The sequence below is a fragment of the Oncorhynchus mykiss genome, chromosome 25 (assembly GCF_013265735.2).
Source record: "Oncorhynchus mykiss isolate Arlee chromosome 25, USDA_OmykA_1.1, whole genome shotgun sequence".
Classification (NCBI taxonomy): Eukaryota; Metazoa; Chordata; class Actinopteri; order Salmoniformes; family Salmonidae; genus Oncorhynchus; species Oncorhynchus mykiss.
The window spans coordinates 24,086,098-24,158,186 of record NC_048589.1 but is presented as its reverse complement, the minus strand read 5'-3'; the positions used below and the strand labels follow the sequence as shown (position 1 = coordinate 24,158,186).

The following is a 72,089-nucleotide window of genomic DNA, read 5'->3' as shown; positions in this document are numbered from 1 at the left end:
CAACGAGACATGAGACGCTGAAGCACAAAGCAAGATGGATGGAGAATGTCACAGATAGAGTATTAATCAGTTTGGAGGGTGGGGCTGCATAATTCATTAGTCTGTCAGAGAATAGGGACTTTGTGACCTCCCATCTCCCCTGGTGGAGGAGATGATAGACTTTACAGGCTGAAGGGCCAACCTCAAGCAGATGGGCTTGTGGGGTGCTGTGACTCAACTCCTAACGCTGGCCCACTCTGACTTTTTGTAATGTGTTTTTTCCTTCCAAACAGAGTTGATCATAACAATTACGAAGTGTTTCCCTCTCCTTTATCTAAACAAATGCCAGGGAAAGCTAACAATGGCTTCAAGATCATGCTTTGACAAATACCTGGTGCCTAAAAGAGGGCTACAAGACAAAAGTACAGATGCACAAACTAGAGTCCTCGAGAACACAGAATGGCAGCAGTCATACTCCTACCTCAGTGTGTACAGCACTCTTCCGTTGTTCCACAGTCGCAGCAGACTGTTTGGAGTGGTGATCCAGTTGTCGTCAGACTTTCTTGAATTCCGAAAGAAGGTGTCAGGAATCCAGATCTTTCCCACCATATTGCTGTTGAGCATCAGGACTTTCATGGAGCTGTTAAACTTGAGGCGACTGTCATACCACGTCTGGGCAAAGAAGATGTCTATGGTGTACTCCTGAAACAAGATGGACACATGGGTTAACCCTGCCATGAAACAGTTATTTTACGCAAATGTATTGTGCCACTGCCATGACTATCTACACTACATGGCCAGAAAGTATGTAGACACCCCTTCAAATTAGTGGATTCGGCTCTTTCAGCCCCACCTGTTGCTGACAGGTGTATAAAATTGAGCACACATCAATGCAATCTCCGTAGACAAACATTGGCAGTAGAATGGCTTGTACTGAAGAGCTCAGTGACTTTCAACGTGGCACCATCATAGGATGCCACCTTTCCATCAAGCCAGTTCGTCAAATTTCTGCCCTGCAAGAGTTTCCACGGTCATCTGTAAGTGCTGTTATTGTGAAGTGGAAACATCCAGGAGCAACAACGGCTCAGCCGCGAAGTGGTAGACCACACAAGCTCACAGAACGGGACTGCCGAGTGCTGAAGCGCGTTCTCTGTTGCATCACTCGCGCCCGAGTTCCAAACTGCCTCTGGAAGCAATGTCAGCACAAGAACTGTTCGTGGAGCTTTATGAAATGGGTTTCCATGTGCGAGCAGCTGCATACAAGCCTAATATCAACATGCGCAACAGCTGGGTCCAATGGGTCCAGCCAAGCGTCGGCTGGACCCATTGGACTCTGGAGCAGTGGAAACTTATTTTCTGGAGTGATGAATCATGCTTCACCATCTGGCAGTCCGATGGACGAATCTGGGTTAGGCGGATGCCAGGAGAATGCTGCCTGCTCCAATGCATAGTGCCAATTGTAAAGTTTGGTAGAGGAGGAATAATAGTCTGGGGCTGTTTTACATGGTTCGGGCTAGGCCCCACTACAGCACACAATGACATTCTAGACGATTATGTGCTTCCAACTTTGTAGCAACAGTTTGGGGAAGGCCCTTTCCTGTTTCAGCATGACAATGCCCCCGTGCACAAAGCAAGGTCCATATAAATATGGTTTGTCGAGATTGGTGTGGAAGAACTTGACTGGCCTGCACAGAGCCTTGATCGCAACCCCATCAAACACCTTTGGGATGAATTGGAATGCCGACTGCGAGCCAGTCCTAATCGGCCAACATCAGTGCCCGAGTTCACTAATGCTCTTGTGGCTGAATGGAAGCAAGTCCACGCAGCAATGTTCAAACATCCAGTGAAAAAACTTGCCAGAAGACTGGAGGCTGTTATAGCAGCAAAGAGGGGACCAACTCCATATTAATGACCAAGATTTTGGAATGAGGTGTTTGGCGAGCGAGTGTCCACATACACTACAGGGCCAAAAGTATGTGCCACATGCTGGGTGATGTATTCGATTGTTGCTCTCCTGTAATCATTATGTTTCAAAGAAGAGCATCAATGCACTACATACTGTACAAACCCTCATTGAAGTGAAACAACCTATTCAAAAGCACATGACAAGACAGATTTTAAGACAGGATCTTAATTTGACCAGTTTCTCACAGCAGAAAATGTATCCTGCAGCAACAGGAAATATAAATGATTGTGTAGATTATAATTAATGGACATTTTTGTACGTGTTGATAAAGTACATTTTTTGTTAGGGCAAATCAACACTGAAATGTAGTTTTATATCTTTATGTTTGAAGCCTGAAATGTGGCAAAAGGTCGCAAAGTTCAAGGGGGCCGAATACTTTCGCAAGGCACTGTAGTATGCCCTCTGTGGTGAACTGAGATTCACTGTTGTGTTCTGGTTTGTGGCTTCTACAAGCCTGGACAATGAGAGGTTCTTAATGTTACATGTGTGTGTGTTGTGTGTGTTCAACCGTACACCCCTCTCTAGATGGCTTCCTAAAAATGAGATTCTGTACCATTGGCAAAAGCGTTCTGTGGAAGTGGCCGACCAAAGGTACTGGGGACTCTACCAGTTTGCTTTCGTCGGTTTACGAAACACATCAGACGTGGCACATACACAGTCAGGTAAGGGATATGGATGACATCCATCCTTTTTTAAAGTGCAAATTTGCCTCTGGTTTGAGGAGAGTGGGTTTAAAGTTTTACGAAATTATGCGACAAAAGTTCACTTTTACATGTGTGTATGTTTCTCTCTTGATGTCTAGGTGAATATGTTATCTTGACAATATTTTTTGACCTGAGTTGGCGAATGGGCTACTTTACTATTCAGACGTACATCCCCTGTAGCATGATCATGGTGCTGTCATGGGTCTCTTTTTGGATCAAGAAAGATGCTGTCCCCGCCAGGACCTCTTTAGGTATGATCAAGCCTCGATAGTTTCTTACGGTCCTTAATAATGTCAGACTAAAGAACAGCTTTTGTAACAGATAAATCATTAGCCTCAGTCAGTTGAACACACAAAGTCAGTTCAACCAGCTAAACTGTTCAACTGTCTTTGTGACTTCCTGTGCAGGAATCACCACAGTGCTTACAATGACAACGCTGAGCACCATCTCAAGGAAGTCACTTCCCAAGGTATCCTATGTGACGGCGATGGACCTGTTTGTGTCTGTCTGCTTCATCTTCATGTTTGCTGCTCTGATGGAGTATGGGACTCTACACTACTTCACCAGCAACAGGCAGAACAAGAAGAATAAGGACAAACATTCTCAGCAGGTAGAGATGCCACTGTTGCTTCCCAGTAGCTTCTGCCATTTCATTTATTGATGCACATTTTTAAAGGTAATGTATCAATTTTCCAGTTTTAAAAACAAGGCAAGTAATCAAATTACAGTAATGTAAATGGACGATTCTCATGAAAGTTGTGTGAACATGCACATACCATTTTTTTGTAATCAACTGTGAAATACTGCGTAACAGCATATAACCTTGACAATGAGTCAATCTGCATACATCAACCAAAGAAATGGAAGTAGAAAGGGAGCTGCAGTACCTTCTTTCTCTGACACTAACATCATTACTTTGAACATTCCAGTTTCAAAGATCAAATTCGTTAGTCATGATGCTGCCTTTAACTCAAGGTATTATATTGTTTGCATTGACTAAGGGATTAAGATAGATTTCCTTTAGAATGTCAGAGTGCCTGTGGTCTTTAATATTATTTACCTGGGTTTGAAAGACTTTGTGAGGCAAGGATTTTTGATGGGAGAGTACACACACACCTGGCAGAGGAGTGGTAGTGCAGAGACGGCATGTGTCATCACTGTGAATGATCACGCATCCCTTCAACTGGGTCTGCTGTGATATTGAGCAGAGAAAAGGAAATCCCTGTAAGCTCCGTACAAATGGCAACGTTGTCTATTCCGTCGCCGTCTATTCCTATCGGCGTGAAATGCAGTGAAAAAGACCACATTTCCTACTTAGGAGAGACCACTCTGTTCTTCTTAGCATATTCCCACAGCCACGTGATTAATTTAAATGTGAAATATTGCATTTATGGTAATGATCTTCAGAAATCTGGCAGCTATTTTGTGAGAGAAAGATAACCACACGTGCTATATATACAATTTAAAGTGAATGGTAAATAAAAGTCCTATCTTGAAGCGTATTCCCAGAAAGATATGAATTACTGAATCATGATTGTAATATTTACCTACAGAAATCCAGCAGCTTGGTGAACATTAGGCCAGTGACGTCACTGCTCCAGATGAATAACATTGGCCCCTACCAAGACGAGGATGTTTACGCCTATGTGTGTTTGGATGGGAAGGGCTGCACCAGCTTCTTCTGCTGCTTCGACGACTGTCGCTCTGGAGCCTGGCGCAAAAACCTGATGCATGTCCGAGTCTCGAAGATCGATTCCTACTCACGGATATTCTCCCCCACCGCCTTTGGGCTTTTCAACCTGGTCTACTGGATCGGGTATCTGTACTTATAAAATAAATAGAGTTTAGCAAAGAGGAGCAATAGCCTTTTACTTCAGAGAAAACAGGTCAAATTGTTTGTTGATTCTCTTTACTTGCTATTCTTGGCACTGTTGACGATAAGACTGGAGGGTGTAGTTCTTTGCACTTTGAAGCCAGTGAATAATTTGAAGCCAGTAAAATTGCTTCTTCTCACCAATATTTGAGCAGCTCCAATGTTTGTACCTGTACTATATTTCTAGGCAATAGCTCACAGATGAAGGCAGCAGGGTCAAACAAGGCCAGACTCTGGGTCATAGGCCTACCTAGGGTTGCAAAGGTACCAGTAATTTACCAAAGTTACTGGAATCTTCTGTAATTTTGGTAATTAACAGAAAATCTATGGCAATCTATCGTAACTTTGGTAATTTATACTTGGATAACTTACATTTGTTTTATTCAATATTCATTTATTATATCTGTGTCCATGAGTTTAGTAGATATACCATATGTCACACCCTGATCTGTTTCACCTGTCCTTGTGATTGTCTCCACCCCCTCCAGGCGTCACCCATCTTCCCCATTATCCCCTGTGTATATTTACTGTGTTCTGTTTGTCCGTTGCCAGTTCGTCTTGTTTCTCAGTGCCTGCTTTTTCCCAGTCTCTCTTTTCTCACCCTCCTGGTTTTGACCCATGCCTGTCCTGACTCCGAACCCGCCTACCTGACCACTCTGCCTGTCCCTGACCCTGAGCCTGCCTGCCGTCCGATACCGTTGCCTCACCTCTGGTTTACTGACTCCAGCCTGTCTTAACCTGTCTATTGCCTGCCCCTATTGAATCATTAAACTATTGTTTATTCGACGTGGTCTGCATCTGGGTCTTACCTTCATACTTGACACCATATGTTTCAAGAGAAAATAGCCTCATTAATTTGAAAAGCATCTAATAAACAATGGCATTATTTTCAATTAACTCTTCCAATTGTTGACTTTTTTCACAACTGCAACCAGTTTGACACCAAAACATTTACAGCAAATACATATTGACATGGTAAAATAAAATTAAAATATTAAAATATATTTCATGCTGAAACCCTCATATAAACACCAATGATATTTTCACTAAGTTGATGGTTTCTATTGAGGATCATGTTTACAGCTTGGTCATTCTATTTTATTTTAAAGTCATCTTGTTTGATTATTTCAAATATTTTACATGTGATAAGGACACAAAGAGGGCCACAAATAATTGTATACACCTGTGATAATCTGAAGTACCCAAAAGGGCCACTAGATGACATTTGATAGATGACATAAAATACTCGAAAGATTCCAAAATTCTGATAGTTTACTGGTAAACTTCGAAAGTTTCCAGTAACATCTCCTCCCTTTGCAACCTTAGGCCTTCCTACCAGCCAGAGCATGTGATCGGAGTTGTGTAGTTGGAAATCCCGCTCATTGTCTCCACTAAAAACAACTCTTGTGTTGCTCCAATCATTAAAATCACCATTTAACCAGCACCAATCTATATGTGTGACTTCCTGGACCTACCATTTGGTTTTTAAGTATTGAAACCAAACCATATCGATTTTAATGAAAAGTATTTGAATATACAGCACCAGTCAAAAGTTTGGGCACACCTAATTATTCAAGGATTTTTCTTTATTTTTACTATTTTCTACATTGTAGCATAATAGTGAAGACATCCAAACTATGAAATAACACAAATGGAATCATGTAGTATCCCAAAAATATTTTATATTTTATATTCTTCAAAGTAGCCACCCTTTGCCTTGATGACAGCTTTGCACACGGTTGGCATTCTCTCAACCAGCTTCACCTGGAATGATTTTCCAACAGTCTTGAAGGAGTTCCCACACATGCTGAGCACTTGTTGGCTGCTTTTCCTTCACTCTGCTGTCCAACTCATCCCAAACCATGTCAATTGGGTTGAGGTCGGGTGTCTTTTGGAATTCATTTTTAATAATACGAGTTTGGCCAGTCTGTGATTTCAGGCTCATGGGATGGTGCCAGGAGAGCAGGTCAGCAGCGGGAAATATCCTTTACACACTTGCAGAGCCACAGGGGATGCCTTTTGACCACTCTTGCCAGGCTGGGCAGAGATGCAGAGTTTATATATTTTTTGTTATAGGTAGGCCTAAAGGTTTTTAGGCAAAACAACCCAGTCAAAATGGAAATGTCCTTGAACATGGGCATTTGCCAGGCCCATTGGGCCGAAATCAATTATGGCCCATTGTATCAATAATAGAACAAAAATGAACAAAACTTTTAAGAGATCTGATTTTTTGTTTATAAATACTTTGCTACATTGACACACCTAGTTATCTTCCACCGCATTACTATCTGTTAGCATGTGCACGTCGTAAGTACACCATCATGCTTTCGGGATACTTGTCTTTTCAGATTCCACAATGATTCTTTAGTTGTGGACACTACATCACCACACTCCCTCTCTTCCTCTTGGTCCTCATCTTTGTTAGTCACCTTGATTTAGCACCTGAGTGTTCTATCAGTTACTTTATGAAAATATTTATTGAACATGACAGTAGCTAAAGCAAAAGGTAATAGCAGCACACAAGTAGACAACAAATGCATGTTGGGCTGGCCATCCTCTGAGCTCGTGAAGTACTCGCTACTGGAGTGAAATTGGAGCGGGCGAGAAGGCAAACTTTCCAGCGTTTGGGAATCTTGCTCTGCGCTCCAGTCCAATTGGGCACGCTCTGCTCCTCGCTCCAGCTCCACTCCGCTCATATACTCTGCTACCAGCCATTGCATGATGTTTGGTTCCTAACCTCTGCGGTTAGGAACCAAAGGTTGTGTTTTCCAACCTCCTGGTTTTGTAACCTGTAACTTATTCTAAATTACAGAAGGTATAAAATAAAGTATGCCTTAGTTGAAAAAATATTAAGTAAATTCAACTGATCAACTGATGATGTCAGTTGATTCCACTACTTTAGAGGCTTGAAAACTGAAATGAACCCACTCATTATAATATACTATTGTTGCATTGTCCTTATTCTTTTTGAAAATATAAAACTGTATGTATAGACAGCACATTAGGAAAGTGTTCAGACCACTTGACTTTTTCCACATTTTGTTAAAAGCCATTTTCACAACAATCTACACACAATAACCCATTAATGACAAAGCAAAAATAGGTTTTTAGAAATTTTTGCAAATATAAAAGATAAATAAATGAAATATCACATCTACATAAGTATTCAGGCCCTTTTGTCAGGATTTTATTTTTATTTTTATTATTATTTTTTTTTACCCCCTTTTTCTCCCCAATTTTGTGGTATCCAATTGTTGTAGCTACTATCTTGTCTCATCGCTACAACTCACGTACGGGCTCGGGAGAGACGAAGATTGAAAGTCATGCATCCTCCGATACACAACCCAACCTTGCCGCACTGCTTCTTAACACAACGCGCATCCAACCCGAAAGCCAGCCGCACCAATGTGCCGGAGGAAACACTGTGTACCTGGCAACCTTGGCTAGTGCGCACTGCACCTGGCCCACCACAGGAGTCGCTGGTGCGCAATGAGACAAGGACATCCCTACCGACCAAGCCCTCCCTAACCCGGACGACACTAGGCCAATTGTGCGTCGCCCCATGGACCTCCCGGTCGCGGCCGGTTACGACAGAGCCTGGGCGCAAACCCAGAGTCTCTGATGGCACAGCTGGCGCTGCAGTACAGCGCCCTTGTCCACTGTGCCACCCGGGAGGCCTTGTCAGGACTTTGTTGAAGCACTTTTGGCAGTGATTACAGACTTGAGTCTTTTGGGGTATGACGCTACAGGCTTGGCACACCAGTAATTGGGGAGTTTCTCCAATTCTTCTCTACAGATCCTATCAATCTCTGCCAGTTTGGATGGGGAGCGTTGCTGCACAGTTATTTTCAAGTCTCTCCAGAGATGTTAGATTGGGTTCAAGTCCAGGCTCTGGCTGGGCCACTCAAGGACATTCAGAGACTTGTCCCGAAGCCACTTCTTTGTTGTCTTGGCTGAGTGCTTAAGGTCGTTGTCCTGTTGGAAGGTGAATCTTTGCCTCAGTCTGAGATCCTGAGCGCTTTGGAGCAGGTTTTCATCAAGGATCTGGCTGTACTTTGCTCCGTTCATCTTTCCCTCGAACCTGACTAGTCTCCCAGTCCCTGCCGGTGAAAACATCCCCACAGTATGCTGGTGCCACCACCATGCTTCAGTGTAGGGATGGTGCCAGGTTTCCTCCAGACGTGAAGCTTGGCATTCAGGCCAAAGAGTTCATTATTGGTTTCATCAGACCAGTGAATCTTGTTTCTCATGGTCTGAGAGGCCTTCAGGTGTCTTTTGGAAAACTCCAAACGGGCTGTAATGTGGCTTTTACAGAGGAGTGGCTTCCGTCTGGTCACTCTACTGTAAATGCATGATTGGTGGAGTGCTGCAGAGATGGTTGTTCTAATGGAAGGTTCTCCCATCTCCACAGAGGAACTCAGGAGCTCTGTCAGAGTGACCATCGGGTTCTTGGTCACCTCCCTGACCAAGGCCCTTCTCCCCAAATTACTCAGTTTGGCCAGGCGGCCAGCCCTAGGAAGAGTCTTGGTGGTTCCAAACTTCTTCCATTTAAGAATGAGGAAGGCCATTGTGTTCTTGGGGACCTTCGATGCTGCAGACATTTTTGGCCACCCTTCCCCAGATCTGTACCTCGACACAATCCTGTCTCTGAGCTCTACGGACAATTCCTTCGATCTCATATGGCTTGGTTTTTTCTCTGACACGCAGTATCAACTGTGGGACGTTAAATAGACAGGGTGTGCCTTTCCAAATCATGTCCAATCAATTTAATTTACCACAGGTGGACTCCAATCAAGTTGTAGAAACATCTCAAGGATGATCAATGGAAACAGGATGCACCTGAGGTCAATTTCGAGTGTCATAGCAAAGGGTCTGACTACTTTTGTAAATAAGGTATGTCTGTTTTTTTTTTTATACATTTGAAAAAAAATCTAAACACTTGTTTTCACTTGGTCATTATAGGGTATTATGGGTAAATTGATGAGGAAAAACATTCATTTAATCAATTTTAAAATAAGTCTGTAACGTAACAAAATGTAGAAAAAGGAAAGGGGTCCGTATGCTTTCCGAATGCACTGTATGTATATATACACTACTGTTCAAAAGTTTGAGGTCACATAGAAATGTCCTTGTTTTTGAAAGAAAAGCTTTTCTTCCAAAAACAAGGACATTTCTAAGTAGTGTATGTAATATATGTTTTTTCATCAAGACAGCCTCAGACATGAAAATGTTAACATGCATGTTGTTTGTGTTTGTTCTGTATAACACTGACGGACATGGAAAACCCATGATGTTATTGATGTTTTCTCATTCAAACCCGCCATATTTAATCCTGTCTTTAACATATGTATGATACTTGTTCTCTCCAAATCTTTCTGTGTTGTTTTGTGAAAACTTAATACAATGTGAGAGAATAAAGCAGTGCCTGAAAAGTATCTTACTCTTGAAGTACCTTTATTTCAATATTGTTTTTTGGAAATTAAATGTCTCTAAAAATGCTGTCTGACTAATGTGTATTTTATATACTTGCATTTCCTGTCTAATATATTTTTTGTTTGGGTTGTTGGAGCTTTCTTTTGTTCTGCTTTTGTTTATAGGAGATGCAGTGTTTATCTCCCTTTTCTTAGTTGTCACGTGACTCTTCTCCTTTCTCTCCTTGCCTCTTGTAGTCTTCAGGTATCAATTACAAGCTAAGCTGATTGCCATAGGAAGGAAATCAGAACTGTCAGAAAAGTGGAATTAATTAAAGGCCCATTGTCATTTCCTGGTGCTATGTAATAAGGGGGCAGATAACGAGTGAAGGAAGAAAAATATGTATATATATGAATACTGTGTGAGAGCAAAGGCTCACACAACTCAAAATAAACTCCCACCTTCCTCTTCTGGGTCCTTGTTGACACAAGCTCAGTGGTAGATGTCCAAAGGCTGATCTAGGAGAAGCAGCCATACCCAAATCCCAACCCCAACCATCAATATTAGGTAAAACACCAAACAAACTGGCCTTCAGCGCAGCACTCGCAGGCATTATCATCCTCCACCTGATCTGTCTTACAGAGAGATACATTACCAAAAGTATGTGGACACCTGCTAGTCGAATATCTCATTCAAAAATCATGGGCATTAATATGGAGTTGGCCCCCCTTTTTGCTGCTATAACAGCCTCCACTCTTCTGGTAAGGCTTTACACTAGATGTTGCAACATTGCTGCAGAGATTTGCTTCCATTCACAAGAGCGTTGGTAAGGTTGGGCACTGATGTTCGTCGTTTAGGCCTATCTCCCAGTCGGAATTCCAATTCATCCCAAAGGTGTTCGATGGCGTTGAGGTCATGGCTCTGTGCAGGCCAGTCGAATTCTTCAACACCAATCTCAACAAACCATTTCTGTATAGACCTCTTTGTGCACGGGGGCACTGTCATGCTGAAAGAGGAAAGGGCCTTCCCCAAACTGTTGCCACAAAGTTGGAAGCACAGAATCATCTAGAATGTCATTGTATGCCGTAACATTAAGATTTCCCTTCACTGGAACTAAGGGGCCTAGCTCGAACCATAAAAAACAGCCCCAGACCATGATTCCTCATCCACCAAACTTTACAGTTGACTCTATGCATTGGGGCAGGGAGCTTTCTCCTGGCATCCACCAAACCCAGATTTTGAGCCCCACATTTTTCGTAAATACGTGTCACTCATCAATTTGCCAAACAATGTAAAATAATATACAGTGGCTTGCGAAAGTATTCGGCCAACTTGAACTTTGCGACCTTTTGCCAGGCTTCAGGCTTCAAACATAAAGATATAAAACTGTATTTTTTTGTGAAGAATCAACAACAAGTGGGACACAATCATGAAGTGGAACGACATTTATTGGATATTTCAAACTTTTTTAACAAATCAAAAACTGAAAAATTGGGCGTGCAAAATTATTCAGCCCCCTTAAGTTAATACTTTGTAGTGCCACCTTTTGCTGCGATTACAGCTGTAAGTCGCTTGGGGTATGTCTCTATCAGTTTTGCACATCGAGAGACTGAAATTTTTTCCCATTCCTCCTTGCAAAACAGCTCGAGCTCAGTGAGGTTGGATGGAGAGCATTTGTGAACAGCAGTTTTCAGTTCTTTCCACAGATTCTCGATTGGATTCAGGTCTGGACTTTGACTTGGCCATTCTAACACCTGGATATGTTTATTTTTGAACCATTCCATTGTAGATTTTGCTTTATGTTTTGGATCATTGTCTTGTTGGAAGACAAATCTCCGTCCCAGTCTCAGGTCTTTTGCAGACTCCATCAGGTTTTCTTCCAGAATGGTCCTGTATTTGGCTCCATCCATCTTCCCATCAATTTTAACCATCTTCCCTGTCCCTGCTGAAGAAAAGCCATGATGCTGCCACCACCATGTTTGACAGTGGGGATGGTGTGTTCAGGGTGATGAGCTGTGTTGCTTTTACGCCAAACATAACGTCTTGCATTGTTGCCAAAAAGTTCAATTTTGGTTTCATCTGACCAGAGCACCTTCTTCCACATGTTTGGTGTGTCTCCCAGGTGGCTTGTGGCAAACTTTAAATGACACTTTTTATGGATATCTTTAAGAAATTGCTTTCTTCTTGCCACTCTTCCATAAATGCCAGGTTTGTGCAATATAGAGTCTCCCACCTCAGCTGTAGATCTCTGCAGTTCATCCAGAGTGATCATGGGCCTCTTGGCTGCATCTCTGATCAGTCTTCTCCTTGTATGAGCTGAAAGTTTAGAGGGATGGCCAGGTCTTGGTAGATTTGCAGTGGTCTGATACTCCTTCCATTTCAATATTATCGCTTGCACAGTGCTCCTTGGGATGTTTAAAGCTTGGGAAATCTTTTTGTATCCAAATCCGGCTTTAAACTTCTTCACAACAGTATCTCGGACCTGCCTGGTGTGTTCCTTGTTCTTCATGATGCTCTCTGCGCTTTTAACGGACCTCTGAGACTATCACAGCGCAGGTGCATTTATACGGAGACTTGATTACACACAGGTGGATTGTATTTATCATCATTAGTCATTTAGGTCAACATTGGATCATTCAGAGATCCTCACTGAACTTCTGGAGAGAGTTTGCTGCACTGAAAGTAAAGGGGCTGAATAATTTTGCACGCCCAATTTTTCAGTTTTTGATTTGTTAAAAAAGTTTGAAATATCCAATAAATGTCGTTCCACTTCATGATTGTGTCCCACTTGTTGTTGATTCTTCACAAAAAAATACAGTTTTATATCTTTATGTTTGAAGCCTGAAATGTGGCAAAAGGTCGCAAAGTTCAAGGGGACCGAATACTTTCGCAAGGCACTGTATATATATATCACTGAGTTAATAAAGTCGCACACAAACATTGTCTCTTTTTTGTTTTCTTGAGTAAGGCACCTCCAAAATGCAGGTGTTTCAGCCTAGCTCTTTCTGTGGTGGGGCAAGCCAGCAGAAAATACAGAGCGTTGCGCCGTGATTGGCTCAGTGTTCTGTTACTCATGGGGACACTACGTTACCGCCAAGTCTAAGGGTAAACCTCGAAAATTCTAGCCCCTTGGGTGCTGCCATAGATTTACATTAGTTTCCATCCAAGAAGACTCATGGTCATTGGCCACAGATAAAATGACGTCAAATCACATTATATCTACAGTAGCTTTGATTGGACTGATGATTTGGTCTAATTTGGTCTATTTTCACCTCTTAATTTCGCCTACAATTCTGACTTGGTGGTGCACATGTAATAATGTGGCAGTTTTTAACCTGTTTTTGAGAAATATATTGAATATTGTAAGAGCTTTCATTGTGTGCTCATGTCCCCTTTATTTATCGTATGGTTCTGACTTAGTGTACAGGGAGAACACTGTAAGAATGGTTCATGTTCTGAATTCTGTCGCTGTACATTTCAAAAGTTCTGAACAAACAGCTACGTATATTGACTACGTCCGTCCTAGCTCGCTCATTGATGTCCCCTTATGCCATAGTTTGTACATCTCAATTGCCAGTAGAAACTACATATGTTTTAGCAAGTCAGCCATATCAGCTATGTTTTTTTAAAAGGCAGTAAATGAGGCTGAATTAACTGTTTTGCAAACCAGACAAGGATCCGCTGATAGCCAGGTGTAGCAGTGGTATAGTGCAACTAATTTATTGTTTAGTGTTGTGTTGTGGCTTTGCTGGCATGCATCCCACATTTTTTTTTTTTTCCTCCTCCAAGATTTACATGCAAAAATCGTCACTACATGTGAGATGTAAAGGTTGAAGTCAGAGGTATAGAAGAGAAGAGGGGGAGAATGAAAGACTTGTACTGACAGAAGAGACTGCCACTGACAATGTATGTCCGTGCTGATGCATGTGGACCCCCAGCCTGTGCACATTTTTGTAAAATGATTCCAACACCAGCACATCTGATTCAGCTCGTCAACTAATCATCAATCCCTTGATTAGTTGAATCAGTTGTGCTAAAGCTGGGATAGAACAACAATGAGCACCATCTAGGATTCCCAGAGGAACGGATTGAGGAACACTTGCATATTGTTCAAAAGATTCTTCCAACCGTATTCAAAGTTGACTGTTTCCAGGCATGACATCCTCCCACACTTCGATGGATGTGCCAGGAAGAGTCAAAGCAGTGGGTGGAAAGAGGATAGAAATTCCCCAGGGTACATTATAGCTATAATGAACGAGATCAAAACATCTCAACTTTTCACTTCAAAAGTGACTTAACATTTTATTCTCAAAAGCAATTAGAAACTAATGTAATAAAATTGCTTGGAATTTCTCATTCTTCATTCAGATTTATTTGCAGACATTAATAAAACAATACTTTTCAGGATCCTAATGACTAATATACAGTCGTGGCCAAAAGTTTTGAGAATTACACAAATATTAATTTCCACAAAGTTTGCTGCTTCAGTGTCTTTAAATATTTTTGTCAGATGTTACTATGGAATACTGAAGTATAATTACAAGCATTTCACAAGTGTCAAAGGTTTTTATTGACAATTACATGAAGTTGATGCAAGGAGTCAATATTTGCAGTGTTGACTCTTCTTTTTCAAGACCTTTGCAATCCGCCCTGGCATGCTGTCAATTAACTTCTGGGCCACATCCTGACTGATGGCAGCCCATTCTTGCATAATCAATGCTTGGAGTTTGTCAGAATTTGTGGGTTTTTGTTTGTCCACCCGCCTCTTGAAGATTGACCACAAGTTCTCAATGGGATTAAGGTCTGGGGAGTTTCCTGGCCATGGACCCAAAATATCAATGTTTTGTTCCCCAAGCCACTTAGTTATCACTTTAGCCTTATGGCAAGGTGCTCCATCATGCCGGAAAAGGCATTGTGCGTCACCAAACTGTTCCTGGATGTTTGGGAGAAGTTGCTCTCTGAGAATCTGTTGGTACCATTCTTAATTCATGGCTGTGTTCTTAGGCAAAATTGTGAGTGAGCTCACTCCCTTGGCTGAGAAGCAACCCAACACATGAATGGTCTGAGGATGCTTTACTGGTGGCATGACACAGGACTGATGGTAGCGCTCACCTTCTCCGGACAAGCTTTTTTCCAGATGCCGCAAACAATCGGAAAGGGGATTCATCAGAGAAAATGACTTTATACCAGTCATCAGCAGTCCAATCCCTGTACATTTGGCAGAATATCAGTCTGTCCCTGATGTTTTTTCCTGGAGAGAAGTGGCTTCTTTGCAGCCCTTCTTGACACCAGGCCATCCTCCAAAAGTATTCGCCTCACTGTGCGTGCAGATGCACTCACACCTGCCTGCTGCCATTCCTGAGCAAGCTCTGTACTGGTGGTGCCCCGATCCCGCAGCTGAATCAACTTTAGGAGATGGTCTTGGTGCTTGCTGGACTTTCTTGGGCACCCTGAAGCCTTCTTCACAACAATTGAACCGCCCTCCTTGAAGTTCTTGATGATCCGATAAATGGTTGATTTATGTGTGATCTTAATGGCAGCAAAATCCTTGCCTGTGAAGCCCTTTTTGTGCAAAGCAATGATAATAGCACATGTTTCCTTGTAGTTAACCATGGTTGACAGAGGAAGAACAATGATTCCAAGCACCACCCTCCTTTTGAAGCTTCCAGTCTGTTATTTGAACTCAATCAGCATGACAGAGTGATCTCCAGCCTTGTCCTCGTCAACACTCACACCTGTGTTAATGAGAGAATCCTTGACATGATGTCAGCTGGTCCATTTGTGGCAGGGCTGAAATGCAGTGGAAATGTTTTTTGGGGATTCAGTTCATTTGCATGGCCAAAAGGGACTTTGCAATTAATTGCAATTCATCTGATCACTCGTCATAACATTCTGGAGTATATGCAAATTGCCATCATACAAACTGAGGCAGCAGACTTTGTGAAAATTAATATTTGTCATTCTCAAAACTTTTGGCCACGACTGTAGGGTTTATATGGCTTTCTATGTATTATTCAGTCAGATTTTGGCTTGTTCATTCCTATTACTTGGACAATGTTATTCCTAGCTGAGAATGTGCTTTAATTCTGTGGTTATCTCTGCACGAAATGTCAGGGTAAGTAGTCAGTCACATATAGGCTGCTTTTACACAGGCTCTTTTGACCAATCACATCAGATGTTTTCACATCAAATCTTTTCAGAGCTATTCTGATTGGTCAAAAGACCAATTAGTGAAAAAAAAGGTCAGGATGATTCTGCTGTCTGTGTAAACTGAGCCATAGAGCCTCACGAAAACACACTTCAGAGTCAGAGGGGTAAAATATATCTTAGAAGCTAAAGAGAATGAATACTTTCTCACTGCAAGAGGCTAGCAGACCTGTGTATAACCTCAATATAAGCCCCATGGTGCACAGCATTCAACAGCAATGCACTTCGTCCAGCTCCAATTGTGCACTTGTACATGCATTACACCTCATAATATACCAATGATTCACTACCAGCCACTCCAGGCCCACCGCACCTCCTCTAGAGTATTCAGCTCTATTGCTTCATAATACTGCTTTCATTTCTATCAGCCTCAAGTCATTAGACACAGACGGGCACATTGTTAAATGTGTTGAATACACAGTTGAATATCTCTCCATCTCTCATTCACAGATGAATCAGAGACAACAGGAAAGGAAAGCCACTGCAACCCAGAGTGGATGTGTGCAGCAGGACAATGAGCTGGATGAATTTGGGATGAATATAACATGGGGCCGGCCTGTAAAATATGCATCTCCATCCTGGCAATGACAGACCCATTCAGCCACTCAGTCTCTTCTCTCCATTTATCCATCCCAGTGTTTTTAGAACACATGACTCACTCATGACATGGGAGAGGGAGAACGAGTGAAAGAGAGAGAAAGCAAGAAAGTACGAGAGAGAGAGAGAGAACATTCAACCAAACGGTACAAATCACGGCTGTCATTTTGGGTTCAGAGTGACTTGTTGACAGACTGAATTATCGGCAGGGGATCAGATGGTGCCTGAGCAGCATATCAACATATCTGCTGTTGAATCAGATAGAAATGGAACCTCACCAGGGTCAAATAATGACTGAGACAGCGGGTCTGTTTCCCAAAGGTAACATTGCTTTATTTGGAAGGGATCTTGTCTATGCCCTTTTCAAAACCTAAGTAATAATGAAAATGCCATTACAGGATGTAACAGGCATACTTAGTACATGTTAGTTCTTGTGAATCTACAGGGCTCAACAGGTTCATGCTTCCACGCCTTGGAAGACTGGAGAGTTAGACATAATAGGAAGAATGACAAGAATGAAATAGAGATGGACAAAGAGATGAACACAATCTAGAGTGTCAGGCATGCAACACACCTGACTAATACACTTAGAAGAATTTCCAGCCTATAAATCAGCTCCACTGTTCAGATTAGTGGGAAACTAATAAGTGCCTTTCCAATGACAACTCTCTCTCGGTTTGACGATCCCTCCATTGGCAGATTGGATGCCAAGACTCGTTTAACGCTTGTTTAACGGTGACAGTTCAGCTTCCAAGCTTCATTCAGTGTGTCTTTCAGAGCTGATGGGATTTCACAGGATTTAGATGAGCCTCCCACTGCTTGAGCTTATCTCGTCAGGAGTGGGAGACAGACAGACAGTCATTACTGCAGGTGTGAAGTGTAAACCTTCCCAGGCAGCCGCCATCGCACGGTCACAATGGGGGCTACATGTCTTAGTGTCAATCATGTCTAACGTTGTGAAGGTGGCATGGTGAAGTGTTTTTACTGTCTTGTAATGTGGGTGGCAGAGTGTGGGTTTTTCATTTGAACTCAGCCGATTCAGGACATTAATTATTCCATTCAGAGGAATAATTAAAAGAGCCTAGACTACTACATGTACACTGAGTATACCAGCCTCAATTTGTCTGGTCATGGACTCTACAAAGTGTTGAAAGCCGGTGGTGTTTAATTTCTATATTATCAAATAAGGAGAGACAAACTTATCACACAAGTTAGAGTTACACTTAAACTGAATCTTTATTAGTGAGAGCTTTGCAATAGTGATGGCTGGTCAACGATTCACGGTCAAATGATTCATTGAGAGACCCGAGACAAATGTACGAAGGTATTTTATAGCCAAGATACACCCCTTTCAACCTACATGACGAACAACAGATACAGTATATAGAATGGGTCACAAGGTTAAGATTTGTATGAAAGATGCCGACAGTATAATACATAGCAGACAGTATCTGCTGTGTCAACAGTTTTCATTGAATCAAGACCAGTGTCTGTCCTTCCGACTCCAAACTGGAACCATCTCTCCCTGGTACGGTATGGAACAGAAACATTGACTCATGCTCTGGAATGCTCTTTAGGTTTTATTACCCAAAAGACATTGTAAATCTCCTGTCAGTGTTATCTCCCAGAGGCTCATCCTCAGTAGAACACACACACAATAGTTAAGAATACTCTATTCTGTTGAATAAAACAACCATTTGATGCAATAAAAGGATTATAACATAATCTTACAATTTTGCAACCATAAGCGTTCACAGGATTCTGGCCCATGTTCACAGGATTCTGGCCCAAGTTGGCTGGATGTCCTTTGGGTGGTGGACAATTCTTTATACACAACTGAAACTGTTGAGCCTGAAATACCCATCAGCGTTGCAGTTCGTGACACAAACCGGTGTGCCTGGTACCAATACCACGTTCAAAGGCACTTCAATCGTTTGTCTTGCCCATTCACCATCTGAATGGCACAAATCCCAAATCCATGTCTCAATTGTCTCAAGGCTTAAAAATCCTTCTTTAACCTGTCTCCTTCCTTTCAACTACACTATTGCAGTGGATTTAACTAGTGACATCAATAAAGTACCATAGCTTTCACCTGGATTCACCTGGTCAGTCTATGTCATGGAAAGAGCAGGTGTTTTAAATGTTTTGTATAATCAGTGTACGTCTGTTGTGCACCACTTTGCAATCTTTTAGCCCACATTTAAAATCAGTTGTGTCTGCATCCTCTAACAAAGGCTGTGCACTCATTACCAGGGAATAAATGCATGTTGTGACACTGTTAACAGACTAACGTTGGTAGTGTGTGTGGGGGGGAAAGGCTTCAAAATTATGTTGCCATGGTGATGTTGTTTCTGTGCAGCTCCGACTTGGCAGTGAGTTGAAAGAATCATGGAGATGCAGAAGATTGTTGACTTGAATAAAATTACATGAGATACAACAAAGCCACCAAGTCACAGCAGCCAGCAGGACATCCCAAACAAGGCCATGTAAACCAGAATGGCATCACATTCCAAGTCATGTTTACAGTGTTCTCATTATTAAAGCCATCATCGTATCACAAACTGATCAACTGGATCATTTTTTAATTGCCATGCAATAACTGAAGTACTGTGTAACAACATGTTACTATAATGTTAGTGTAAAACGTGTATGTCACTGTAAATGCTTTCACCCATTCAAAGGCTTATTCAATGCTGTGCATTTCTTCTAATCGGGTACCATTCCATTTGGGTACCATGCCCAGGCTTCATAACACTGCACATTCAGGCACTTTTCCCAGGGTGTTCCCAATGCAGGGGTACAGGCAGATTGAATTTGTAGATAAATGGCCCTCTTTCTGGGACTCACTCACAAACAGGGGGCGGTAGGGTAGCCTAGTGGTTAGAACGTTGGACTAGTAACCGGAAGGTTGCAAGTTCAAATCCCTGAGCTGACAAGGTACAAATCTGTCGTTCTGCCCCTGAACAGGCAGTTAACCCACTGTTCCTAGGCCGTCATTGAAAATAAGAATTTGTTCTTAACTGACTTGCCTAGTTAAATAAAGGTAAAGTAAATTTACAGGACCAAGCCTGACCTGCTGAGGAGTGATGAACTCCATCCTAGCTGGACGGGTGCTCTCATCTTATCCATCAACATAGACATAGACAACTCCTCTAGCTCCACAATGAGATAGGATGCCTGCCAGCTTAGTGGAGTCTGCCCCTAGCTGTAGACAGCTCAGTTTTCCCAATTGAGACTGTGTCTGTGTCTCGATCTAGGTCAGGCAAAACAAAAATGGCGCTGTTCAGTTTAGCAATCTCACTGGAATAAAGACCTCCTCCACTCCTGTTGTCGGGGAAAAACCACTGAAAAGAAGGCAGTCCGATCTCAATATAGAAAAGCTTTATTTAGACATGCATGGGAAAAACCAATTAGACTCTGTCTTTGTTCTCACATACATTTAAAACCGAGGATGAGTGGGGTGTTTCACATGTCCTTCGAATAAGTCTGGTACTTCTGCTTATCACCACAGATAGTAGGCCCATAGAAAGACAAATCATACCAGGGACATGTCCACTCTCCCACACATATTCCAGTCTGTGCTAGCAAAACAGTCCTATAGTGCATCATCCGTGTCATCTGACCACTTCCGTATCGAGCGAGTCGTTGGTACTTCCTGCTTTAGTTTTAGCTTGTATGTGGGAATCAGGAGGCTAGAACCATGGTCAGATTTGCCAAATGGAGGGCGAGAGCATTGTATGCATCTCTGTGTGTGAAGTAAAGGTGGTCTAGGATTTTCTTTTCTCTGGTTGCACGTGACATGCTGGTAAAAATGTGGTAAAACTGATTTAAGTTTGCCTGCATTAAAGTTCCCTACCACTAGGAATGCCACTTCTTGGTGAGCATTTTCTTCTTTTCTTATGGCCTTATAGAGTTGGTTGACAGCGGTCTTAGTGCCAGCTTTGTTCTGTGGTGGTAAATAGATGGCTACGAATAATATAGATGAGAACTCTCTTAGTAGAAAGTGTGGTCTACAGCTTATCATAAGGTAATTAACCTCAGGTGAGCAAAACCTAGAGACTTCTTTACTATTAGACATCGCACACCAGCTGTTATTGACAAATAGACACACAACCCTACCCCTCATCTTACCTTGAGATAGCGTGCATGGAAAATTCATCTAGCTTTATATTGTCCGTACCGTCGTTCAGCCACGTCTCGGTGAAGCATAAGATGTTACAGTTTTTGATGTCCCGTTGGTATGATAATCTTAATCGTAGGTCATACATTTTATTTTCCAATAATTGCACGTTAGCAAGAAGAATGGATGGCAGTGGGAGTTTACCTGCTCGCCTACGGATTCTCAGAAGGCTGCCCAATCTGCTTCCCCTTTTCCTGTGTCTTTTCTTCATGCAAAAGGCGTGGATCTGGGCCTGTTCCAGTGAAAGCAGGATTTCCTTCTCTTCAAACTCGTTAAAGGAAAAAGTTTATTCCAGTCCGCGGTAAGTAATCAGTGTTCTGATGTCCATAAGTTATTTCTACAATTTATTTTCTTAAAATCTTATTTTAACCTAAGCACACTGGCTGCTAACCGTTTGCCTAACACCAACCTTACAATTTAGACTTTGTGGCTGTGGTAACTAGTGACAACTGAGCAGTATCGGGGCCTCGGCCCTATAGCTGCCGTTAGCCCTGACTGCTCTGCTTGGCTCGCCCTTTACTTTCATGACAATTTGTTTGTTCTCTACATAGATTTGAGTGTAACGCTCGAGTGTTCTCCCAGGTTTTGAGAGGGGATTGATTAATCTACAGTTTCACCTTTACTAATGACAGCAATAGACATAAAGAGCTTCGCGTCTAAGCCATCTAGCCAGTCTAGTTTAAAAGGTGGAGACTCGCTCTTTCACCATAATAATGATAATGATGATGAGGGTGATTATCATTGTCTTGAGTGGCATTGGACATTTGATTTTTGACTGCAATTACAACCACTTATAATCCCTCATCTCAAAGGGTTTTAGCATGGCTTGACTGTCTTCTTTTAGCATGTTGTAAAGCTAGACGCAATACCCAACAAGTTGCTGATGGTGTGTTTTTCCACACAAACCAAGTTGTTGTGGAAATGGGGCACACTAATTTATGGTCTGTTGGGCAGTTTTTTTACTCCAACAAATGCCTATTGAGCATATTGAATTCGACAAAATGTTTGCCTACAAAAGCCAACTAACACAGAGAAGTATAGCACAACAATCAGACATTGATGTTGTTTGGCATTTGTTGGCATTTGTTGGCCGGTAGTTCTTGAATAAACTTCTGTTTAAATTTATCAAAGGGAAATCTGTTTGTTTTTCCCCTAAATCTAACTGAAAGGGGCTTATTTGTACCCATATATAATAACTGAGTGGAAATATATTATCATGCTACAGTGTGGTTGTGTATCCTGTTCCAAATTATGTAAATACAGTCTCAGGAGAAAGTATGAAGCCATTTCATTATGCTGTCAGAGAGACGCTTCAGGATGACACTGTCATTGAAATTGACTAGCGTTGCTTAGCAACTATCTTACGGTACCATTCACTCAGCCAGGCATATTTTTAAATGTAAATGATTGACCATCCCTCAGACAGTTCAGAAACAGATCAACGGGTTCATTGATCAATGTATTCTGATATGTCAAGTATTATAATTTAGTTCTGTCTCCATAAGTGCTAACAAAGGCATCTATACTTAGACAGGTTAGACCTAACAAAGTTGAAATGCAAAATGTCCAGGTTGTGAAAGGCTTTGAAGGGGCCAACGTGCCGAGGCTCCTGTTTGTCATTGAGATGAGCTGCCATGTGCTGGTTCTCCAGGCCTTCACGGCAGGAAGTCTGGGCTGCAGGGGGAGACAACTGCCATCCACCCTGCGGTTACTGGCTCTAAACTCACACAGAGAATGAGGCGAGGCTAGCACTGGAGATTAAAATGCTGCTTTCACATTATCAAAACAAGGATTTTTTAGAGGGGAAAGCCTGTCAACATTATCCTTGTTTACTGACATAGTTTTGAGGCTTGTATGCTGTGTTAACCATGTATGTAACTGTGAAACAATAGAACAGTGTGATGATTCCTCTTTCAATGACAGACTGACTAATTATAAGAGCTGATTCCTCATCTGGAAATGTATGTGGTATGTCTTTAATCTTTAAAAAATGATTTCTATATTCCAGTTTTTGTGACAGCACCACGATATACAGAATTTTTCAAAACCACAGAGACATAACAGAAGTGAATCCGTTTCTTTTTGCAGAACAAAGAGTATCTGCCCTAAAAAGCATTCAACAAACATTGGGTGTCTGATTCAAACAAATGTTTACATTCTTGTTTACTTTTGTCTGTGCTGTCCTTTCAATGTCCCTGAGTGTTCCAGGCCAAACAGCACATCCAGAAATTCAAGCACATACCTCTGATAATGAGAAACTCCTGGCCTGTATGCCCTGAACTGCTGGCCCTCATGTGATGTCAAGTCTGGCAGAACAACCTCCCCCAGTTTCCTTGGCAACAGAGAAGAAGAAAAAAAGTCCCCACTGTTGGAAATGTGAAGGAACATGCAGGACAACAACCCCCTGTTTCTCTTCACGCTGACTGTTTTCCAGTTACTAATCCTGCAAATTACTCAATTCTGTCTTGAATCATCACAGAACATACTGGCATCTTTTCTAGCTGAGGTACTGTACATAACATGATCCTTTAGGCCCCAGGGATGTTTGTCCTCCAGTTACAATCTCAGTGTTGCTGCGACTACATTGATATCACTGCCTGTCTGTCAAGGTGCCTAATCAGTCTCAGCATCATGTGTTCTGGACTGGCCCATCCAGGCGGAAACTATAGCTGGATGATTTAACTCAGGAATGAAGCCATCTGCTCGCCTAAAGACTGTGAAACATTTTTTTTTAAAACAGCAACTCAAACAAATCGTGTTGCAAAGTTTGTTAATTCAGATGATTACATTTGGACATCCATGCTCTAACGCTGTCGTATGATAGCCCCACTGGTAAGCAACGGAGTCTGACACTGTTTGTTGTTGTTTTTCTCCCAGGAGAAATCAGTCAGTGGTCTCTTAATGTGACAGATGTGAAAAGAGACCCATATGCCGACAGGGTAGCAACAGAACCACAGATAAAAACTCTACACTTTCTCCACAAGAACACTGCAGGGAAACTCCATTGAAGAGTTCTCACCTTCAAGGTTGTGTTTATGTTTAATCCAGTGTTTGATTTGTCATAAAAAAAAACTTTAATGACATAAAATCTATTCTCATTTGGGAGCATGTAAGACTGTGTGGCTTTTGAGTGCTTGAATGTTCAATGGTCTGCCATGCTGAAATGCTGAAATAACGTGTTAGATGGGGGAGATCAGGCTGACCTCCACATTATTTCTGCCCAAGGGGGCTGTGGTTGATGGTGTGTCCTCAGCCTTGCACTGTAATTAAAGTTGAAACCCAGCTCTAATAAGATCTGTGTTTATTTTGAATATGTTGCATCATTCCGTAACATTTTCATTATAAAAGTTAACTCCTCTGTATTTGTCACACAAGATACCTCTCTGGCCTACTTAGGCTTTTGGACAGAATTGATCAAATCAGATATTATGAAATTGTCCTGAGCTATTCTATCTATTTAGTGGATGTTATAAACACTTCAAAGTTGTTGTTTTAAAAAATATGTTTTTTTTTTAATTTGACCCCTTTTTCTCCCCAGTTTCGTGGTATCCAATTGTTTTAGTAGATACTATCTTGTCTCATCGCTACAACTCCCGTACGGGCTCGGGAGAGACGAAGGTTGAAAGTCATGCGTCCTCTGATACACAACCCAACCAAGCCGCACTGCTTCTTAACACAGCGCGCATCCAACCCGGAAGCCAGCCGCACCAATGTGTCGGAGGAAACACCGTGCACCTGGCAACCTTGGTTAGCGTGCACTGCACCCGGCCCGCCACAGGAGTCACTGGTGCACGATGAGCCAAGGACATCCCTACCAGCCAAGCCCTCCCTAACCCGAACAACGCTAGGCCAATTGTGCATCGCCCCACGGACCTCCCGGTCGCGGCCGGTTACGACAGAGCCTGGGCACGAACCCAGAGTCTCTGATGGCACAACTGGCGCTGCAGTACAGCGCCCTTAACCACTGCGCCACCCGGGAGGCAACACTTCAAAGTTTGATGTTGAAAAGAATGCACAATTTAATCTGGAGAAAAAAAACATGGTCCCTCTCAAACCTACATTTACATCATATATCGTCAGTGACGTTATATTAATAACAGAAGTTAAAACTAAACTTCAAAAACAACTTTCTTCAAGAACACTGACAAAGCGAAGTGAGACCAGAACAGTATACTGTCACTTTCTATTTAAATAAAATTCCAATAACATTTGGAGCGTTAATTGTGTAATCTTTAATGTTAGCAAAATCTTGCTTCTTGGCCAATGGATGCACCCAAGTGTGTGAAAAAGTCCTATGGTCCACAGGTCTATTCCAACTCAATGCTGCTTTTCCATGGTACCTCGAGTGCTCTGCTCGCATGACTTCTCCTCTACACACAAGGCTAAAGAACGATACGGGGCCTTTTGTGAAAACATTCGGAATCTATCAACTTTAATAAATAATAGCCTAATCTCGGCTGTATTTCTTGATGAGGTTCTCTGTTAAGTTGAGCCAGGCTGTCTTTTTCTGAAAAACCTTGATATTGTAACGCTCAATGAGTGAATGGGTGTGGAGTCAGGCGCAGAGAGCAAAGGATGCGGGAAAAAACAGGCTTTAATGTCCAAAAAAATCACAGGAACAAAATAGTATACCCAAACACTGGTGTAACTATAAAACAAAATAGTACCCTATTGTGAAATACTAGGACAGCGAGAAAACCCAACAAAACACTAACACCTCTCACAAATACAGAAGAACAAGCCCGCACAAACAGAAGCGGGCTAAACAAACTTAAATAACCTTCCCTAACAACCAAACAATGAACAGGTGAAACCAATTAGACAAAACCAAACGAACACGGAACAAAGGATCGGTGGCAGCTAGTAGACCGGCGACGACGACCGCCGAGCGCCACCCGAACAAGAAGGGGAGCCACCTTCGGTAATATTCGTGACAGATATACACTGAGTGTATAAAACATTAGAAACATCTGCTCTTTCCATGTGAAAGCTATGATCCCTTATTGATACCCTGATGAAGACAGCTTGTCTGTGGAAACGTTTGATATTAGGTTATTAAATTATTGCATCTGAGCTCCTAGAGTGTGCTGGCCTTCAATTTATCAAGCATTCTACTCCGCCAGCCAGAACCTCACCTAAACAGGTGTGCATTTCTTTCGCCTCCATATTCCCCTTATGGATGTCACCTTAAATCCACTTCAATCAGTGTAGATGAAGGGGAGGAGACAGGTCAAATAAGGATTTTTAAGCCTTCAGACAATTGACACATGGATTGTGTATGTGTGTCATTCAGAGGGTGAATGGGCAAGACAACATATTTATATTAGGTGCCAGGTGCACTGATTTGAGTCTTTCAAGAACTGAAACTTTCACGTTCGATAATTTCCTGTGTGTATCAAGAATGTTCCACCACCCAAAGAACATCCAGCCAACATGACACAACTGTGGGAAGCATTGGAGTCAACATGGGGCAGCATCCCTGTGGAACGCTTTCGACACCTTGTATTTTTTAAATATGTTTTATTTATTTAACTGCAGAGTACATGCCCCAATGAATTGAGGCCGTTCTGAGGACAAAAGGTGTTGCAAAAGCACAATTGCAGCAGGAGCAGACAAGCGGTTGCCTTTGATCTATTTCAGCAGTCATACATTAACACTCACTCACACATACAAACTCACACATAGGGGAACAAATGCACACGGTGAAGGAATATACATGTAAGGAGCAGTAGTATAGGGCCACTTGTCACTGCTATTAGCCACACACTGTACCTATGTAACTACAGCTATGACAAAGATTCACAAACATAGCAGGCTAGTACTGCAACAGTATTTGTTTGTGTTGTGCAGTGGTCAGGGTGCTTACAAAAACCTGAGAACGTTGGACAGAATGCAGAACATTAATGAGTAGAATGGCCAGGGGTCTCATCCAGAACCAGCCCTCATTAGTCAAATAGTGGAATCATAATGTATGGTGTGGGTGAGATTGAGGCCTTGAGAGTCCACACCACAGTCTGAATTAAGCCTGGCTGCTTAGTTTTGACCCCCCCATGGTGAAATGCAAAATGAACACAAAGCTTCTCAGTCAGTGGATGTAATGTGGGCAATAAGACAATATGAACTGAATTTAATAGAAGCTGAAAATATAAATAAACTTTTTGCCTGGATCACCACATTCTTTTGGAGAGATTGGAAACCCAAATTGGTCTACACGGACAAGTTCTGGCCTGGTTTAGATCTTATCTGTCGGAAAGATATCAGTTTGTCTCTGTGAATGGTTTGTCCTCTGACAAATCAACTGTGAATTTCGGTGTTCCTCAAGGTTCCATTTTAGGACCACTATTGTTTTTACTATATATTTTACCTCTTGGGGCTGTCATTCGAAAACATAATATTAACTTTCACTGCTATGTGGATGACACACAGCTGTACATTTCAATGAAACATGGTGAAGCCCCAAAATTGCCCTCGCTAGAAGCCTGTGTTTCAGATATAAGGAAGTGGATGGCTGCAAACTTTCTACTTTTAAACTCGGACAAAACAGAGATGCTTGTTCTAGGTCCCAAGAAACAAAGAGATCTTCTGTTGAATCTGACAATTAATCTTAATGGTTGTACAGTCGTCTCAAATAAAACTGTGAAGGACCTCAGCGTTACTCTGGACCCTGATCTCTCTTTTGACGAACATATCAAGACCATTTCAAGGACAGCTTTTTTCCATCTACATAACATTGCAAAAATCTGAAACTTTCTGTCCAAAAATGATGCAGAAAAATGTATCCATGCTTTTGTTACTTCTAGGTTAGACTACTGCAATGCTCTACTTCCCGGCTACCCGGATAAAGCACTAAATAAACTTCAGTTAGTGCTAAATACGGGTGCTAGAATCCTGACTATAACCAAAACATTTGATCATATTACTCCACAGCTAGCCTCCCTACACTGGCTTCCTGTCAAGGCAAGGGCTGATTTCAAGGTTTTACTGCTAACCTACAAAGCATTAGATGGGCTTGCTCCTACCTATCTCTCTGATTTGATCCTGCCGTACATACCTACACGTACGCTACGGTCACAAGATGCAGGCCTCCTAATTGTCCCTAGAATTTCTAAGCAAACAGCTGGAGGCAGGGCTTTCTCCTATAGAGCTCCATTTTTATGGAATGGTCTGCCTACCCATGTGAGAGAAGCAGACTCGGTCTCAACCTTTAAGTCTTTACTGAAGACTCATCTCTTCAGTGGGTCATATGATTGAGTGTAGTCTGGCCCAGGAGTGTGAAGGTGAACGGAACGGCTCTGGAGCAACGAACCGCCCTTGCTGTCTCTGCCTAGGAGGGGTGCGTCACTTAAGTGGGTTGAGTCACTGATGTGATCTTCCTGTCTGGGTTGGCGCCCCCCCTTGAGTTGTGTCGTGGCAGAGATCTTTGTGGGCTATACTCGGCCTTGTCTCAGGATGGTAAGTTGGTGGTTGAAGATATCCCTCTAGTGGTGTGGGGGCTGTGCATTGGCAAAGTGGGTGGGGTTATATCCTTCCTGTTTGGCCCTGTCTGGTGGTATCATCAGATGGGGCCACAGTGTCTCCTAACCCCTCCTGTCTCAGCCTCCAATATTTATGCTGCAGTAGTTTATGTGTCGGCGGGATAGGGTCAGTTTGTTATATCTGGAGTACTTCTCCTGTCTTATCCGGTGTCCTGTGTGAATTTAAGTATGCTCTCTCTAATTCTCTCTTTCTCTCTTTCTTTCTCTCTCTCAGAGGACCTGAGCCCTAGGACCATGCCTCAGCTCTTTCTGGCATGATGACTCCTTGCTGGCCCCAGTCCACCTGGCCGTGCTGCTGCTCCAGCTTCAACTGTTTTGCCTGCGGCTATGGAATCCTGACCTGTTCACCGGACGTGCTACCTGTCCCAGACCTATTATTTGACCATGCTGGTCATTTATGAACATTTGAACATCTTGGCCATGTTCTGTTATAATCCCCACCCGGCACAGCCAGAAGAGGACTGGCCACCCCTCATAGCCTGGTTCCTCTCTCGGTTTCTTCCTAGGTGTTGGCCTTTCTTGGGAGTTTTTCCTAGCCAACGTGCTTCAACACTTGCATTGCTTGCTGTTTGGGGTTTTAGGCTGGGTTTCTGTACAGCACTTTGAGATATCAGCGGATGTACGAAGGGCTATATAAATACATTTGATTTGATTTGAGTACAACTCATCTGTAATAACAATGATCAATTATTACAATGCCTTACTGTGGCAGGAGTGACAAACCAAATCCCACTCGTCCTCCTACCGAAACGGCTGGCGCATGACTTATTGATGTGGCAGGCCATATGCATTCATTATTTAAATAACAATGTGCAGCACTTCCCTTTCAGTCATAACGTAATGGAAGCCGTGGCACTTGGGCCTTGGTGTCATGAATAACCTTTTACAATGATCCCTTCCCTCCCAATGAATGTGGGGTGAGAGACAGATCCTTTGGGAAACTGTTTTTGTCAGGATTATGCAGACTTAATGCAGAGAAAAGGCTTACTCCGGTTTTACTGTAATGCCGACAGGAGAAGGTGGAGATTCTGCCAGTATTACTGATACTGCTATGATTACCAGTCTGTTGCTTTTGCTTCTTCTACTACCAAGGGTAGTGATGGGGACCCTGGCCTGTATAGCCTAGGTGACAGGTATCATTGAAATAGGGTGGCATACCAGGATGAGTATGGTCTAAAACCAACCCATACAGTTTCATTCCCCTTAGCGGTTGCTGTACTGACAAAAAGGACCTATGGCACGTGTCTTGACATTTAAAAAACAATATATATACACTACGTTTCAAAAGTTTGGGGTCACTTAGAAATGTCCTTGTTTTTGAAAGAAAAGCACATTTTTTGTCCATTAAAATAACATCAAATTGATCAGAAATACAGTGTAGACATTTTAATGTTGTAAATGACTATTGTAGCTGGAAACGGCTGATGTTTTATGGAATATCTATATAAGCGTACAGAGGCCCATTATCAGCAACCATCATGCTCTTGTCTTCCAATTCACTCTATCACAATTCCAGTGGGTCAGAAGTTTACATATTTACATATCTATAGTTGAATGTGCCTTTAAACAGCTTGGAAAATTCCAGAATATTATGTCATGGCTTTAGAAGCTTCTGATAGGCAAATCAATCCCAGAACAACAGCAAAGGACCTTGTGAAGATGCTGGAAGAAAGAGGTACAAAAGTATCTATATCCACAGTAAAACGAGTCCTATATCAACATTACCTGAAAGGCCGCTCAGCAAGGAAGAAGCCACTACTCCAAAACCAACATAAAAAAACAGACTACGGTTTGCAACTGCACATGGGGACAAAGATTGTACTTTTTGGATTAATGTCCTCTGGTCTGATGAAACAAAAATAGAACTGTTTGGCCATAATGACCATCGTTATGCTTGGAGGAAAAAGGGGGAAGCTTGCAAGCCGAAGAGCACCATCCCAAACGTGAAAAACGGGGGTGGCAGCATCATGTTGTGGGGGTGCTTTGCTGCAGGAGGGACTGGTGTACTTCACAAAATAGATGGCTTCATGAGGAAGGAAAAATATGTGGATATATTGAAGCAACATCTCAAGACATCAGTCAGGAAGTGTCACGCCTTGACCTTAGAGATCCTGTTTATGTCTCTATTTAGGTTTGGTCAGGGTGTGAGTTGGGGTGGGTATTCTATGTTCTATTATTTGTATTTCTATGTTTTGCCAGGTAGGGTTCTCAATCAGGGACAGCTGTCTAGCGTTGTCTCTGATTGAGAACCATACGTAGGTAGCCCTTTTTCCCACCTGTCTTTGTGGGAAGTTGACTTTGTTTATGGCACATAGCCTTTAGCTTCACGGTTTGTTTGGTAGTGTTTATTGTTTTGTTCTGCGTCTTTTTGAATAAAAGAACATGTACGCTTACCACGCTGCACCTTGGTCCAGTTCTTTCAACAGCCGTGACAGGGAGTTAAAGCTTGGTCGCAAATGGGTCTTCCAAATGGACAATGACCCCAACCATACTTCCAATGTTGTGGAAAATGGCTTAAGGACAACAAAGTCAAGGTATTGGAGTGGCCATCTCAAAGCCCTGACCTCAATCGCAAAGAACATTTGTGGGCAGAACTGAAAAAGCGTGTGCGAGCAAGGTGGCGTACAAACCTGACTCAGTTACACCAGCTCTGTCAGGAAGAATGGGCCAAAATTCCCCCAACTTGTTGTGGGAAGCTTGTGGAAGGCTACCCAAAACTTGTGACTCAAGTGAAACAATTAAAGGCAATGCTACCAAATACTAATTGAGTGTATGTAAACTTCTGACGCACTGGGAATGTGATGAAAGAAATAAAAGCGGAAATAAATAATTCTCTCTAAAATTATTCTGGCAATTCACATTCTTGAAATAAATGGTGATCCAAACTGACCTAAGACAGGAAATTTTTACTAGGATTAAATGTCAGGAATTGTGAAATACTGAGTTTAAATGTACTTTGCTAAGGTGTATGTAAACGTCCGACTTCAGCTGTACAATGTTGATGTGAGACTGTCTTGAGGCTATAGCTGGAATTCAACTCCAGCTTCATTCACAGTGGCCATTTGAAGAGGCAAATTCATTGTTCCGTTTCTTAGGAAAAAGTTATATTTTGTTCTGAGACCAGAAGTAGTCGGCCTGACAGGATCATAACTCATAAATTACATTTAATTACAGTCACTCGTCTGTCATTGTCCTGGGAAATATGAATTATGCTTGTGATTATGCTCTTGTTTGTTATCAGTACCTGTCATGCCCACTGCTCTATTCATGTTACTAATTTCAAACTACTTCCTTTGTTTCCATGGAAGCAGACAAGAGAGGCTGGCAAGGCCGAACAAGTGCAGCGGGTGTTGAGTCTACGCATACCTGACACAGAAACGATGACGCATATCTTTCGATCATATACAGTCCCTAAAAATATATTTAACAGATTTAAAGCAGTGCAGTAACTTTAACCAAAAAGTTATATTTGTTTTATTTATTTACTTTTACTAACAGTGCCCATTTCCCCCCTGTGATTCTTCCCCATCCCAAGCATACGTTTTAATTAGATCAGTTCAGCTAAACCTCCCCTCCAAGCTCATTTACTGCATTTCTACACAATTAAACAATTCTAAAATGATATTTGGATAACAGGAAGAAGAAATTGACCCAGCCATGAATTATTACCGCAATATTAGGTTTAAAGGTCTGTGGAATGGCATGTACAATGTCAACCACTATTCATCCTCATCATAAATGGACTAATTTACTTGTGGAAAATATTGATATTGCACATACTGTAGTAGCCAGCTCGCACAAATGATTCCCGGGCCATCTGGATGCTCATTATATTAAGAAACAGCCCTACAGCCACACTATAGCTAAATAACTTAGAAATATTTAATTATATTTTGCCAGCAAGATGGATCTGTTAGAATATCTCATTTTAATTCAGGAAGATGGACAAGACTATGTGAGAGGTGGAAATGCATTATACCAGGTAGGCTACAGGTAGAGATTAGGGATGCAGACAAAGGATGATGATGAAATAGGCCTCCAACAAGAAGTTTTAAAAAGTTAGCCCAACTAAGTAATCAGGAATTATTTGCATTATCTCAATGCTCATTCTGTCACTGCATGACAATGCACACGTATCACATATGCACGTATGCACAATGTATCTGGGGGAAACGCTCTAAATAGCACGTTGTTCAGTTGTGTTTATTTTCATACCAATACATTCAAGTAAACCAAAATTGCACTAGCCCACTGGGCGAATGAATTATAATATCAATTAGTCCTTTCACAACCTATATTTTAATAGCAACAAAATAGCTTTTGAACTGTCACTAAAAAGGAGGGCTCCCCCACCTCCCAATTCCCAATTGAATTAACCCCTGGCTATCAGATTACAACAAGGCTTACAAGGCTGCGTTCAAATGCCGACATCAAACTCAAAGCAATTGTCACACTGTCTAAACGGCAGACCGGCAAAGCAAACTAGCCCTGTCTCTGCTTTCTAAAAGTGAGAGAAAAGGCTGCAGGCTGGCAGATGCTCTGCGAGCAATGCTCCACATTGTCCTAAAGCAAGCCAGTCAACACGCTAAACAGTGGTTGCATTTCAATCAAGAGTGGAATGATTTTAGTAAAAAAAAATATTTTGCCTACGTTAACTTCTGGAGTTTTGAGCTAGGGTATGGAGACTGCCATACCCTGCCATAGCCAACTGACGCCCATGATTAAGGTATCTACTGCCATGACGGCTGATGCACATGGCCATGGAGTGTGAGACAACATTGTCTGGGGCTCATCACACTGGCAAGACTGGTAGTTTCCATGACGACAGTGCCCACACTCCGCCAAAGGGTTGTCCGACCTCATTTCCGAAGGGAATTCTAATCATACGCTGAGATGCACCGGTGCTGTGAGTGTTAAGGAAAGGAGCGTCAGGGTCAGACTGGAGTACTTTCAGTCACAACAGCTACAGCATCATATAGCAGCCGAATAAAGACACTCTGCAATCTCTGTCAATTTCTTTGTATATGGGGGGTGGGGGTGGGGGGAGGGTAGCTGCTTCTTTGGTAGCCGCCCCCCAAATTCAAAGAGGAAGAGGCAGTTTCCATGGATTTCAAATGACTCCGTGAAGCAAGTCTTCATCTCAAATAGGTACATCTTCTATATTTGGTGGATATGAGACGCCACAGAAGTGGTTATGACATTGGTTACATCCTTGAGCCTCTGGCGATTAGAGACAATTAACCCATAAAATGATAATAACAATGTTGAATGAAAAGGCTAGCTACCTCAGTAGCTACTTAGTGGATTTGTTCAAATTTGAAAATAGTACATATCACTAGAGGGCTCAAATTACAGGGCTTCTAGGAACTCCCAAAGTAAATAAGGACACTCTACATCAACATTAAAACATTATTGAGGCTCCCCTGTTAGCATTTCAAATATTCACAGATTTTTTGAGTACCCCTTAGAATCAGTGTGTCACTTGAATGCTGAATGGGTGCTAGCCTCTTAAAAAGTAAATTCATGTGAGACAGAATATTTTATTCAGCACTTTATTGTGAACAATACTATTCCACCGTGGATAGTTGTCTCTAAACAAATTAATTCCTTGTCCTTATGCAGCTAATCAATTCATTATTAAGCCCTTGATTAACAGAAGTAGTACAGGGGCAGAACAAAAATGTGCACCCCTTGTGGGTCCCCAGGGCCAGGGTTGAGAAATAACATAATAGGTTGTGTTGTCAGGTGATGTGATCCGCAACAAAGCTAGCCTACGATGTGACATCATAATGCAATGAGATGCTATGCAACGTCTTGCGTTGTTATATGATGCTACACAACATTGAGAACGATAACTAATGCCCAATGCACAGAAGGACATCAGTTATTATAGCTACATGTGTATTACTGTGGCACTATCTAAGTTGATAAGGGTAGGTAGTTGAAGTTGATAAGGGTAGGTGGTTGAAGTTGATAAGGGTAGGTAGTTGAAGTTGATATGGGTAGGTGGTTGAAGTTGATAAGGGTAGGTAGTTGAAGTTGATAAGGGTAGGTAGTTGAAGTTGATAAGGGTAGGTAGTTGAAGTTGATAAGGGTAGGTGGTTAAAGTTGATAAGGGTAGGTAGTTGAAGTTGATAAGGGTAGGTGGTTGAAGTTGATAAGGGTAGGTGGTTGAAGTTGATAAGGGTAGGTAGTTGAAGTTGATAAGGGTAGGTAGTTGAAGTTGATAAGGGTAGGTGGTTGAAGTTGATAAGGGTAGATGGTTGAAGTTGATAAGGGTAGGTAGTTGAAGTTGATAAGGGTAGGTGGTTGAAGTTGATAAGGGTAGGTGGTTGAAGTTGATAAGGGTAGGTAGTTGAAGTTGATAAGGGTAGGTAGTTGAAGTTGATAAGGGTAGGTGGTTGAAGTTGATAAGGGTAGGTGGTTGAAGTTGATAAGGGTAGGTAGTTGAAGTTGATAAGGGTAGGTGGTTGAAGTTGATAAGGGTAGGTAGTTGAAGTTGATAAGGGTAGGTGGTTGAAGTTGATAAGGGTAGGTAGTTGAAGTTGATAAGGGTAGGTAGTTGAAGTTGATAAGGGTAGGTAGTTGAAGTTGATAAGGGTAGGTGGTTGAAGTTGATAAGGGTAGGTGGTTGAAGTTGATAAAGGTAGGTAGCTGAGGTTAATTGGGCCTTTGTTGAATGCAAACAGATGTAAAAAAAAATGTAAATGGCACAGTCCCTTTTCTAAGATGCAACAGAATGAGACTACTTGCTGATGGTACATTATCAAAGGACATAGGGTGTTCCATCCAAATGACAAAGATAATCAGGAACTAGATTTTATATACTCAGTAAACTAGTTGTTGACTATTCAGTAACATTCAGAAGCTCCCACTTTATAGTGGCAACTTCCATTCCAATGATTTCATCAAAATTCAATTCACATAGAGAGTAAATAAATGTAAAAAAAAGCTTACAACCTGTATGAAATTAGAGTTTCAGCAGCTTTATCTCCTGCTTTAATCTCACCCAGATAAATGCATAGGACCTCTCCCATCCCACATATTTCTAAATCTGTCTCCATGGCTGTTGCTTTCTTACCTCTAATACTTCTGACAGTGAGAGATGTTTCTCTCCCACCCACATATGAGCTTTATTGAGCCTGTGTTACCCTGGTAACCAGTTAGATAAAAGGATCTGGAAGCCTAGAAGCACAAAGATTGTGAACTTTTAAGAACAGAAACAAGTTTGCTGTCCCTTATTTTCACTATAGTAGCTGGGTGGTTTGAGAGGAAAAAAAGTTGTGAAGATATTTAAAGGCCTCATGTTGCAGTTAGTTCTTAAGAGGGAAATCAAACTGACTCTCGGTTTCCTACTTACTGCAATAACCTTGGTAACCCCCAAATGTTTTTATTTTCTAGTTGCTTTTCTTTTCACACCACCAGTCAGCGTCATACAAATCAATAACCACCTAGCTCTAATTATTGAAATGGCATTTTGCAGAAATATGTTGCTCAACACTGATGAATGTTGAGAGGGGTGAAACGATCTTCTACTAGAGATATATATATTTTTTTTTATTAAATTGAAAACTTCAAATCATTGAGTGTGGATCTGTCTTTTTATTTTTATTGGGGTCTGGAGCTTCAAAGATCTACCTGGGAGTAGGTATTGATTGTGGTGTTGGGGTAGCAGTGGGGAGAGTGTGGGTCAGAGGACTGTTATTGCAATGCCAGATACGATCAGGGTCGTCCTTCATCATTGGAGCAGTCAGAGCCTTCATTCACCGCAGCCAGAGAGGAGGATTACCCTATTCTTTGTTGTGGTTCTTTTAACCAGTGCACATCCAATACATTTGACTACCCACACACAGGGTGATATAAAACCAATACACATATACACACACACACACCTCAGGGATGTGCATTTTATTTATGTACAAAGATAATGCAAAAATATTTCTATGGTGGGTGTGAGCTGCGTTGAACCTTAAGAAATGGATAAGGCAGCTCTTCCCACACAGCACTGAAGTTGACTACAGTCTAGACGTGTTGGAAACCTTTCAGATACGGCAGCAGGTAGAATAGTGGTTTGAGTGTTGGGCCAGTAACCAAATGTTGTTAGGTCGAATCAAGACAAATGAATAGTTAGAATCTGACAAGGTAAAAAATCTGTCAATCTGCCCTTGAGCATGGCACTTAACCCTAATTGCTCCAGGGTTGCCATCAATCATGGCTGATCCTTGGCTGTGACCCCACTCTCCGAATGTGTTTCAGGGGGAGGTGATATATGCAAAAAAAACATTTTCATTACACACCTCACACTCGTACAGGTTTCCCACTTGTACACGCAGTGAAACAGGACAAATATAAGCACCCCCTATTTGACCTTTGAGATGGCCAGTAAGCGAGGTAAGCTGTGTGGGCTGCGTTCAAGTATCAAAGTCAATGTTTATCAAGAGGAAACACTGAATGTTGCACTGAATCGCATGTCGGCCGAATAGATGGAAAAACTAGCAAGTCCCATACACGGAATGGTGTTCAGTCATTTGGACTGACAAAAGGTCCACATGCTACTGAGAAGCTGTCACACACTACAAATGTATCACTGTTTGTCTTTGGATTGTATTGATTGGTGCTTTCATTGCTATTCTTCCCACGTTGGGTAGCTTAGCATGCACCCTCACTGTACTGAGAGCGGCGGTTAGCGACTGACAAGCAATTTTCCTCTCCATTAGTGGCTGTTTATTTCCATTTACAGCCAAAGCAGAGACCTTGAGCCCAAACTGGTGTTAGAACATGGGGTATCACAGGATATTCTGTGCAAAGAGCCACTCCACACAGCCAAACAGATGAGGGGTAATGAGAAGGTCTGTCAAGTGGGCATTGGTTCAGGTGATCCTCCCTTTGGTCATGGACTTGGTGGAGTCATTTGTAGCCATTCAAAATTGATTTGGGGTTGGTTCTTCCAATTCCCTGTGTTAAAACCCATACCCTCTCCTAAATAAAAAATATCTAACAAGTTGTGAGCTGCACCCCAAAACCGACTCTGGTACAGTTGCTATGGGCATAAGGGGCCTAAATCCATGGGATCAGCAAACTCCTTCATCGTAATCTCAGAATACTCCGCTGGTGTGACTTTTTAAGCAGAGGGATGGCACTGCTTGATGATGGATAAAGTTAAGGCTTATCTGTGATCAATTCCCTGGGGGTTTTGGTTAACAGTGCCTCAATGTTACATGCCGAGGGAAAAGCCATTAACATCAAGCAGAACAAATTGTCAGATAAATCCATTAACAGACGAACAAAGAGCAGAGGAGGTTGACTCCCTCTTGTCATTCTGCGGGCTGAGTAATTAAGTCGCTCTGCATAACAATAAAGCAATTACTTTGTATTTACATACATCAAGTTGTATCAACATCAAGAATTACATAAGTGAAAGTTACCACAGAGCTAGTTTACAACTTTAATGCGGACTATGATTTTGATTTGCATATTTATTTATTTATTTAGACGAGTGTTTTGCGTAGGGCCAGATTCGATCAGATCAGCCATAGCAATGTTACTGATTCTGTCTGAATCAGAAAACTGGAAATATCAACCTGGGCTTGGAATCTGTTTGGTAGCTTTACAGTTCTGAAAATGTTGGCAGAGGGAGAGAATCTGATTAAATTATGCTAGAGGCGGCAGGTTTCTAAGATTCAAACAACACCATGGATGAAGCGTTTTGTTTAGCAAGCAGACGCCTTGGAAATAAGAATCACTTGGCTAGAACTGATGCAGACCACTATACAGCTGTGTAGAAAGACAGCATCATCTAAAAATACAGCAATCTGCACACAACCTACTCCACACTTTCAAAGTGAAGAAAAGCTATAGAAAATGTCTACCAAACAAAGCCATACGGTTTTTGCCTGATTACATGTCCACTACAGTTTCTGGAACCATGCTGTGAATGACAATGTGAAAATATCTGAGCCAGTACAGTACATACAGTTCAGATGGTGTGGAAAAAAAAGGGTATGCTATTCCTCATCAATTCGTACTGATTTCTCTGATTTTGTATCTCAGCAGAGTGTGACACCTTGTGTACAACAGTGGGACTAGAAAGTATATTTCACTCATAGTGTTGCCTTCATTCCCGTATATCATGGATTGAAGTTAAACTACATTATTTGCCTGAATGTAAAACTCAGTATTTGTACTAGACTATACACTGCCCCTAGACATGGTGGCAGGAATTTACAACTTTGAAAAACAAATTACATTTAACAAGAATCCTCTTTACTGGCACAATAAAACTAAACAATTGATGAGAGTTACAGTAGAGTACGTGTAAAATCTATTTCTAAAATTAACTCAGTAACGTACAATAAATGTACTTACAATAAAATCAAAACATACTGTTCTACCAAACCACAAAAGAGGAAAGAGTCAAAGAAACAACTGAAGATATTTGAAAAGTCATGAGAGAGAATAAAGTAGTGATTTATGACCCTGTTCCATGATGACGTGTACATGTCCAAATATGGGCCTCCGGCCAGGCCATCCTTTTCCTGTGGTCAAGTGTTAGAGGGTGTGTTATTTTATATCTAAATTGCTTCCTTTGAAGTTGTCATGCTGATTGATGTCTAGGGACCTGGTTGACCTGGAGGGGTTCTGTGTTTGAACTTTTGAAAGAGTATGGCCCCCCACCCCCAGTTTTATTGTCCTTATGGTTGCTATCTATGAAGCAGGAATGTGTGTGTGTGTGTGTGTTAGAAACAAGGTCCCTTGGCATTGTGTCCATTTCAAGCTTTAAACAACAATTAAACAGTCATCTAAATAATGTTTCTCAGCCTAGTTTCCTATTTAGTTTTCTTTATATGTACAGGCACAGAGCTTCCAGATGGCTCCAGCCTAAGGATTTTCAGTGCATGTACACCTGGGGAGATTAGGATTGGATTATAAACATGTACATACATAGAGAGCCAACACATCAAGATCTAACAGGGATGAGTTGGGATTCATAGTACAACAGGAGTCTTCTGGAACCTGCAATACGTGTTAAATATGTTTTACATACATCCACGACTGAATGGTTTCACAAACTCCCTTTAAAGGTTTTGTAAGAAAGTTGTAACAGGCCTCATTCAACAGTCTAGAGATGAACCTAGAGACACCAAAACATCAACGTTTAGAGCAGCTTGGAGATTATTACCCATGTAAGTGGGGAGCAAAGAGCGGATTTACTCAACTCTGCACAAACCCCGACACGGGGTATGATAACTCTGACGCGTACGTCTAATGATTATTATAGTTTACAATTGAGGGAGTTGACATTAGGTCAATGAGATGTATAAAGGCAAATTGACATAACGGACCTCAAAGACCAACAGCCTACTTTATAATATAGAATGCAGGGGTGTGTACTGAACATGTACCCATTATAAAACAAAATGGTCTACGGTCAAATGCATCTATAGTTTTTAATGAAGTGGTCGCTGCATTCATTTAGATTATTTCAACATAGTCTAGATCAGTCCACAGAATGGAACACCTATCAATTAACCATGATAACGGGAGTTACCCATGATATACACTATTAGTTCAAATATTTATGGACCTTCAATTATTATAGAATACACAATATCTCACCCTTTAACGATAGGGGAAGCTGTCTTTTCTCTCACGCCAGGGTCTGTCGCAGAGAAATGTAATGTCTGAAAAAAACATGTATTATTTTATAGTCTTTCCTACAATGGTATGTTATAAACATTGTAGGCCTCCAACTGCAGGCCTCCAATGTTTTTACATAAAACACTAATGATGCATGTTTAAATATTAGTACAATTTGGTAATTAATTAACATGTCTTTAAAAAGTTTGTACTAAATATTTTGGAATTAAATCAATGGTTTTAAAACAGTATCTCACCCTTTAACGATAGGAAAATGTCCTTTCCATCCATAACCCCGGTCTGTCGCGAACAACAACAAAAAAAAGACATGGAAAATCAGGGTGCGTGAGTGAGTGTGCGTGTGACGGAGCAGCAAGAGTGTGTGTGCGTTTCAAAAACAAAAGGGGGTGTGTGTGTTCAACAGGGGCCCAAGCATGTAGCCCCATTCTATCTGTAGAGAATCGTTTGAAACCAAGGTGTGCACTATCATGCATACGGCATGTCCAGATATCTGCCGACCGCCTGGGGTGGGTTAAACAATGATATCTCTAATCAGCGCCCGGTGCCCCCCACCTCGGTTGTAGACAGAATGTCTCGACATCCCCTTCCTGTTGTTTGAATTCACTGCCTTTGTTCTCTAAACCAAATATACAGGGTGTTGCATACATGATATCTCCCGAAAAAATGAAGGGGAAAAAATGCCCCTGTAAACTCAGTCCGTACTAACAATAGTTAGGGACACGAACCCGGAGCGAGTCTAGTGGAACATATACTTTAACACAATGTTACCACAGCTTTAGCGCAAACCCACAGGCCCGAATATTTAGCTGCCAGGACAGATTAAAAAAGAGATGTGAATAAGTGAATCCCTCCTAATGGATATTTCTGAAGGCTACTGGACATAAGTGATTGGGAAGCGACTGTTAGACGTGGATTCTCAGAAGCAAACTGCGCCCTGTCCTTTACGTAGCCCTTCACGATCACACAATTTTCGGCGTAAGTCCAAATAATCACATACCCAATAATATTTATATATTAAAAAACGAAAAGTGTGCACTCTGAACGACTTCGTAAGACACCAGGCAGCAGTCCCAGGACAGATAACATAGTCTGTGAAGCCCTCCTAATGGATATTTCTGGAGGTGAGTAAGTGAAAAATATATTTTAAGTTTTCTTTGAATATTATCGTGATATTATTGTAATATTAAACACAAGTTATTTGTGGTATGATGAACAACTGACACAACGGGTGACTTGGATGCATTAGGGACTCTGAACGACATCGTAGGAACCGATGAAACAGACAGTATTCTGCCTTTTTGTATTAAAGGTTTTCCAAACACTCCAAGAACAGAGAATTTAAACGTCCCGACAACTCCCCCGGGAACCTCAACCCACTCGCTACACATTCCATGCCCCAACAACCAACGCACAACTGTGGCCCAAGTGCATTGCGCAGAATCACCCCGGCCCAAGAAGGGCTACAGAGCTGAAAATGTACGGATTCAAGAACTGGCGCTCTATGGATACGGTATGAGACCATTATACATTTGTTAATAGTTATACGTCTTTTATTAGTTATACCTCTTTTGATAGAATATGTTAAAACAGTGTCAAATAATGTTTTTTCAGACTCCAACGAGACGCTTGATGAAAAAAGTCTAGAGCCCTCGGTATCCACGACTCGTCAGAACAGCCAGCGCCAAAAAAGCAGAGGTATTTTAACTATGTATTGTTAATATATAGTATTATACCTGAAATGTGTTTGAAATGTTATGTATCTAACATATTTTTATAGTTAATAACCTATTTTGTATGTATTATTTTCTTTCAGACTCCTCCCCGGCGAAAAAAACGGCACAGAAGGCCACATACATCTAGAGCTGGGGGATTCCGGCTCACCCAACATTCCCAATGAGGGGGGGGGGGGGGGGGGGGGGGGGGGGGATATCTGTCACGTTCTGACCATCGTTCTTGTGTGTTTTCCTTGTTTTAGTGTTGGTCAGGACGTGAGCTGGGTGGGCATTCTATGTTGTGTGTCTGGTTTGTCTATGTCTATGTTTGGCCTGATATGGTTCTCAATCAGAGGCAGGTGTTAGTCATTGTCTCTGATTGGGAACCATATTTAGGTAGCCTGTTTTGTGTTGGGTTTTGGTGGGTGATTGTTCCTGTCTTTGTGTTTGTGGCACCAGATAGGACTGTTTTGTTTTTTTCACGGTTCTTGTTTTGTAGATTGTTGTACTTTCATCTTTATTAAAGATGTACAAAACTAACCACGCTGCATTTTGGTCCGCCTCTCTTTCACCAGAAGAAAACCGTTACAGAATCATCAAGCGGCGTGGTAAACAGAGGCAGCAGCAACAGCAGCAGCAGGAGAAGCGACAGGTGCAGCAGGAGCAACAGCAGCAGCAGCAAAAGCAGCAGCATGAGGAGCTAGCACGGCAGAGCGGCTGGAAGCCCGAGAGGCAGCCCCAAAAATTTCTTGGGGGGGGAGGCACAGGGAGAGTGTGGCAGAGTCAGGAGTCAGACCTGAGCCAACTTCCCCTGTTTACCATAAGGAGCCATGGATGGATTTGGAGCTGTCGGCAAAGCTGAGTGCTGAGTCTGAGAGGGTTGAGGATGTATTGGACAGAGTAGAGAGAAAGCTGTTGGTTTGGCATAGTATGCACGGCATTCGCCCTGAGGAGCGTGTTAGCTGTCCGATGCCGCCTGTGTCAGTTCCTCGTACTCAGCCTGAAAAGTGTGTTGGAGTTCCGGGGGATTTGATGCCGGCTATACACACCAGATCTCCAGTACACCTTCACAACCCGGTGTGTCCTGTTCCTTGCACTCACCCGGAGGTGCGTGTCCCCGGCCCGGTACCACCAGTGCCGGCTCCCCGCACCAGGCTGTTTCTCCGTCCCATTAATACAGGTGCTACCGCCTGTTCGGCGCTACCAGAGCTTCCGCCCCTCAGTCCAGAGGCGCCAGAGCCCCTCATTCCAGAGGCGCCAGAGCCCCTCATTCCAGAGGCGCCAGAGCTCCTCAGTCCAGCGCTGTCAGAGCATTCCTCTCCAGCGTTGCCGGAGATTCCCGTCTGCCCGGCGCCGCCTGAGTCGCCCGTCTGCCCGGCGCCGCCTGAGTCGCCCGTCTGCCCGGCGCCGCCTGAGTCGCCCGTCTGCCCGGCGCCGCCTGTCTGCCAGGAGCCGCCAGTGCCGCCAGTGCCGCCAGGAGCCGCCAGTGCCGCCAGTCTGCCAGGAGCCGCCAGTGCCGCCAGGAGCCGCCAGTGCCGCCAGTCTGCCAGTAGCCACCAGTGCCACCAGGAGCCGCCAGTTCCGCCAGTCTGCCAGTAGCCGCCAGTCTGCCAGTAGCCGCCAGTGCCGCCAGGAGCCGCCAGTGCCGCCAGGAGCCGCCAGTGCCGCCAGTCTGCCAGTAGCCGCCAGTGCCGCAAGGAGCCGCCAGTGCCGCCAGTCTGAGAGGAGCCGCCAGTGCCGCCAGGAGCCGCCAGTGCCGCCAGTCTGCCAGGAGCCGCCAGTGCCGCCAGTCTGCCAGGAGCCGTCAGTCTGCCAGGATCTTCCAGATCCGCCATTCAGCCAGGATCCGCCATTCAGCCAGGATCTGCCGGAACCGCCAGTCAGCCAGGATCTGCCGGAACCGCCAGTCAGCCAGGATCTGCCGGAACCACCAGCCAGCCAGGATCTGCCAGATCCATCAACCTGCCTGAGCTTCCCCTCAGTCCCGAGTTTCCCCTCAGTCCCGAGTTTCCCCTCAGTCCCGAGTTTCTCCTCAGTCCGGAGCTGCCCCTCAGTCCAGTGGGGCCCGTTGTTAGGGTTCCTAGGCCAAGGTTAGCGGCAAGGGTCGCCACTAAAGGGACGCTAAGGAGGTGGACTAAGACAATTATGGAGTGGGGTCCACGTCCAGCGCCAGAGCCGCCACCGCGGACAGATGCCCACCCAGACCCTCCCCTATAGGTTTAGGTTGTGCGGTCAGAGTCCACACCTTGGGGGGGGGGGGGGGGGGGGGGGTGTACTGTCACGTTCTGACCATCGTTCTTGTGTGTTTTCCTTGTTTTAGTGTTGGTCAGGACGTGAGCCGGGTGGGCATTCTATGTTGTGTCTGGTTTGTCTATTTCTATGTTTGGCCTGATATGGTTCTCAATCAGAGGCAGGTGTTAGTCATTGTCTCTGATTGGGAACCATATTTAGGTAGCCTGTTTTGTGTTGGGTTTTGGTAGGTGATTGTTCCTGTCTTTGTGTTTGTGGCACCAGATAGGACTGTTTCGTTTTTTTCACGGTTCTTGTTTTGTAGATTGTTGTACTTTCATCTTTATTAAAACCTCTTACTTCTACCCCCTCCTTTTTCGAACATTCTGTTAAAAATCGCGCAACTTTTCAGCGTCCTGCTACTCATGCCAGGAATATAGTATATGCATATGATTAGTATGTGTGGATAGAAAACACTCTGAAGTTTCTAAAACTGGTTAAATCACGGCTGTGACTATAACAGATCGTGTGTTTCATTGAAAAACGCAAGAAAAACTGCTCTCTGAAAGCTAAAAATAATTTCCATAAGTCACTTCCATGAATTGTTAAAAGAGGACAAAATTGAATATCGACCTGCATGCAATTCATACAAATTCCACACGATGTCGCCATTGTCGTCATTTTCAATTGAATTATTTGTTGGAAAATCCATCTATCTTTCTTCCAGTCTTCACCCGGATGTTGTTAATGTGGACATTGGCAGCCATTGATTTGCAAACGAGGAGCTATTGAATATACATCGCCCTGTAATCATTTTGATAGATTATAAACGTTTACTAATACCTAAAGTTGGATTACAAAAGGATTTCGAAGTGTTTTGTGAAAGTTTATCGTCGACTTTTTTAATTTAAAAAAATTACGCAGCGTTTAAAAACAATGTTTTTTTCTGAATGACACAGCTTCCATACAAAGCTATTTTGGGTATATATGGACCGATTTAAACGAAAAAAAGACCCAATAGTGATGTTTATGGGGCATATAGGAGTGCCAAGAAAGAAGCTCGTCAAAGGTAATGAATGTTTTATATTTTATTTCTGCGTTTTGTGCTGCGTCGGATAAGCAGAGTCTTTGTTTACGTCGCATTCAGGCATTTTCAGGTGGTGCATGCTATCAGATAATACCTTCTCATGCTTTCGCCGAAAAGCATTTTAAAAATCTGACTTGCTGGCTAGGTTCACAACGAGTGTAGCTTTAATTCAATACCCTGCTTGTGAATTTTGATCAAGGTTTGAGTTGTAACGAGTACATTTAGCATTTAGCGTAGCGCATTTGCATTTCCAGGTGTCTACTTGAGACATCTGCGTCTCAAGTATAGTCAAGAAGTTAAAGATGTACAAAACTAACCACGCTGCATTTTGGTCCGCCTCTCTTTCACCAGAAGAAAACCGTTACAATATCCCTGTTTTTTTTATGACATTTCAGAGGTTGACGACCGGTTATTCTGTGATGCGGCCAACCTTCTTGACCCCGACAATTCTATGGCGTCAACATCCGGATCTGAAATAGAACAAGCAAGGTTTTTTCTGTCTTCTTAAAATTCTAGGTATTTACATGTATGTTTTTAAAAATGAAGACTATTTATACAATGAAACAAGGTTTTTTATTCACACTGTTAGTAAACAATAGCTTCTGCCCTCTTAGGGTCAACATGACCCGCTTATTGATTAGAAAGTATGATTAGAAACCTAGGCCATCTATATTCAATCTGTGATTAGAAACAATTAGAAGCTATGACAAAACTATGAAGACAGGGCGGTGTGTGCGTGAATGATGACCTATTATTTAAGTGTGGAATATATTATCTCTCTCTCTCGCTCTCAGGCATATATATTTGATACAATTACCCACTTAAAAAACTGTTGCTGCAATATCATTTCTCAATGTGTGTACATTTCAAGCTTTCAACAACAATAAACGAACCAGCTCAATGTTTCTCAGACTAACACACTTGAGTTTTTTACCTATTTAGTAAAGAAACAACCATTAAGACAAAACACAAAGTTGTAATATAATCTGTATACATGTCATTCTATACGGAAAACAGGTACATTTTGATTGATCAAGAATTCCCAATAGGTATGTGTCATGCCCTGAACATAGTTATGCTTTGTATGTTTATAGGTTTTGTTTGGTCAGGGGTGATCTGAGTGGGTATTCTATGCTGTATGTCTAGTTTGTCTGTTTCTGTGTTTGGCCTGATATGGTTCTCAATCAGAGGCCGGTGTTAGTCGTTGTCTCTGATTGGGAACCATATTTAGGTAGCCTGTTTTGTCATTGTTGTGTGATTCTCTATGTTAGTTGCGTGTGTCAGCACATTTGGTATATAGCGTCACGGTCGTTGTTCATTTATTGTCTTGTTCAGTTTACTTCGTGTTTTCGCGCTTTGGTCCGCTTCTTACGACGATCGTGACAGCTTGATCTGATCCTCAACCCTATTACAACAGCATATAATGCACAGTCACATGCAAAACCATAAAACTCTGACAAGAAAACTATAACCATAACACGACTACACGCATTGCCATTATTTTAGTTAACAGCCACCCATGGTTGATTTGGTACTTTGTACATGCACCAAGCCTCCAAGTGGCTGACAACCGTATTCCTAATGAGAAATATAGTCTAATAAAACAAATGTCTGCATAATGTACAACAATGTATTTCGATCTGTTTTAAACGTGGATATTGTCAGTAAGGTCAGTGAGACTAACAATAGACAATAGTTATTGTGGGAGGTTTAGGGTTAAAATATATGGGAAGGATCAGGAATGTTAGAGATTTGGTCACTGTGGCGATTTTGAAAGAGTGAGATTAGAACCACAAAGTAATAGGTTGGTAAGAGATCCTAAAGGTAATTTCATATTTCGGTTTAGGGGGTTATTAACTTTATGGAAAACAATATCCACACTATGTGGATTATAAACATGTACATAGAGAGCCAGTTCTTGAATCCGTACATTTTCAGCCCTGTAGCCCTTCTTGGGTAGGGGTGATTCTGCGCAATGCACTTGGGCCACAGTTGTGCGTTGGTTGTTGGGGCATGGAATGTGTAGCGAGTTGGTTGACGTTTAAATTCTCTGTTCTTGGAGTGTTTGGAAAACCTTTCATACAAAAAGGCACAATACTGTCTGTTTCATCGGTTCCTCCGATATCGTTCAGAGTCCCTAATGCATCCAAGTCACCCGTTGTGTCAGTTGTCCATCATACCTAAAAAAATACAAATAAAAAATCGTTGTCCCCCCTGTTTAAAACACAAATAACTTGTGTTTAATATTACAATAATATCACGATAATATTCAAAGAAAACTTAAAATATATTTTCACTTACTCACCTCCAGAAATATCCATTAGGAGGGCTTCTGTCCTGGGACTGCTGCCTGGTGTCTTACGAAGTCGTTCAGAGTGCACACTTTTCGTTTTTTAATATATAAATATTATTGGGTATGTGATTATTTGGACTTACGCCGAAAATTGTGTGATCGTGAAGGGCTACGTAAAGGACAGGGCGCAGTTTGCTTCTGAGAATCCACGTCTAACAGTCGCTTCCCAATCACTTATGTCCAGTAGCCTTCAGAAATATCCATTAGGAGGGATTCACTTATTCACATCTCTTTTTTAATCTGTCCTGGCAGCTAAATATTCGGGCCTGTGGGTTTGCGCTAAAGCTGTGGTAACATAGTGTTAAAGTATATGTTCCACTAGACTCGCTCCGGGTTCGTGTCCCTAACTATTGTTAGTACGGACTGAGTTTACAGGGGCATTTTTTCCCCTTCATTTTTTCGGGAGATATCATGTATGCAACACCCTGTATATTTGGTTTAGAGAACAAAGGCAGTGAATTCAAACAACAGGAAGGGGATGTCGAGACATTCTGTCTACAACCGAGGTGGGGGGCACCGGGCGCTGATTAGAGATATCATTGTTTAACCCACCCCAGGCGGTCGGCAGATATCTGGACATGCCGTATGCATGATAGTGCACACCTTGGTTTCAAACGATTCTCTACAGATAGAATGGGGCTACATGCTTGGGCCCCTGTTGAACACACACACCCCCTTTTGTTTTTGAAACGCACACACACTCTTGCTGCTCCGTCACACGCACACTCACTCACGCACCCTGATTTTCCATGTCTTTTTTTTGTTGTTGTTCGGGACAGACCGGGGTTATGGATGGAAAGGACATTTTCCTATCGTTAAAGGGTGAGATACTGTTTTAAAACCATTGATTTAATTCCAAAATATTTAGTACAAACTTTTTAAAGACATGTTAATTAATTACCAAATTGTACTAATATTTAAACATGCATCATTAGTGTTTTATGTAAAAACATTGGAGGCCTGCAGTTGGAGGCCTACAATGTTTATAACATACCATTGTATGAAAGACTATAAAATAATACATGTTTTTTTCAGACATTACATTTCTCTGCGACAGACCCTGGCGTGAGAGAAAAGACAGCTTCCCCTATCGTTAAAGGGTGAGATATTGTGTATTCTATAATAATTGAAGGTCCATAAATATTTGAACTAATAGTGTATATCATGGGTAACTCCCGTTATCATGGTTAATTGATAGGTGTTCCATTCTGTGGACTGATCTAGACTATGTTGAAATAATCTAAATGAATGCAGCGACCACTTCATTAAAAACTATAGATGCATTTGACCGTAGACCATTTTTTTTAATAATGGGTACATGTTCAGTACACACCCCTGCATTCTATATTATAAAGTAGGCTGTTGGTCTTTGAGGTCCGTTATGTCAATTTGCCTTTATACATCTCATTGACCTAATGTCAACTCCCTCAGTTGTAAACATCTACAATAATCATTAGACGTACGCGTCAGAGTTATCATACCCCGTGTCGGGGTTTGTACAGAGTTGAGTAAATCCGCTCTTTGCTCCCCACTTACATGGGTAATAATCTCCAAGCTGCTCTAAACGTTGATGTTTTGGTGTCTCTAGGTTCATCTCTAGGCTGTTGAATGAGGCCTGTTACAACTTTCTTACAAAACCTTTAAAGGGAGTTTGTGAAACCATTCAGTCGTGGATGTATGTAAACATATTTAACACGTATTGCAGGTTTCAGAAGACTCCTGTTGTACTATGTATCCCCACTCATCCCTGTTAGATCTTGATGTGTTGGCTCTCTATGTATGTACATGTTTATAATCCACATAGTGTGAATATTGTTTTCCATAAAGTTAATAACCCCCTAAACCGAAATATGAAATTACCGCTTCCCCTATCGTTAAATCGTGAGATACATTTTTAAAACCAGTGATTTAATTCAAAATATTTAGTACATACATTTTAACACGTTATAATTCCAAATGTTTACTATTTCTTACAGATAAAGGGTCCGGTTAGCCCTGACCATTATCCGTTTCGAATTCACCATCGCAAAGACGCTTGCCCGCTCCATCAAAACTCTGTAAGTTTTCCCTCCATGTGTAGATCAACCGTCCTGCATGTAAATCCTGGGTATGCCCATGTAACAGGGTTATATTGGTGATTCCCCTTGCCACTTTATTGTTAAGCCAATGGGTTTTTGGTTTGAGTTTGTTTTGCCTTCACCTACTCAACATGGCATCTTATTGGCTGGTTTGCGTAGCTTGCTTACGAGGGGGGATGTTCCAGTTAGAATCGTCCCAGTGAACAAGCACCAAACCAGCGTGCGTGAATGCAGAGTTGGATGGTGAGACGTGCATTGCATGACGTGCAATTTTGTGTCGTTCTTATGAGAATAAAGCTACATGACTGGTGCTACATGTTGGAGTTCCGTGTCGATGACTGATTGTACACAACGCAAGACAAGTACTGTTACAGTGGTGCCGTGACCGTTCTTCTGGATCGGATCATCCTTCGCTGGATTTCCATCTCAGAACTTCGCCGTGGTTGCCGTTGGAGAATCAGATAAGACGTTGCTGGTGCAGTTTATGGCGATATCGCATTTCGCCACAAGAGGGCGCCACTATAACGTTTTATTATCGAAATTGATGAACTTTTGTGTTAGCTCGAGGGGTATGGATGTGTCAGGCCTGAACCTGGTATTGAAGTCTGATATCAGGGAACCGGTGTACTTTCGGGGGGATGGCTCTGAAAAGTGCACAGTGCATGAGTGGGAGGATATGGTAATGGTTTACATGCGTAAGAGGGGCGTGTCTGTGATGGACCAAGCAGTTGAGGTTATGGGCAGGCTTATGGGAAGGGCCCGCAATGTTGTTAAAGTTGGCATACGCAGCAATCCCTCCATTGATTTATCTAAAGGCCCGAGTCCCATCTTTGACATACTGGAACAACATTTTAGTGACACTGTTTTTTCAAGCATGCCCCTTGCTGACTTTTATGCCACATTACCTCTGACTGATGAACAACCATTTGAATATTGGCTCAGACTGAACAGGGCTATGGAGGTTGCTGAAGATTGTCTAAAGAGACAAGGAAAAAGTGTTGAAGACCCATCTCGTGAGCTCACAGTCATGTTTATCAGACATTGCCCTAATGCTGAACTGTCGCTTATCTTTAAGTGCAAGCCATTACAGCAGTGGACTGCTGCAGATGTTCATGAGAGGCTGGATGAATACAGGAGGGAGCGGAGGTACTCTCACTTATCTAAGTTGACCCCAGCCATCGCAACAATGAAGCAGGAAGTTGGTGCTGTCATGCCGATCACCATGCCTGCTGTGAGAACCCACATGGAAGTACCCAATACGTTGCCTGACCCAGCCCAGACTATTCAGGGCTCAGCTGAGCCGATGGAACGTATCCTTGCAATGCTGGAGCGTGTGCTGGAGCAGAGGCCACAACAGTCTGACCATAAGTTCCAAAAAGGGAATAGGAGCAAAGTGAAGTCTAATGGGCCATGTAACGTGTGCGGGGATGCTGGACATGATACTTACTTTCACTGCAGGGCCAATCACCTCTGCTTTCTTTGTCATGTAGCTGGCCACGCACGCTCTCAGTGCCCCAAGGCCGCAGCTCTGAGCACAGCTGGTGGAGTCCCTACAGTAATCACTGCTCAGCTTCCGGAAAACTAGTAGGCCTGCATGTAGAAGGGTAGAGTGTTGGGCCTTTTGTAGAGTCCCCATCAGTGAGAGCTGTTGATTTGGAGTCTGTATATAAAAGTGTTTGTGACGAAATGGAGACTGAGAATAGTATCATAATGCAGAACACACAGAGACTTACCCCGTATGATGATTTATTCTATGCCAAGGTGTTAATAGGAGGAGAAGTAGAAGTGAGGGCTATGCTTGACAGTGGATCCATGGCTTGTACCTTGAGCTCTAGGGTCTTACCTGAACTGTTGCATGCAGGAGTGTTGAAAAGTCCATCATTGAGTCCTACAGAGGTAGTCTTGGTTGGTTGTGGTGGGTTGAAGACGAGGCCTTTGGGAGTATGTGAGCTGGAGATGGAGGTGTACGGATGTAGAGTTGCTGTGCCTACACTGGTGGTGGAAGGCCAGAGTGATGACCTCATCTTGGGCAGCAATCTCCTAAAGCACTTGATTCGCCACCTGAAGACGGATGGAGATCTCTGGAAGAGGGTTTATACTCCTGTGTGTGATGGGGTGAGGAGAGCAAGCTAATCGATATGATGGCTAATGTGGAGAGATGGAGAGACAGTGAAGTACCTGACAAAGTTGGAACTGTGAGACTAAAAGGGGCTGTGACTCTAGAGCCTATGCAGGAGCACTTAGTCTGGGGCAGACTACGAAACACTCAGAATCTATCTGCTGGCAGTGCTGTTGTCATTGAGCCCAGCAGTTCAAGGTCAACACCAAGGTCAATACTGGTAGGGAGGACAGTAGCTCTATTGCGGGGGGATGGGTGGCTGGCTCCCTGTTAGAGTGATAAACCCTTCTCAGAAGACAGTGACATTGAGACGAAACGCCACTTTAGCCAATGACTTTCCTTGCATGGCTCTAGAGGACTTTGACTGTTCGTGTGTGAATGATGATTCATCAGCAGCTTTCCAGCAGCAAGTGCAGAGAACGGCTGATATACTCACTGACTGCCAAGATGACTTGACACTAACTGACGGTTCCAGCCAACTTCACGATACTGATGGACCTGACAGTTCAAGCGATCCTGAGGTCTTACGTGACTTAGGTTTGACTGATATTGATGTCTCCTCCTGTCAAGCGTCTCCTGCTGGTAAGAAGAAACTCATCCAGCTCATAGCTGAGTACCAGTCTATTTTTTCCAGACACAAGTTGGATTGTGGAAAAGCTTCCGGATGTCTTCACCGCATTCAACTGAGTGATGAGAAACCCTTTCGGATGCCCTACCGACGCCTTTCACCAAATAATTATGAGAAGCTCAAACAAGCATTGAATGAGATGGAAGAACGTGATATCATAAGGAAGTCAAGTAGTGAGTTCGCCTCTCCCCTTGTCCTTGTATGGAAGAAATCTGGAGACCTGAGACTCTGTACTGATTTTCGTTTGCTCAATGCTCGCACCATCAAAGACGCCCACCCACTCCCTCACCAGGCTGACGCGCTGGCTGCGTTAGGTGGAAATGCCTTTTTCTCGACAATGGACCTTACCTCTGGCTACTACAATGTGGAAGTGCATGAGGATGACCGGAGATTCACAGCTTTTACGTCGCCATTTGGATTGTACGAATACAATCGAATGCCACAGGGGTTATGTAATAGTCCGGCAACCTTTATGAGGATGATGCTAAACATCTTTGGGGATCAGAACTTTCTTAGCCTGCTGTGTTACCTTGACAATGTCTTGGTCTATGCGCCCACTGAAGATCTGGCTATACAGCGCCTGGAAATGGTTTTTGAGCGTCTCAAGGCTCACAACCTGAAGTTGGCGCCAAAAAAGTGTAACTTTCTGCAGAGGTCTGTGAAGTTTCTGGGGCATATCATTAGTGCGGATGGTGTAGCTACAGACCCTGAGAAGGTGAGGGCCATTACAGGAGTAACAGAAGCTGATCTGATGAAAGATGGCACTGACATTCCATCTCAGAAGAAATTGAGGTCATTCCTTGGGATGGTGGTGTATTATCAACAGTTCATTGAAGGTTGCTCGACCATTGCAAAGCCTCTCTTTGGATTGACTACTGGACACAAGGCTCCACGCTGGAAAAAGAAGCAAAGCTCACCTGTCAGGAAGTTGACGGCTGCCGACTGGACAACAGAATGCAGACAGGCCTTATTCCAGCTAAAGCAAGCCTTACTGGACCAGGTTTTGTTGGCCCACCCCAACTTCGAAAAACCCTTTCTACTCTCGGTGGATGCATCCAGCAATGGCTTAGGTGCTGTGCTATCTCAGGTGCAGGAACCGGGAACTACAGCGAGACCTATTGCCTTTGCGAGAAAGTCCCTCAGTTATGCACAGTCGAGGTATCCTGCGCACAGGCTCGAGTTCTTTGCCATGAAATGGGCTATCTGTGACAAGTTCCACCACTGGCTACGAGGACAGCAGTTCACGGTATGGACGGATAATAATCCCTTGACATACATTCTGACCAAAGCAAAGCTTGATGCTTGTGAACAGAGATGGGTCGCCAAGCTGGCACCGTACGAGTTTGACATCAAGTACGTCCCTGGAAAAATAAATGTTGTTGCAGATGCTTTGAGCAGAGAGCCCTTCGTACGACCCAGTGCACTCCATCGCCTGACAAGGGTTCCGTACGAGACCTTACTAGCTGAAGCCGACGCTGTGCGCACAGACAGAGTGCAAGATGTGTTTCGCTGGTCCAGCCACCCCTTTGACAAAGCCTCTGACTCCAACGAAGTGGTCATTAGCTGTCAGGCTACTGTTGACCCCCCATCTGGTGCTTTATCAAGACATGAAGTTGCAGCTGTTCTTCATTCACACAGGTGCTGGGTGGGGGAAGTGGGCTCACATGCACTGCTGTTGCCACAGCTACCACAGGCTGTTATGCCATCAGAGCAGACCGATGTCGATGTTCTGCCACACGACCTACTGATGAGTAAGCAGCGTGATGACAACGTGATCAGCAAAGTCATCTTCTTTGTGGAGAGGGGGAGAAGACCATCCCGGAGAGAGCGTGCCCATGAGAGTGTTGAGGTTTTGTGTCTTCTCAGAAGTTGGGACAAGTTGACCATGAAGATGGGTGTACTGTATCGTGTTTCGAAGAATGTGGTTACAAAGAGGAAAATGTATCTGTATGTGGTTCCAGCCTCCATGAAAGCAATGGTGTTGAAGGGTGTCCATGATGAAGCTGGCCACCAGGGCCAACAGAGAACAGTCTACCTGACAAGACAGAGGTTATTCTGGCATGGCCTGGAGAGGGAGGTAAAAGCTTATGTGAAGTGCTGCAGGAGATGCGTGGTGAGCACGACTCCTGATCCGGAAGCAAGAGCTCCTCTTGAGAGCATAATAACAACTGAGCCTCTTGAACTAGTGTGCATAGACTTCTGGTCTGCAGAAGATTCTTCAAACAAATCCTTGGATGTGCTCGTTGTTACTGACCACTTTACCAAATTGGCTCATGCCTTCTTGTGTCCGAACCAGTCTGCTAAGTCAGTAGCTCATCAGATGTGGAACAACTATTTCTGTGTCTACGGGATGCCTTGACGTATACACTCAGACCAGGGAGCCAACTTTGAGAGCGCTTTAATAGCTGAACTGTTGAGTGTTGCAGGCGTTCAGAAGTCTCACACCACGCCGTACCATCCGATGGGGAACGGGTCCTGCGAAAGGATGAATAGGACTTTGGGAAATATGATCCGGGCCCTGCCAACGAGAGCAAAGCACAGATGGCCTCAGGCGCTGAAGTCCCTTACGTTTGCATACAATTGTACAATCCACGAGACCACAGGCTTTGCCCCAATTGTACAATCCACGAGACCACAGGTTTTGCCCCTTTCCTGCTAATGTTTGGGAGGACGCCAAGACTGCCTGTTGACATAGTCTTTGGCTCTGTCATAGAGAACCCAGAAGTTGTCGACTATGACAAGTTTGTTCAGTCTTTGAGGAGAGATCTGAAAGAAGCCATGAATGCAGCACAGGCATCTGCAGCGAAGCAGTTGAAGAGGCATGCTGACCTTTATGACAGAAGAGTCAGAGGAGCACCAGTGGAGATTGGGGATCGAGAATTGCTGGCTAACAAGGGGGAGCGGGGAAAGCGGAAGCTCGCTGACCGTTGGGAGGATACTGTCTACCTTGTCACTGGATTGAATGCTGACAGTCACACTTTTAAGATTCAGAACAGCTCCACTGGACAGGAGAAGACGGTACATCGCAACCTGATAATGCCAGTCAACTTTCTTCCTCTTCCCCATGCTGCTGTTGAGGAGGGAACAGACATGTCTGGATTAACAGAGTCTGAGGACATGAATGACAGCCTTGTGGTCTCAGCTGCCATGGACACTGCAGTGGATGATGGTGCTGAGTACAGAACCAGAGTGTGGGTGTCAGAGTTGTCTTCTGAAGGAACAGGTGACACAAGCCTGGAGGGTGATGTGCGATCCTTGGATGCTCAGGATATTCCACCTTTGGATTCCGTGGATGATATACTGCAGCTGGAAGGTCTGCCTCGATCAGAGAGTCTTCAAGAATCTGACCGAGACTGTAACAGTGTAGTGAGTGAGCTAATTGACCAGTCTGCTTACGATATCAGTACTGACCTACCAAACGCGGACCATTCCTTACCTGATCAGTTACGTACTGACTGTGTTGACGGACACACTATTGCAACAGTACACAACACTGTTACCCCTTATACAGTTGAAGGTAGTCGGGGTCATATTAGGTCAAGGGCAGGAAGGCTATTTAAACCAGTGTCAAGACTGATTGAGATTATGAATCAGCAGAAAGTCAGCTCTTGAAGGTTAAATATGTGAATAGAGGGTCAATGGTATTGACATCTTTTATTTGTTTTGCTTTTACATCATTGTGACCATGATTAGAGGTTGCAGGATGGTAATGTGACGGATATGATAAAGTCTCTTATGGTGGTTTATTTTATTACTTGGATGTTTTAAAGTCACCGAGTGTACTTAACATGTGACAGGCATGTTTACCTATGAGGGCTAAGGGGTTTGATCAACTGCTTTTCACTCTAATTCTCAAGGAGAATAGTCTAATGACTGGAATGTTTAGTGACTGATTTAAAGCAAGGTCTGCATCCTTGATATACACAGCTTTACCTTTTAGTTTTCTCTATTAGGTAGTATATATATATATTTTTTTTCTCTGGATTATTCTGTACATATGTTGAGTGTCTCTGTATCTGGTATGTTTGCACAGTGCCATTTTGTATTTTGTTATTTTTCTTGGCAAGTGGAATTCAGTAGGGGGGAGTGTAACAGGGTTATATTGGTGATTCCCCTTGCCACTTTATTGTTAAGCCAATGGGTTTTTGGTTTGAGTTTGTTTTGCCTTCACCTACTCAACATGGCATCTTATTGGCTGGTTTGCGTAGCTTGCTTACGAGGGGGGATGTTCCAGTTAGAATCGTCCCAGTGAACAAGCACCAAACCAGCGTGCGTGAATGCAGAGTTGGATGGTGAGACGTGCATTGCATGACGTGCAATTTTGTGTCGTTCTTATCAGAATAAAGCTACATGACTGGTGCTACATGTTGGAGTTCCGTGTCGATGACTGATTGTACACAACGCAAGACGAGTACTGTTACACCCACATCATTAATTAATAAGATGTGTAGAAAACTGTTTAGCCATAAGTAAAGGCCTTTCATAAAGAGGCTGTCATGATTGCCTGTGCCACATATTTAACACTTATTGCTTGTTACAGAATACTACTGTTGTACATTTAATATCCACTAGCAGATTTCGTCGCATTTGCACAAATTCTTTCATGTTACAGTGGTCTTTTTAAAAGTCAATAAATATGTGTGTAAAGTGTACATGTTTGTTTCACTGTAGATTTGTTTAAGCCCTCCTAGAAACACCTAATTTTATCCCACAGCATTAATTAATAAGCTGTGTAGAAGCTGTTTAGCCATAAGTAAAGGCCTTTCATAAAGAGGCTGTCATGATAAACCTGAATCTGAAATTACCTTTAGGATCTTTTCTTTGGGGTTCTAATCTCCCCAGGTGTACATGCACTGAAAATCCTTAGGCTGGAGCCATCTGGAAGCTCTGTGCCTGTACATATAAAGAGAACTAAATAGGAAACTAGGCTGAGAAACATTATTTAGATGGCTGTTTAATTGTTGTTGAAAGCTTGAAATGGACACAATGCCAAGGGACCTTGTTTCTAACACACACACACACACATTCCTGCTTCATAGATAGCAACCATAAGGACAATAAAACTGGGGGTGGGGGGCCATACTCTTTCAAAAGTTCAAACACAGAACCCCCCCAGTTCAACCAGGTCCCTAGACATCAATCAGCATGACAACTTCAAAGGAAGCAATTTAGATATAAAATAACACACCCTCTAACACTTGACCACAGGAACAGGATGGCCTGGCCGGAGGCCCATATTTGGACATGTACACGTCATCATGGACACAGGATCATGAATCAAAATTTTGACCCGTGCCGTCTACTTTATTCTCTCTGTCATGACATTCCGGATAGGAAAACAAAATACAGTATAATGAAATTTATATCAATGTGGTGGCAACTTGGCAAGTATAACTGACTGCTATGTTAACAAATCTATGGAATGTTCAAAGCTACAAGTGACATAGAATGACAGTGAAAAGAGAGTGTTGTATTTCTCCCTGTTAAACTAGATGGCATTAGAAGAGATGCCTCAGACACTTCAGATGTACACCAGGTGGACAAAACAGTAGGAACACCTGCTCTTTCCATTACATAGACTGGCCAGCTAAATTCAGGTGAAAGCTTTGATCCCTTATTGATGTCACTTGTTAAATACACTTGAATCAGTGTAGATGAAGGGTAGGAGACAGGTTAAAGAACACTTTTTAATGTTTGAGACAATTGAGACATGGATTGTGTATTTTTGCCATGAATGGGCAAGACAAAATATTTTAGTGCCTTTGAACGGGGTATGGTAATAGGTGCCAGGCACACCGGTTTGAGGGTGTCAAGAACTGCAACGCTGCTGGATTTTTCACGCTCAACATTTTCCTGTGTGTGTATCAAGAATGATCCACCACCCAAAGGACATCCAGTCAACTTCACACAACTGTGGGAAGCATAGGAGTCAACATGAGCCAGCATCACTATGGAGCGCTTTCGACACCTTGTTGAGTCCATCAAATTGAGGTTGTTCTGACGACAAAGTTGTTCCTAATGTTTTGTACACTCAGTACAGAACTACATAAACATACATCTAAACATAAATATAGAACTTTCCACCTATGCAACAAATTGACAGTAAACCAGAAGATGGCACATAATGAATGTTTAATTTATTTGTGTTGTTTGTGTTGGTGTATTCTGTGGCCAGGCCTTTGCTGAGTTTATTTCCTGTAACTGAAGTAGTTCCCAGTAAGAGCTGCCACAAGGCCGAGACAGTGACATCTTGTTGGACCACTGTTCTTTAACTCAACCTATCGGTGGGTTTAAAGTATTAAAGTGTTTTTGCAGCGTAAGGGGTTTGTGTTGCCAGTGAATGGTGTTCATCTTCTCTTGTGTCACAATCTTCTCTTCAGGGGTGATAGGGAGGGAGGCTATAAAAACATTTGGCACAAATTCTACACTATACTAACCATACAATATGTCCTGACATGTTGCTGCACGTAGAAGGTCACTATTTTAAAAATATAACTGGTCAATTTGAAACTTAACACTTCTTCTGAGTAAACTTAAAAATGGTGCTTCCAAACCACATTGTGGTCAGAGCAGCACTGAGGTGGGTAACGTTTGCTGAGTTCACATTAAATAATATCCCACTAGCCTTAACGCCTCTGACTCAACAACTCAAAGAAGAAACACTTCAACTTGCCTTGACCAGCAAGTCAAATGGTTCATTGCTGTGCTTTTATGAACTTTGTAAGTGTGGAGTAGGTTGTGTCACATTCCTTTTGTGTCATATTCCTTTCTTCAGGGGTAATAACATAATATAATAATAATGATAATAATAATTCAATATAATAATACATAATTTGGTGGGTGCTTATATTTGTCCTATTTCACACATGTACAAGTACGTTTTATACACATCTGTGAATTGGAAATATGTTTCTTGCGTATCCAAACTCCCCCCTGCGACACCCTCGGAGAGTGGGGTCACGGCCCTAGGTAGGGAGGCTATAAAAACCTAGGTAGGAAGGCTATACAAACCTGCAAACCTAAGTAAATGTGGTTTCTACTGACAACTGAGATGTACAAACTATGGTGGACGACGAGCGGATAAGAGGCAATCCGTAATTTCAATTAACCCTTGTGTGGTGTTTGGGTCTGTGGGACCCATTTTCAATGTTTACTAAGAAAAATTATATAATTAATAATTTTTTCAACATGAGACTCATTGGCCTTGACCCATTTTCTGTGGAAAAACATTTAATTGAGTGCACGCTGTGCACCCCCCTTCACATTTATATTACATGTGCTGTGTTCGGGTCCACTGGACCCAAGGGTAATAAAAGTGTGGAAAAGTGTGTGTGTGTGTAGGTGAAAACAAGTCACAATTAAACAAAAAGGTTTGCTGTGTGCCTTCACTCTGTCTTCCTCCTCCCTGGGCCTGCTGTTTCAACATAGCTGAATCTGTCTGTCTCCCTGCCTGTCTGCCTCTCTCCCACTTTTCTCACACTCTTTACCCTTTGTAGAGTGTGAAAGTACACGTCTTACGGGAACCTGCACAATGTTATAACAATACACTATTTTGATACATTATTATACATAGTTTAAAAATCTGTATTTTCCCACACTCTACCCCAGCCAGGTGCAAATTGGGGGAGGGACACAACAAATAATTAGCTTTACATGTGTGGCTCCTCTGCTCAGAGGGCCTTAGAAATCATTTTTGCAGAGAGAAGCTAGTGTGGAAGGAGCGTCTTCCACTTTGGAAGATGAAGAATTTTCAGAATATGAGGATCATGTCTCTGTCAATTCGAAGTCTGACAGTGAGTTGGAAGAAGAGGATGAGATTGACCCTCAGCCAGTCCCAGGACCAGCCCGTCAGCAGCCAGCCCCAGGACCAGCCCGTCAGCAGCCAGCCCCAGGACCAGCCCATCAGCAACCAGCTCATCAGAAGCCTGCATGAGGAGAAATATGGATGTCAAAAAATTGTGAAATTGAATGGTCTTCTTGCCCAAGGAATGAGCCACATCGCATGGCTGCCAATGCAACCAGGGCCTGTTACTCATGTTCAGGACATAAAGTCTTCTTTTGAACTGCTCATCCCAGACACCATCCAGAAAATCATTCTGAACTGCACTAATTTGGAGGGAAGGCAGGTCTTTGGAGAGAGATGGACCTCTCACGACTTCCTCCAAAGTTGGTGCCTCTCCTTGTTCGGGCTGCGTTCGGCGGTCGACGGCACCGGCTTTCTAGCCTCCACCGATCTACATTTCTTCTTCCATTTGTTTTGTCTGTATTGTACACACTTGGTTCACATTATGTTTTCATTATTTCCCTAATTAACCTTCTGGAGCCATCATGGTTTTGTGCATGTTTATTGTTGTCAGTTGTTTCGTTTATGTGATTCTGTATTTTCGTTCACCTTGTTGGAAGATTATTTTTGAGTAAAGTTACTATTATTACTCATCTTTGTGTCCTGCGCCTGACTCCACCTAACCCACATCACCTAGACTCTGACAGGACCAAACTCATTTACACGCATACTTTGGGGTTCTTATCCTTCCTGGTGTTTTTAGATCCGATGGGGAATCCACAGAATCCCTGTGGGATTCAGAAACTGGCAGACAACCTTTCCGTGCAACAACGTCTCTGGAAACCTTCCACATTATTTCCATGCTTATATTCTTAAATTCCTCCCCCCAAATATAGTCAACTTATCATTTAATAGTCTTTTCAGTATGAGTCCATGTATCCATATCCTATTCAAAAGTATCAACTTGTTTTTGAAAAAGTTAGAAGCATGCCATGGGAATGAAAGACATATTTGGTCTGAAACTACGACACTGTGAACTTGCAACCATATCACAATGTTATGATCTGGTGGTGGTGAAGTGCATTTAAGGTTATACGTATGACTGCATTTCTGACACTACAGTAATTCACACATGTAATATGCATGTGTTCAAATGTTAAATTGTTGCAATATTCCACATTTTTCCACAGCGACTGGCTATATAAACAATGAAATGTTAGGACAATAAAATGTGTTAACACAGTTTGCTCTTGAAACTACAACCTCTAGACACGTGGTTTTCTAATGGTATTTGGCCTATCCACAGGGGCCACTTGGAAAGACTAATGCGATCAAAATCATAAGCAGAGAATGGGTTAGTGGAAACAGGAACTGCTGCCATCTGTAAAATTTAAACAGAAAAGGAAGCACCTTGTTTCCCTGCACAGAGAGATGCTATCTGTACCACTTGTGTGAGCTTGACATTTCACCAGTCAAAGAGGATGGCAGCAATTTTGCAAGAATGCAACGAACGGTATATGAGCAATACGTTTTCCAGAAGAGGTTAGAAACACACAATCCCCTTTGCCAGAACACATGCCTGTGTTCGACCAAAAAGTTCTGCTGCTTGGGCAGACAGGTGTTGATGAAGGCCACACTCTCAATAGTCTCTAAAGCGGTGACAACAGCATAGCCTACTAAAGGATCACCCCTGTCATTTCGCTGTGCAGAGCCATCAACAAAACACTCTACGTCTGGGTTATTGAGGGGTCTTTCAAATCAAGTCTGGTCTGGGACTACAGTCAATCTCTATCATAAACTCACAGTCATGTTCTTCACCAGCATCTGCTGTTTGGAGAAAGGTAGTCTGGTTAAGAGTGGTGCATTGTTTTAAAGTGACATGAGACTGTGATGGTTCCACCTGTCACTAGGGGGCGTCAGAGACCGTCCTAGAGACATTAACGACACTCAGGTGTGTCCAATTTAATTATGATGTCCCTGTTAAAAGAGGTGTGTTTTCTTTTGTCTTTTGCAGAATCTTTAGTTGTTTACTGTGTGCGTGTGCGTTCCTAAGTGAGTTTTCAACGCTTAATGATTGTTGCTTTTTTTCAAGGGTACCGTGATCCTGCGGCTACCGTTTCTCAGTAAAGTATTATGTTTATCCTTAACCCCTGATATCTCGTCTGGTCTCTTCTCTGCACCTAGGTCCAACCTTACCACATCACAGCAAGCTTCTGCCTAAACATGGACCCAGCAGAGATCACCCAGATCAAGACTGTTGTAACCCACCAAGGAGCACTGCTGGGGCAGCAGGAGGAACCACTCTCCCAATTATCAGAGACCTTCTGGGCACTTACCAACTCCCTCCAACCACAGTCCAGCCACAACCCAGGAGGAGTCAATGTCTAAGTCTCATCGTCCAGTTCTATAGGCGTTGCCATAGTTCCTCCAGGGAACACTGTGGGAACCCAAGATACCAGACCCCAAACGGTATGACGGCCACCTGGGAGGATGCAAGGGGTCCCACAGTGTTCTCTGGTGTTCGAGCCATAGTCCTCCTCGCTCCACACCGATCGGGCCATGATCGCCTACATCATCTCTCAGGCAAGGCCCTGGCGTGGGCAACAGAAGTGTGGGAACAGCAGCCACCATCCTGCAGCTCCATATTAGCCTTCATTGCTGAGCTAGTCTTCAACCACTCAGTCGGCAGACGAGAAGCGGCCAGTCGACTGTTCAAAATCCGCCAAGGGGCCAGACCAGTGGCTGACTTCGCCATTGAGTTCCGCACCCTCGCCGATGAGAGTCGGTGGAATACGGAGGCCCTGGTCACTGCTTTCCACCAGGGTTTGTCAAAAGCCATCAAGGATGAACTGACCTCTTAGGACCTTTGAGAGGACCTCGAGTCCCTGATAACGCTAACAATCAGGATCGACAACCGCCTCTGACAAAGCATTAGACAGAGCCTTTTTGACACCACCCCATTATCCTGGTTTCCTGAGCACCCCAAGCACCCCAAACCCAGCATTGAGGAGCCCATGCAGCTGGGATGCACATGTCTGGGACGCGGTCATGAAGGCTGCTTCTTCTACTGCTGAGGTCTTGGCCATCTCCATGCTACATACTCAAAGCTGATGGTAAACACCAGGGCTCGCCAGGACAAGGGGAGACCCTGACGAGCTGTGCAGTTACTACCCAGTTACCGTCTGTCACTACCCACAACCCTCCACTGGGACAACACCAGATTCAAGAGTTCGTGGACACCGGGGCTGCAGATAATTTCATCGATCAGGACAAAATAATTACAAATGAAGTGTCCCATCCCTCTGCAGATTCAAGCCCTCGATGGACAGCCCATTGGCTACGGTAAGGTGGAATATCAGACCAAGCCCATTTACTGCTGGCTAGGGTGAGTGAACCACTCAGACTCTTAGTTTACTTTTGATCACTGCTCTGGAAAACACACTTATCCTAGGGTACCCCTGAATAACACTACATAACACACTATTCCCCTGGTCCACAGGAGACCTACTAGACTGGGGTAAGGACTGCCAGACTAAATGTCTTAGACCCCCACCAAGAGCCTCGCCGTGTCCTCCTGCATCCATTGAAGATCAAGACCTCTCCACTCTCCCTCCTGAGTACTTTGACCTCTGGGAGGCCTTCAGTAAGAGGCAAGCCACCACCCTTCCCCCCCATTGTCCATACGACTGTGCCATGGAACTCCTACTTGCATCCATACCTCCCCGGGGCCATCTGTACTCCCTCTCAACCCCTGAAGCAGCAGTCATGGACAATTACATCCGGGAGTCGTTGGCATCAGGTTTCATTCACCCTTCTACATTCTTCTTTGTGGGTCAGAAGGATGGAGGCCTGCGTCCTTGCATCAACTACAGAGGCCTGAACCGGATTATGATCAAGAATGGCTACTTTTTTACCCCTGATGTCCGCTGCCTTGGACTTGGCCCAAGGGGCCCAATTCTTCACCAAACTGGACCTCCGCTACGCTTACAATCGGGTGAGAATCGGGGCGGGAGATGAGTGGAAAACTGCCTTTAAAGTATTTAGTCATGCCCTTCGGATTATCGAACTCACCGGCAGTCTTTCATGCATTGGTTAATGACACTCTTAGGGGTATGTTGAATCGGTTCGTCTTTGTTTACCTCAACGACATCCTGATCTTCTCCAAAACCCTTCCAAAACACATACAGCACATCCTCCAAGTTGCCTCCTGCAGAGCCAACTTTAAGTCAAGATGGAGAAGTGTGAGTCCACTTATCCCAACTTTCCTTCCTGGGTCACATTATCTCTATCGCAGGCATCCAAATGGACCCCGTAAAGGTTGAGGCGGTCAGCGTTTTATACGCAACTTTGGTGTGGTGGTAGCTCTCTCACGGTCCTAACCCGCAAGTCCCAGACCCATTTTTGCTGAACTCCCGAGGTTGACAGGGAATTCATGGAGCTCAAGGGACATTTCACCTCTGGACCCATCCCCGTTCATCCTGATCCTACCCGTTCATCCTGATCCTCCATTTGTGGTAGAGGTGGACGCCTCGGACACAAGAGCAGGGGTGGTCCTTTCACAGCGGAACGAAGAGGACAAGAAACTGCACCCATGCGCCTTTCTCTCCAAGCGATTCTCGCTAGTGGAACACAACTACATGTATGTAGGCAACCGGTAGCTCTTGAGAGTTAAATGGACCCTTGAGGGTTGGAGACATTGGTTGTTGGGGGCATCTCATCCTTTTGTGACCTTTCACAAGCGCTATTAGCAGGACAATAGGCACGATTTGTTCCCAAAAACACCTCTCTAACATAGGGTCCAGCATATCTTGAATGTCATAGAATATCTTGCCAGCTTTAACCTGTTGGCTCTCTAGGGGTGCTATTTCATTTTTGGATAAAAAACGTTCCCGTATTAAGCGCAATATTTTGTCACGAAAAGATGCTCGACTATGCATATTCTTGACAGTTTTTGAAAGAAAACACTCTGAAGTTTCAGAATCTGCAAAGATATTGTCTGTAAGTGCCCCAGAACTCATTCTACAGGCGAAACCAAGATGAAACGTCAAACAGGAAATGAGCAGAATTTCTGAAGCTCTGTTTTCTAATGTCTCCTTATATGGCTGTGAATGCGACAGGAATAAGCTTAGACCTTCTGCCGTTTCCCCAAGATGTCGGCAGCATTGTGACGCATTTGTAGGCATATCATTGGAAGATTGACCATAAGAGACTACATTTTCCAAGTGTCCGCCTGGTGTCCTGCGTCGAAATTGGTGCGCAAAGCCAGCTGCAAGTTTTTTTCCATTTGATTGAGAGGAGAAACCATGCTTCCACGAACGATATATCATCGAAGAGATATGTGAAAAACACCTTGAGGATTGATTCTAAACCACGTTTGCCATGTTTTCAGTCGATATTATGGAGTTAATTTGGAAAAAAGTTCGCGTTTTGAGGACTGAATTTTCGGGGTTTTTTTGTAGCCAAATGTGATGTAGAAAACGGAGCTATTTCTAATACACAAAGAATCTTTTTGGAAAAAACTGAGCATTTGCTATCTAACTGAGAGTCTCCTCATTGAAAACATCCAAAGTTCTTCAAAGGTAAATTATTTTATTTTGAGGATTTTATGTTTTTGTTGAAATGTTGCGTGCTGGATGCTAACGCTAATGCTAACGCTAAATTCTACGCTAGCTAGCTACTTTTACACAAATTATTGTTTTCCTATGGTTGAGAAGCATATTTTGAAAATCTGAGATGACAGTGTTGTTTACAAAAGGCTAAGCTTGAGAGATGGCATATTTATTTCATTTCATTTGCGATTTTCATGAATAGTTAACGTTGCGTTATGGTAATGAGCTTGAGGCTGTAGTCACGATACCGGATCCGGGATGGGGAGATCAGAGAGGTTAATCCATGCCTGGGCCTGAAGAACGCGAAGTTCAAATTTAATAATAAGATACGTGTTGCAATATTTACTTTTCCTTATTTTTCATTTTACTCATTTGTTTTATGGCTGACAAATTTTGCCATTCCGATGAATAAGGGCTCTATGACATCATCCTCTCTATTGTTCTCACTATGTGTGTAACAACGTGATCTGAATGGTTACCATGACCTAAATATTGGAATAAAGTATGCTAATGAAGGCAACTAATTGTTTCTTACTGAATCTTCCAAAGTCATTCAATTGTTATAATAGGATTTGAAGCATTAGCCTACCCGCATGTGGCCAACTACTTCGGCACCATTTCGCACTGCTCTGAGACAAGCATGGGGACTGGTCTTGATAAATCAATGAGATTTTATTTTCACTGAATCTCCATTTGGGAATTGGTTAGACTAAAATTAGTGTGTGCAAATGTTAGGATTATTTTGCTCTTAGTACTGTAGCCTACTCCCGACCGGTCACGTTGTACAGCGCCATATTTTCCTAACGGAAAGCCTGAGGGTTTCTTTTTTTCTTCTTCTTGGAATAGAAGCACCATAATATTAATCAAATGAATTAAGGTACATTTCTTAAAATCAATCACATATATTATGTTCTTACTTAACTTCTTGGCGCTACCCATCCCGTTAGCGGGATCCTTTTCATCAGCAATCGCTGAATAGCATAGCGCCACAGTCAAATAATATTACTAAAAAATATTCATATTCATGAAATCACAAGTGCAATATTGCAAAACACAGCTTAGCCTTTTGTTAATCCACCCGTTGTCTCAGATTTTGAAATGATGCTTTACAGCGAAAGCAATCCAAGCGTTTGTGTAAGTTTATCGATAGCATAACATAACATTATGTACACTTAGCATCAGGAAGCTTGGTCACGAAAATCAGAAAAGCAATCAAATTAACCGTTTACGTTTGATGATCTTCGAATGTTTTCACTCACGAGACCAGTTACACAACAAATGTTCCTTTTGTTCCATAAAGATTATTTTTATACCCAAAATAACGCGACAAACAAACGGAGGTATGTTCAGAAATCCACAGGAAAGAGCGGTCACGACAACGCAGACGAAAATTCCAAATAATATCCATAAATCCTGTTGGGGCAAGGCGTTCCCCTCAGCAAGGCGTTCCGTTCAGCTGAAAAGGTGGCGCAGGGAATTCAAAAATATTCTTTAGAAATATTTAACTTTCACACATTAACAAGTCCAATACCTCAAATGAAAGATAAACACCTTGTTCATCTACCCATCATGTCAGATTTTTAAAATGTTTTACAGCGAAAACACAACATATATTTATGTTAGACCACCCCCAAACCAAAGAAAAAACGCAGCCATTTTTTCCAGCCAAAGATAAAATCACAAAAGCAGGATTAGAAATAAAATGAATCACTAACCTCTTGAAAATATTCATCAGATGACGGTCATATGACATGTTACACAGTACATTTAAGTTTTGTTCGATAATATGCATTTTTATATCCACAAATCTCGGTTTACATTGACACCATGTTCAGAAATTCCTCCAAAATATCCGGAGGAATTATAGAAAGGTACGCCAGATAACAGAAATACTCATCATAAACTTTGACTAAAGATACATGTTCTACATATAATTAAAGATACACTGGTTCTTAATGCAACCGCTGTGTCAGATTTTTAAAAAACATTACGGAAAAAGCCTAACATTGCAATAATCTGAGACGGCGCTCTGACGTAACAATATTTCTCCGCCATGTTGGAGTCAACAGAAATACGAAATTACAACATAAATATTCCCTTACCTTTGATGATCTTTCATCAGAATGTAGTGCAAGGAGTCCTAGTTCCACAATAAATCATTGTTTTGTTCCATAATGTCCAATACTAGTGTCCAAGTAGCTGCATTTGCTATCACTTTCAGCTCACGTGCCCAAAAACTGACTGCTTGTCCAAGATAACTCGCACGAAAACTTCCAAAATATATATTCCAGGTCGAATAAACTGGTCAAAGTAAGTACAGAATCAATCTTCAGGATGTTATTATCATATATATCCAATAACGTTCCAACCGGATCATTCGTTTTCATCTGGGGCCGATTGGAACAGCCGTAGCACCCACAGAGAAATGCTCCTCTGCAAAATTCGATTCTGTTGCGACACTGACTATTTTCCCTCCCATTAGGTCAAAGTTCACAGCAAATGCTCCATTACACTTTCTACTGAATGAGGACATCTAGTGGAAGGCGTAGGAAGTGCTTCCAGATCCATATCTTGTTGGGAAAGGAGGGGGCGATGACGTCAAAGTTGCCCCAACTTTCAGAATTTCAAAACTTGTTTGGAAGATTGCCTGCCCTATGAGTTCTGTTATACTCACAGACATAATTCAAAGTTTTTTCTATCCAATAGAAATAATAATATGCATATATTAGCAATCTAGGACAGAGTTTGATGCAGTTCACTATGGGCACGCAATTCATCCAAAGTGAAAATACTGCCCCCTATCCTCATAATGTCCACAGAAACATGTCAAACGTTTTATATAATCAATACTCAGGTTGTTTTTAAAATATATATTCGATAATATATCAACCGGGTTGTAGGTTTTTCAATAACACCGGGAGAAACAATGGCCGCTTTACTCTGTAGTTCAAAACTCACTCTGAGAGCCCCCACCTATCCACTTACGCAATGTGATCTTTCAGTCTAATTTTTCAAAATAAAATCCTGAAACTATGTCTAAAGACTGTTGACACCTTAGGGAAGCCATAGAAAAAGGAATCTGGTTGATATCCCTTTAAATGGAGGATAGGCATGCATAGGAACAGAGAGGTTTCAAAATAAGACGAACTTCCTGATTGGATTTTCCTCTACTTTTCGCCTGCAATATCAGTTCTGTTATACTCACAGACAATATTTTTTACAGTTTTGGAGACTTTAGAGTGTTTCCTATCCTAATCAAATGTTTATGTTTTTTAGCCAAAAAACGCAAATACTGCCCCCTAAAAGGTTAAATTCTCTAGTACAGACAATATTTTAAAAAGTCAAATGCTTTTCAAAGATGCCCTCTGGTGGTCAAACTATCACTAACTAGCATTAATGGCAACAATGGCTGACACTTAAATAACGTGCCATAGAGTTCTGCGGCAAACCACAAGGTGTGCTGCAGTACAAAGCAACTGTAAGAGACATCCCTCAGAATTTGTATTCCACGCCTGCATCTTCCAAATGCCAGGCATAGAGGGACTGTGCCATACATTGGACATTCCATTTGTTGGTGACTTATTGGAGCCATCTGCGTCACAGGAGAGATTAATATTAATTTTGGGTTGGGGAATTGTATGAGGTGCCTATTGAAAACAAATTATTGTGTGGCTAGTGAAAGGGGTGGCATAGGGGTCAGTGGTCATCCATCATAGTCTAAATAATCTTCAAAGCATACTGGTGGATTTCTGTGTCGCTGCGGCTTTGCAAGATCCAGTCCAGTCAACAAGTAATTATGCTCACCTGGAGTTCCCAAAACGTGTCTTTGTGGAGTTGGTTGAGGTGACTGGTAGGGTGGTGGCACTTGATCTTGTCCCACTATGGCTTGGTCTTGGAGAAAGCTCAGGGACTGCAGTGGTTGAGGCTGCAGTAAGGACTGTGCCCCCGGTGGGGCTGTTGAAAGTGGTGGATACAGGCTGTTCTCATTTCTTTGCTTGTGCCCATCCTCTCTCTTAGTTCCCTATCCTGAAACAGGCACACTTTAACACTTTAACAATAATCGGCAATACTGTAGTTATTGTAAAATGCAGTCATATCTCCCTATCTTGGGTATAATGCTACAAGCTTGGCACACCTGTATTTGGGGAGTTTCTAACATTCTTCTCAGCAGACCCTCTCAAGCTCTGTCAGGTTGGATGGGGAGCGTTGCTGCACAGCTATTTTCAGGTCTCTCCAGAGATGTTAGATCGGGTTCAAGTCTGGGCTCTGGCTGGGCCACTCAAGGACATTCAGAGACTCAAAGCCACTCCTGCGTTGTCTTGGCTGTGTGCTTAGGGTCATTATACTGTTGGAACGGGGAACCATCGCCTCAGTCTGAGGTCCAGAGTGCTCTGGAGCAGGTTTTCATCAAGGATCTATCTGTACTTTGCTCCGTTCATCTTTCCCTCAATCCTGACTAGTCTTCCAGTCCCTGCCGCTGAAAAACATTCCCACAGCATGATGCTGCCACCACCGTGCTTCTCCGTAGGGATGACTGCCAGGTTTCCTCTAGACGTGACGCTTGGCATTCAGGCCAAAGAGTTCAATCTTGGTTTCATCAGACCAGAGAATCTTGTTTCTCATGGACTGAGAGTCTTTTAGGTGCTTTTTGGCAAACTCTAAGCGGGCTGTCATGTGCCTTTTACTGAGGAGTGGCTTCCTTCGACCTCGTGGCTTGGTTTTTGCTATGACATGAACTGTCAAATGTGGGACCTTATATAGACAGGTGTGTGCCTTTCCAAATCATGTCTAATCAATTGAATTTACCACAGGTTGACTCCAGTCAAGTTGTAGAAACATCTACAGGATGATCAATGGAGACAGGATGCAACTGAGCTCAATTTAGCAAAGGGTCTGAATACGTATGTAAATAAGGTATTTCTGTTTTTGTATTTTAAATAAATTTGCAAACATTTCTACAAGCCCGTTTTCTTTTTGCCATTATGGGGTATTGTGTGTAGACTGATAAAGGAAAAACATGTTTAATCAATTTTAAAATGAGGATGTAACGTAACTGTTGAATTTATTATGGATAAATGAATAAACAATATCCCCATTTTAAATAGAATTGTAACTAGGTAAACTTATACTTTGTTTTATAAGTGACTGACAATATGAGTTCATAAGAAGGGATTGTGTGACACGGACAAGGAGTAATAAAAAGTTAATGAACACCATTCCAACTAGGCAGAAACAAATGGGTTGTGGACTGAGTAAACACATAAGGTCGTTAGCCTATGGTTGACCCTACTGAAACTTAGCTCTGGAGTTTTTAGATAAGGCAGTGAGTGCATTCCTAGGTGTTCTGTTAATTAAAACTGTCAGTTCAGTGGTGATCGATAATGTTGAGGGGTCAAAAGTTATCTGGGAGTGTGTTCGTAAGTTAGAATGAACTTTTCACCATACTTTGTCCCGGTCGAGAGGAGGGGATTCTGTTAAAGCAGTGAAATGACGTCATGATCTGTATATAAACTGCTGCACGTGATTAAGTGGGAGCGCGCTCCGAGAATAAATTATATTACCTATTATTGAAAGACTGGTCTGCGTCTATTTTATGCAAACAATAAATCTTACAAATTCTCATAAAATAGATTAAGGGCTTTCAATTGATGAAAGCACATTTGCATAATTAAATTACAGTAACAGTAACAGAATGTGGAAAAAGTCAAGGGGTCTGAATACTTTCCGATTGCACTGTAGGAATTGGTTCCTGCTTGTGACTGATTGATACCTCACAGGGCTTATTCTCTCGAAACTCGAAACTGACTTCTCAAGTTCCCAGAACAATGTGCTGGGCATACTGCCAAATTGTTTGTGGGGGAGGCTGTAGTTTCCTCCCCCCGTTCAGCCAACCAGCCAGCAGGTCAAGTTGCAACCACTGACCTCACCAGGCTAATAAACAACCTGCATCAGAAAGGCCACGCAAACACTTCTGAACGGAAATACATTAACAGCCTCTGCCCGTAACACACTTACTGTAAACCAGAAGATGGCATTTCATGAATGCTTCATTTATTTCTGTCATTTGTGTTGGTGTATTCTGTGGCTTGGCCATTGCTGAGCTCTTTTCCTGTTACTGAATTAGTTCTCAATAAGAGCTGCTACAAGGCTTAGACAGTGAGACCTTGCTGGACTACTGTTCTTTAACTCAACCTGTGTGCTGGTTTAAATTTCAGTACTGAGAGAGACTTGGACAATGATTCAAACAATCATCTTTATTCAACATTGATTAATTATTGCAATAATGAAACCGTCGACAGCACACTCTAGGTTGTGTTGCCGAGAGCTTAACTGATAATGAAAAAACAGCGATCTTATATATTCCCTAATTGCTCAGTCGG

At 42.7% G+C, this 72,089-nt stretch overlaps 2 long non-coding RNA genes across 2 annotated transcripts; both read left to right on the top strand.

The window, feature by feature from the left end:
• Positions 1 to 41,439: 41,439 nt before the first annotated feature.
• On the top strand, positions 41,440 to 42,004 carry LOC118944215. Its single transcript, XR_005039517.1, has 3 exons — positions 41,440 to 41,621; positions 41,723 to 41,806; positions 41,925 to 42,004. It is a non-coding gene; the product is annotated as an uncharacterized LOC118944215 (long non-coding RNA).
• Positions 42,005 to 47,691: 5,687 nt separating this feature from the next.
• On the top strand, positions 47,692 to 49,690 carry LOC110533278. Its single transcript, XR_005039585.1, has 3 exons — positions 47,692 to 48,314; positions 48,528 to 48,592; positions 49,469 to 49,690. It is a non-coding gene; the product is annotated as an uncharacterized LOC110533278 (long non-coding RNA).
• Positions 49,691 to 72,089: the final 22,399 nt, after the last annotated feature.